The sequence below is a fragment of the Triticum urartu genome, chromosome 3 (assembly GCF_003073215.2).
Source record: "Triticum urartu cultivar G1812 chromosome 3, Tu2.1, whole genome shotgun sequence".
NCBI classification, from domain to species: domain Eukaryota; kingdom Viridiplantae; phylum Streptophyta; class Magnoliopsida; order Poales; family Poaceae; genus Triticum; species Triticum urartu.
The window spans coordinates 612,274,426-612,346,514 of record NC_053024.1 but is presented as its reverse complement, the minus strand read 5'-3'; the positions used below and the strand labels follow the sequence as shown (position 1 = coordinate 612,346,514).

Here is a 72,089-nt window from a genome sequence, read left to right as displayed (position 1 = left end):
GAGTAGCGCAGCTCAGGAAAATGTTCCTGTGGTGCCTGCACCAATTAGAAAGGAAGTTAATGATGATGATCAAGATATTTCTGATCAAGCGCCTACTGAACTTCGAAGGTCCACAAGGACACGTTCCGCACCAGAGTGGTACGGCAACCCTGTCTTGGAAATCATGTTGTTAGACAACGGTGAACCTTCGAACTATGAAGAAGCGATGGCGGGCCCGGATTCCGACAAATGGCTGGAAGCCATGAAATCCGAGATAGGATCCATGTATGAAAACGAAGTATGGACTTTGACTGACTTGCCCGATGATCGGCGAGCCATAGAAAATAAATGGATCTTTAAGAAGAAGACAGACGCGGATGGTAATGTGACCATCTATAAAGCTAGGCTTGTTGCTAAGGGTTATCGACAAGTTCAAGGGGTTGACTACGATGAGACATTCTCTCCCGTGGCAAAGCTGAAGTCCGTCCGAATCATGTTAGCAATTGCCGCATACTATGATTATGAGATATGGCAAATGGACGTCAAAATGGCATTCCTTAACGGTTATCTTAAGGAAGAACTGTATATGATGCAGCCGGAAGGTTTTGTCGATCCTAAGAATGCTGACAAGGTGTGCAAGCTCCAACGCTCGATTTATGGGCTGGTGCAAGCATCTCGGAGTTGGAACATTCGCTTTGATGAGATGATCAAAGTGTTTGGGTTTATGCAGACTTATGGAGAAGCCTGCGTTTACAAGAAAGTGAGTGGGAGCTCTGTAGCATTTCTCATATTATATGTAGATGACATACTTTTGATGGGAAATGATATAGAACTTTTGGACAGCCATTAAGGCCTACTTGAATAAGAGTTTTTCAATGAAGGACCTTGGAGAAGCTGCTTATATATTAGGCATCAAGATCTATAGAGATAGATCAAGACGCCTCATAGGTCTTTCACAAAGCACATACCTTGATAAGATATTGAAGAAGTTCAATATGGATCAGTCTAAGAAGGGGTTCTTGCCTGTGTTGCAAGGTGTGAAATTGAGCTCAGCTCAATGTCGACCACGGCAGAAGATATAGAAGAGATGAGGTGTCATCCCCTATGCCTCAGCCATAGGTTCTATTATGTATGCCATGCCGTGTACCAGACCTGATGTAAACCTTGCCGTAAGTTTGGTAGGTAGGTACCAAAGTAATCCCGGCAAGGAACACTGGACAGCGGTCAAGAATATCCTGAAGTACCTGAAAAGGACTAAGGAAATGTTTCTCGTTTATGGAGGTGACGAAGAGCTCGTCGTAAAGGGTTACGTCGACGCTAGCTTCGACACAGATCTGGATGACTCTAAGTCACAAACCGGATACGTGTATATTTTGAATGGTGGGGCAGTAAGCTGGTGCAGTTGCAAGCAAAGCGTTGTGGCGGGATCTACATGTGAAGCGGAGTACATGGCAGCCTCGGAGGCAGCACACGAAGCAGTCTGGGTGAAGGAGTTCATTACCGACATAGGAGTCATACCCAATGCGTCGGGCCCGATGACTCTCTTCTGTGACAACACTGGAGCTATTGCCCTTGCCAAGGAGCCCAAATTTCACAGGAAGACCAGGCATATCAAGCGTCGCTTCAACTCCATTCATGAAAGTGTTCAAAATGGAGACATAGAGATTTGTAAAGTACATACGGACCTGAATGTAGCAGATCCGTTGACTAAACCTCTTCCTAGAGCAAAACATGATCAACACCAGAATTCCATGGGTGTTCGATTCATCACAATGTAACTAGATTATTGACTCTAGTGCAAGTGGGAGACTGTTGGAAATATGCCCTAGAGGCAATAATAAAAGGATTATTATTATATTTCCTTGTTCATGATAATTGTCTATTATTCATGCTATAATTTTATTATCCGGAAATCGTAATACATGTGTGAATACATAGACCACAATGTGTCCCTAGTGAGCCTCTAGTTGACTAGCTCATTGATCAACAGATAGTCATGGTTTCCTGGCTATGGACATGGGGATGTCATTGATAACGGGATCACATCATTAGGAGAATGATGTGATGGACAAGACCCAATCCTAAACATAGCACAAGATCGTATAGTTCGTTTGCTAGAGTTTTTCCAATGTCAAGTATCTTTTCCTTAGACCATGAGATCGTGTAACTCCCGGATGCCGTAGGAGTGCTTTGGGTGTACCAAACGTCACAACATAACTGGGTGACTATAAAGGTATACTACGGGTATCTCCAAAAGTGTCTGTTGGGTTGACACGGATCAAGACTGGGATTTGTCACTCCGTATGACGGACAGGTATCTCTGGGCCCACTCGGTAATGCATCATCACAATGAGCTCAAAGTGACCAAGTGTCTGGTCACGGGATCATGCATTACGGTACGAGTAAAGTGACTTGCCGGTAACGAGATTGAACGAGGTATTGGGATACCGACGATCGAATCTCGGGCAAGTAACGTACCGATTGACAAAGGGAATTGTATACGGGGTTGCTTGAATCCTCGACATCGTGGTTCATCCGATGAGATCATCGAGGAGCATGTGGGAGCCAACATGGGTATCCAGATCCTGCTGTTGGTTATTGACCGGAGAGCCATCTCGGTCATGTCTACATGTCTCCCGAACCCATAGGGTCTACACACTTAAGGTTCGGTGACGCTAGGGTTGTAGAGATATGAATATGCAGTAACCCGAAAGTTGTTCGGAGTCCCGGATGAGATCCTGGATGTCACGAGGAGTTCCGGAATGGTCCGGAGGTGAAGAATTATATATAGGAAGTGCAGTTTCGGCCATCGGGAGAGTTTCGGGGGTCACCGGTATTGTACCGGGACCACCGGAAGGGTCCCGGGGGTCCACCGGGTGGGGCACCCATCCCGGAGGGCCCCATGGGCCAAAGTGGGGAGGGGAACCAGCCCATAGTGGGCTGGTGCGCCCCCCTTGGCCCACCCCATGCGCCTAGGGTTGGGAACCCTAGGGTGGGGGGGCGCCCCACCTGGCTTGGGGGGCACTCCACCCCTTGGCCGCCGCCCCCCTTAGGAGATCCCATCTCCTAGGGCCGGCGCACCCCCTAGGGGGCCTATATAAAGGAGGGAGGGAGGGGGCAGCCGCACCCTTGAGTCTTGGCGCCTCCCTCTCCCCTGCAACACCTCTCCCTCTCGTAGTAGAACGGCGAAGCCCTACTGCGGTGACCCCTGCATCTACCACCACGTCGTCGTGATGCTGGATCTTCATCAACCTCTCCTTCCCCCTTGCTGGATCAAGAAGGAGGAGACGTCACGCTGACCGTACGTGTGTTGAACGCGGAGGTGCCGTCCGTTCGGCGCTAGGATCTCCGGTGATTTGGATCACGTCGAGTACGACTTCCTCATCCCCGTTCTTTGAACGCTTCCGCGCGTGATCTACAAAGGTATGTAGATGCAATCCTATCACTCGTTGCTAGATGAACTCATAGATGGATCTTGGTGAAACCGTAGAAATTTTTTTGTTTTCTGCAACGTTCCCCAACAGGTATATGGGCCTTATTGGGCCATAGTGGGAGAGAAGAGAGGGAGGCCTAGGAGGGGGCGCGCCCCCCTCAAGCGCAATCCGAATTGGGTGGGGGGGGCGACCCCCCCTTTCCTTTCCCCTCTCCCCCATCCTTCCACTCCTAGTCCAAATAGGGAAGGGGGAATCCTACTCCCACCCGGCCATCCCCTCCTCCACTCCTTTATATACGGGGGAGGGGGGCACCCCATAGACACACAAGTTGATCATTGATCCCTTAGCCGTGTGCGGTGCCCCCCCTCCACCATAATCCACCTCGGTCATATCGTAGCGGTGCTTAGGCGAAGCCCTGTTCCGGTAGCATCATCATCACTGTCATCACGCCATCGTGCTGACGAATCTCTCCCTCGACACTCTACTGGATCATGAGTTCGTGGGACGTCACCGAGCTGAACATGTGCAGATCGCGGATGTGTCATACGTTCGATACTAGGATCGGTCGATCATGAAGACGTACGACTATATCAACCGCGTTGTCATAACGCTTCCGCTTACGGTCTACGAGGGTACATAGACAATACTCTCCCCTCTCACTACTATGCATCACCATGATCTTGCGTGTGCGTAGGAATTTTTTTGAAATTACTTCGTTCCCCAACAGTGTTGCAGACCGACCAATCCATCTGCCTACTTGTTGCTTCGCCCCCATCCACAACCACCGCCAAGTCAGGGAGATGCGCCCCGCGGTGGCCAATCTCCGGCGACCACCGGCGAGGTCGCCCGGCCCCACCACGCGCCTCTCTCCTCCTTGTCAGCTTCGCTGGAGCCGTCCCTTCCTCGACCCTTCAGTCAAGCCCCGCCTATAGGTCGTCTTCGCTTGAGCGCCTCCATCTCGGATCTCCGCTGCCAAACGCCTCCCCGCCACTGGATTGACTGATCCGGCGAGATTCGACACACCGCCGCAGAGCTCCGCCAACCTTGTCATTGTCATATCCCGCCGGCAAGAGCCATAACCACCGCGTCGTTCATCTGCGCTTGCCCTTCTCGGCCCGGTCGCGGATGGTCTCCAGCCCGCCACGGGAAAAAGGTTAGGGAAGGTGCGTTTCTACAACATTAGTTATGTTGCAACTTTTTTTTGCAACAAGGCTATTGTTGCAGGAATATAGAGAAGAAACCGAAAATGCTATTGCAATTTTTTGCAACAAGGGTCTTGTTGCAAGAATATTTTGCAACAAAGGCCTTGTTGTAGGAAAGTAGATAAGCGGAACGATCAGGAAAATAGATAAAAAGAAACGATCGGATGCCTCGTGATCCGACCGATATTTTAAAAAGATCAGCTGGCTAGCACGGCCCTAACCCAACATGACTTCATTCTCTTATCTACTCAGATCGAATCAGAGTGGGGGTTCCCCCCTTAAGTGTGTGAAGTGTGAACCCATATGTTCTTGATCAGTTACACATGTCATGAGCAGCCTACGTAAACTCAATCGACCCTCGAGTACCTAGTCAGGCTCGAGTACACTACTCGAACTCTGACTTACTCTAACATGGACCATAATTGATACTGGCCCCTAGAAGGATGTGCCAACTAACCTGCTCACAAAGTCATGTAGAAGAACCTCACAATGTGGCATATGCTGCCTCAGGATATATGTTGCCCAACCCACTGTGAGTATTTAGAATCCTTGTTGATAGACCCTAAGGAGGCCTATTAAGTATTCACATCCCGAGAATGTATGGTGACCTCAGGTGTAGACCATGGCATATACACTATACTTTAGACCAACAAATGACAATTCACACTACATCTTAAAATAGGTATGTCACACACTATGTTCTACCAACGCAAGTCTTATTATCATACTGATATCACGTATACTCAAGACCTACAAAACAAGGTCATCGACAAATGATATGCTAATCTTCGAATATGTGAGCTCATATCCTCAATGGATAGCAATTGTTATCACAACATCATACAACAAAGAGTTTCACAAAAGCTAAAGTATTCACCAACCTATGTCACGATGATGTTGAAGGACAATATTAGTAACTCATGGATACATGGGAGCATAATCATCATTATAATTGCCTCTAGATCATATTCCCAATCGAACATGTGACGTAAGGCCAAGGTTTGATAAATGAAGATGAGGCAACCTATTTTGTCTATGCTATGCAAATAACTTTCACATATGGTAAAACAACCACTCATGCAATCTTATGTTATGTACCTCTGTAAAAAATGTTGTTTGAATAGTGCTTTGGCCTTTGTTGGCTAGTTCGGTTGTATTGTAAACTTTGTACTCCGGAAATTTTGGAAAATAAATCTGGCCGGTTGTTCTCCATTCATCGTCCCACAAAATATTAGAGTCTCTTTCTTCTCTTGAGATATGCAAATGACTTGTTGATGTCCTGCAAGTGCACAGGAATAATTGAATCAAAATTCCAGGGAAGTATTTTCCAAAAACTTGTTATTCTTAAATACTTTCTTCTAGTTCTAGTTCTAGCTCTAGTCCTAGTTCAGCATCATCTATAAAATTTCTTCTAGTTGCAAGATGGCAAAAGTTATTATTCTTAAAATTTTGACAAGTCATGTTGTCGGTTAATGGTATCCAAACTGACCAATATTGAACTAGAACCACGGTTGATAGACCAGATATTGTACACTTACTTTTCTATAGAATCAAAAGCAATATAGTGCATGATGAAAAATATGGAGTTCAAAATTTGATGTAATATGGGACTTGGTTCAAAGAAACTATACTGTGTTTTTATTCATATATTCACATATGGCAATAGCAGATGTCATCTCAAACAATTAACACATGATCCTATGATACATAATACAAGACACACAATAATAACAACTCAACCGAACCAAACAGACTAGAGAAACTATCACACATCGCTCTTGATGGCAGAGCTATAGCCGGTTTGGTCGTCATAGAACTTGGACCATAGCATGACACCACCGTATTTTGAAGAGCCCTTGATGAGTGGCAGCACACTCGAAGTGAGCTCGCTGGCAGGGACGAACCCTGTGCCCGCTGCGTCCTTAGAGGCCGGAAGCCCCAAAAAGATCTTCCCCGCCGGCACTGACTCCCACTTCTTCCACGCGTCCATGAATGCCCCCCGCCCCGCACTAAACTGGCATTCTTCGTTGTTATAGAACTGCACCCACACGTAGTCGAACAGCCTTGTACTGATCGCACCGCCATCTCATTCATCCGGGAACGGGCACTGAGGTGCCGCGCTCAGCAGTACGGTCTTGCCTCCGTTCTTTCCCAAATTCTTTAGGTCAATGGCAAGATCGTTCCAGAATTTGGCGCTGCCTTGCTCGATGTCAAAGTCAATGCCGTCCAGCACGACGTGTCAACGCTTTCTTTAGTGGATTTCGCTTCGTGTCGTCGCTTGTCCGTTCCTGCGTCTAAATCTACCGGTAATGTTCGCGGTTAAAGTAAGGCTGAGATGCAGAACAAATTTCGTTGCAGCCGGTATGTTTCCATGCTAAATAATTTTACATTAGGACTGATCAACGGTTCACCAAAGATTAGTGAAAGCGAGTGCGTCTCCTAAAAAAAAGAGTGCGTCAAAATCACAAACGCTCCGCCGTACTCAACCAAAATATCAACAATACGTGCGATAGAAACTGTACCTTCTCCTCTGTTTTCTGGCGTACATACGAAATCTTACTCCTCTGGTCTTTTTTACTCCAATTCGTCAAAAGTAAAATTTCAGAAAGTTTGACCAACTATAGAAAAGAAATATAAACATTCACAATGCGAAATCAAAATCATTAGATGCATCATGAATTTGACATTTCTATTGTATAACTTTAGAATTATAGATGTTGATATATTTTAATATAAATATGGTGAAACGCTATGAAATTTGGCTCCTGACAAATCTTATATATGGAGTAAAAAGAACCACAGAGAATACGATTTGTCAGGAGCCCATATATATGGAGTAAAAAGAACCGCAGGAAATCACGACCGTGCATCTCAGGAACGAAAAAAAACGTGTTTTCTCTCTTTTTTTTCTTTCGCAAGACGTACGGTTTTCCTTCCCCGAGAGGCACGGACGTGCCTCTTTCGGAAAGGGAAAAAACCATGCTCCCGATTTGGTTTTTTCATACGTTTTTTGTCGTGAAGAAAAAGTTCGCCAAAACCTATCAACATGGGATCTAGGTTTGAAGATATCGACGCGGGGAATCCAATGATGGAAACGGCTCGAGATTTGGACGCACGGTTTAAGAGATAAAACGTTTTAAATAAACGGATCTACAAAAAAAGGAAACCTTCCAGGTTGCGACAAGTGCGCACATATAGATGTGCGCCACTCGTCGCAACCTTGAAAGCTGGGAGTAATCTTTACAACGAGTACTTCTTAATTAGTGATTTCGCCAAGCCGAGCACGTTTATATCTCATTTATAGCAAGATGTAGGGTAGCCTCTCCTAAAGGCGACCACCAGAGAGTGACGGCCCAGGTGTGCGGGAGGCCACAGGCCACAACTTGATTTTTTTTCAAATGTTTTTTTTCATGTTTTTATATGTGTATAAAAAAAATCTTGTGTCTACGAAAAATGTATAAAAAAATATACAAAGTTAACCAATCATTTGAAAAATGTTCATCACACATTTGGAAAATGTTAAATATGTATAGAAAAAAATGGTTCCCATGTATACAAAATATATACAATATGTATGAAAATAATGTTGATCATGCATTTTAAAAAGGTTAAACATGTATAAAAAATGTTGATCATATATTTATAAGATGTTCAACATTTATAAAAAATATTGATCATGTGTTGAACACTTTAATGATGGCAATAGCTATTTTTCACACACAATGTACATTTTGTATATACATCAGAAACAATTTGCATACATGTTTAACATTTTTAAATACATAATTAACTTATTTTAGATGTATGTTTTTTGGTGTCTACTTTTATTTAATGTACGGTGTACATTTTTTGTATACACCAGTAACATTTTTATACACGTTTAATATTTTGAAAATGCGTGATCAAATATTTTTCATATAAACAATAAAAAAGAAGACCAATGAAAACTTAAGAATAAATAAAGGAAATCATTATAAAAAAAAGAAAAAACCACAAAAAACCACCACAAATAGAATGGAAAACCGAGAAAGAAACAAAGAAAATGACAAAAACCGAAAACAAGAAAGATACAAAAAGAAAACCGGCGAAAAAAAGAAGAAAAGAAAAAATACCAGTGAAAACCAAGAAAGAAACAAAAAAATCAAAGAAAACAAAGAAAAATAGAGAACCGATAAAGACACAAAGAAAACCAGTGAAAAGCAAAAAAAAGGGAAGAAAATCAGCAAAGAAACAAAGAAACCGAAAAGAGAAACAAAAAGAAACGATAAAAAACAAAGAAAACCGCGTTTGAACCAGGGAAAAAATAACAAAGAAGATCGTGAGCCAAGGAGCAAAAAAAAAACCCAAAGAAACGGGGCAACCCAGTTGCCACGTTAGATAAAAATCCTTCGGACGAGAGAAGTTACCAACTCGCACTAAGCGAGCAATAGCTCTCGCGCGCCACCCCTGCCCAACCCCGAGCGCCCGTAAGCACGAATGAACGGCACAGCTAGCCCACCCCACACTAGCACTGCTTGATTCCATGGAGACTACTCAACATGCATGAGTAAAAAAAGTGTGTGTTGTTTCAAACACACGAGATTCAATACTTATCTTTTTCAAACTAAGCCTCCAAACCAGTAGCGGCGGCAGGATATCAATCCATGCATCAAGCAAGTTGTTAGATAACTGTATACTACATTGTGCTAAAGTGTTACTTTTTGCTACAGTCAACAAAGCCAAACTCCCCCACGCTCCAGGCCAACGCCCTGCCTGCCTGGGGCCTAACGCCACCCCTGCTCCAATCCATGATCTGCTTGAACGGCTGTACTTGTTGCAATGATGACATCATTCTAACAAGGCCAAACACATGTACATTTGGGCGATACTTTTTTGATTTTTTTTTTTTTTGTGTGTGTGGGTGTTGGGGGGGGGGGGGGGGGGGGGGTTGTGGGTAATACGATTATGTCCAATGAAGCCTGTGAGTTGTGTTGGGCACACTTTTTTCATGGTGGTAATCGGCGGAAAACCTCTGTCGATTACCAGGGAAAAGTGTCCCATTTTTCGTCGATTACCATATTCAATGAAGCTCGTGAGTTGTGTTGGGCACACTTTTCACATGATGTGTCCAATGAAGCCCGTGAGTTGTGTTGGGCACACTTTTCCCATGGTGGTAATTGCAATTTGATAGCTGGAATAACTACATAAGTAGAACGGTGATAAAAATAGCATATGCAACTAGATAACTAAATATTAAATCAGTGTCATGGTGGTAACTGCAACTTGAAATTTGGGTAACCATGCTACTGCTATCGTCATAACTATAACCTAAAGTGCCTGGTAATTATATTATTGTTATGATGGTAATGCCAAATTGAACGACTCAGTAAGTACATACATGTTATAGTGATCAGTACTACCTAGACATCTGAGTAATTACATCAATGCAATCCTGGTAAATATGACATATAGATTCTGTCGTGGAAAGCATTTACCTGAAAGTCTGGGTAACTACACCATTCTATGGTGATAATTATAACCTAAATACTCTCCATTCACAAATATAATACTCCCTTCGTTCCTAAATATTTGCCTTTTTAGAGATTTCGAATGAACTACCACATACGGATGTATATAGACATGTTTTAGAGTGTAGATTCACTCATTTAGCGCCGTATGTAGTTACTTGTTGAAATCTCTAGAAAGACAAATATTTAAGAAGGGAGGGAGTATGTTCTAACTTTTTTCTAAATCTGATATATACAGATACATTTTAGTGTGTTCGTTCACTTATTTCAATCCGTATGTCCTCCAATGTGAAATATCCAAAACATTTTATATTTGTGAAAGGAGGGAGTAGTTGAGAAACTACATACATATGTGTGGTGGTAGCTGTAGTCTACAGTGGCAAGTATCAAGAGGTAATTCGCACCTACACATCCAGATACATATATTAGCACAACTGTAGTAACTATAATATGGACAACTGGGTAACTTCATTGGTGTAATAATGATACTTTAAACTGGACATCAAGATAATTACCGTGATCTTAGCATTTTGTAACTAATCACATACTATGATGCTGATTAATCACTAAACAGCCCGAGTACATTATCATTTTTTGCGGGGAGTACTACATTATCATTTACAATGATAACAGATCACTTAATAACTAGCTATGGTGGTTATTATCTAATATCGAGGTACCTATATCACCTGCAGCATGTCTGTAGCTGGTTACCCTGATAAAGATCAGGTAATATTTAATTGAATAACAATTGAAATATTTGGTGTCAAGTTCAGTAGTTAGTATGAAATGGTGGCCTCCTTTTCTTATGGATTAATTTAAATATTGGGCAATCTTTGGTTCCAAATATTGTTAACAATGTTATCACGATTTACTTATGGATTAATTCAATTGAAAAATGGTTAATATATTCAATATGATATGATCCGGAAAGAATATTTGAGATGTATTTAATTTCTTAAACGATTTTTCAGATATGATCATCATGTATACCCATCGATCATTTCTTCGCATGAAAGTCCGAATGAATGGACAACGAGTAATAGGATTCCCAAGAGAACGAAAGAAGTGACGTGGTCATAAACTTTGGAAGATGGGACTTGACAACTTGTTACATTACATGGTTAACTCATGCATGTGAGGATGGATTTATCCAATTTCACGATGACGTGGCCGGAGCAAGTCTGAGATCGAGGTCGAGCCCCACCCCCATCGCCGAGGCTTCCTCGGTGCTGTCATCCGCTGGAGTGCAGGCACGAGCACCACTGCTGGTGCTGATGGCGGCACTGCCGCAGTCCTCCTTTGGTTCCTGGAGCAGCCGCGGCTGGGCGTGGCACCCACCACCGGCCGGCAGAGCATGGAACGGCAGGCCCGCCGCTGACTGGTGCGCGAGGTAGACCCATCTGTGGAAGGCGTCCCGCGTGTAGGCCGACGACCCTGCGTGTCCCACGGCGATCAGGTGCCCCGGCGGCGGCGCGAAGTAGCTCATCCTGGCGTCCACGTGCAGGCGCGCGCGCTTCAGCTGCTGCCGCTCCTTCTTGTGCGCGTTCTGATGCCCGCCCAGCGCCTGCGAGTTGGCGAACTCGCGAGAGCAGTACTGGCACCCGAACCTCCGCGCGTCGGCCGGCGGCGTCGGCGGCGGAGTCAGCACGGCGGCAGCGGCGTCGGTGGCGCCGCCGGGCACGTCGTAGCCGAAGATCCTTAGGGACGACGGGCTTGCTGGCGTCATCTTGGGCTGGTCGCACCGTATGTCCGCCATGGATGATCTAGCTAGCTTGCTAGGTAACACGTAAGTGTTGAGGTGCTCAAGTGTCAGCGATGCACGAGGTGAGAGATTATGTAGCGCGCGGGGAGCGGAGGGAAGTCGCACCTGCTCGGAGAAAATGGAGTCATGCATGGGACGGGAAGAAATCGGAGGGCATGCATGCCTAGCAAGATTGGAGGTAGGTGAGTGAACATTGAGCAGATGGTCACACGCAACGCCAAAGCTTCCACCTTCCAGATGAGATATCAAAGTAGCATCGTTCTAGAACGGCAAAGTGCGTCTGCTTGTGCGCTACGCTGGCCCTCCGGGATGCCATTCTCGTACCGCTCGATGTATGGGTGTGAATGACATCTTTATCGATTGTGTCGTTTGTAGATGGTGACATGAAGGTTCCATGAGTTCCGCGCAAGTAGGACGTACGGAAAGACCCATTAGCTTACCTGCACCTTTCCCTTCTTGTCAATACTCAGTACCAACCAAGGAGAATTTTTTCACTTTATATAAGAACTTCAGAAATAGATTGGTAGAGAAAAAAGTTAAGAATAGGTTTGCTTCTCTCTATTAGTCTATGGGCCAACAAATTAAGAGGATTCACGTGGTAAAAACATTGTTTGCATATACAAGAAGATTCACACACTAATTACATTATTCGATAAGAAGCTTCTAGGCGCCCGGCTGTGCATTTGAAGGAGCATTTAATTAGTTAGATAATATTTCTCTTAAGTGGGCTGAACCTACAGGAGTCTTGCACTGCTGTGTGAGCAATATTTTACGTGTGCATAGGGTGTTGTTCACAGGACGAACATTCCCTTTCTTTGACATGATTGTTTCTTGTTCAGCCCAACCCCCACCCCCCCCCCCAGCAGGAGAGAGAGAGAGAGTATGTGTGTGTGCGTGTGTGTGCGTGTGTTGTTGTTGTTGCAATGTTTTTTTTACATAATGAATGGGAGAAAGAGTGTGTTTTGCAAACAAGTTAGGAGAGAGAGAAAAGAGCATGGTCCGGTCCCATGTGGCCACAAAAAGTGCAAATTTAGGGGGCGAGGGGAGGCTAGAACACCCCCCCCCCCCCCCCCGCCCCCCTAATGAATTGTTTTTCTTTGTTACTACTGGTTGTTGTTACAAAAAAATCACTCCATAAGAACTTTGCCTCCTCCATTAGCAAACTTGTCCCCTCTATGTGTGAATCATGGCTCTGTCATACAAAGCAACATCCTACCTACACCGTTCGCCATGGGTTGATGTTCCCTCCGTTTCCTTTGGTGGCGGGCGAGGTGGTTGGCTGGTGCGGCCTGCATAGCGGATCGGCTGTGTGGGTGTGACGGCGCAAGGAGCACCGGCGGCTGGATCAGTTGCTCGGCTTCCAGATCCAAGGGATTCGCATGCTGAGACAACCTTGTTCGCTTGCAGGCGGCTATGTGCTCCTGATCTAGCAACGACCGGGCTCCGCAGGCGCCCGTCGGTGATGATGATCTGCCTTTTGTGCTCTAGCTCCAGCAATGTCAGCCTTAGGCCGATGGGCCTATGCAGAGAGCTCTCTTTGGCAAAGTGGTAGTCTGCAGTGGTGTGCTTCACTGTCGGATTGGTCCTTATTACTCTGACCTACGACAGCAACCTTGTTGCGGATTACGGTGGCCACCGATCTTCAGGTTCAGTGATTGACTTTGGCGAGAAGATGCAAGCTATAGACAACGAATTGATGTAGAGGGATGGTTGTGCAGCAGCGGCGGTACATCGCGGGTAGCTGTTGGGGTGGCGGAAAAGCGGTGGCGACGACACATGATTGCCTTCGATGGTGGTGCTTCTCGAGCACCTGGTCTTAAGCTCCAGGGTGAAAACCTAGGTCTGGCCTGGCAATGGCAATGTTTTTTCATCGTTACCTTGTTGAAGGCATTGTTCGGACATGCTTAGACTGATTCTTCAAGGTGAAAACCTAGAATCTGGCCTTGAGTGGTTGGATCTTGCTGCTGAAGAACTTCGTTGTCCATGTAATGTCATGAGTCGGTTGGTGCAGATATGGTCATTGTTGTAGTTTGTCAATCGCGATCCGATCGCTTTGGGGGGGGGGGGGGTCTCGCCAACACATAGCTTCGGTCTTATATGACTTTGTGGGTGTTTTTGTGTATGTGTGTTCACTGGTATTGGTTGTGTGCATCCTAACTATACAGAGGCCGAGTGTGTGCTCGTTATGTTTGTATCTTCTTGATGCTCTATTTGAGTGGATAAAAACCACCCTTTATCAAAAAAAGGTCGGGGTTTGTAGTGCTATGCGAACAATACTTTGCGTGTGGGTAGGTGTTGTTCACCGAGTGGAGATTCCTCTTCTCTGACATGATTGTTTCTTCTTTATCCACATGTTGCTCAAAATTAGAGTGTATGGTGCATCAAAAATTAGGAGAAAGAGTATTCAATTGACATTTTCAGACAAAGAGCGTGAGAGAGAATGTGTGAAGCAAGCGAGTTAGGAGAGAGAAGAGAGAGCCTGGTTCGGCCTCATTTTGGCCACAAAGCAACAACCTTCCTATAACCTAGCTAGCCACCCGGCTCAAAACATCGAGTCAACCCCATGTTTTGAAACACCCACAACCTGCAAACACGTTTGCATGGCTCATAACTACGCACACATCTCAGTGTTCAACAATGGCTAGGATAAGTGGTGTGGGTAAGCCCAGGAGTAGTCACACATTTCCCTATTTCACAAAAAAAGTGGACTTTCTACTCTTGGATGTGGGTACACCCTCTATCCACGCCATTCGCCACAGGTTGTTGTTCACTCGTGATGTAGACAATGTGCATGTGGTCGGGCTGATTTGAAAGGATGTGGGTCGAACCTGCAAGAGTCTTGCAGTGCTATGCGGACAGTATTTTGCATGCGGACAGATATATAGAGAAGTGATGATCGACTATTAATGAAAAAACACCATGCATGTTGAGGTGGGCCTTTGATAAGGTGGCATGAGTAGTGATGCATGTTGAGGTGGGCCTTTGATGAGGTGGTGTGAGTAGTGATGTAGTATGTCTATATGTTGAGAGAATTTAGTAGTGGAGATCAACTACTTAGATCTATATATATAGAGGATATGTTAATGTGTATTCGCATATTTAGACCATGAGAATATGGTGAACCTACATACCGGATCGTTATACATTGAGGTTGCTAAATGTCAGATCATAACTAGGTGATCGTAAAAGTAACTTACAGGTATACCAGAAAAGTATGTCATGGTGCTTGTTGTAATTTACTATATGTCGGGGATATACCCCACGGTGTAACCCGGATGGATCTTGGTGACTCACTGGTGACCCGCCCGGAGCTTGGCGACTCACGAGTAACCTACCCGATCTTGGAGACTCATTAATAAACTGGCGTGCGGGTCAGACGGATGACAAGGCCCAAGGCCCAGTATGCCGGTTCGTATGATGGTGGGCCGGTTTAAGAGGAAAGCATAAGGAATATTCCCTTACAAAGGAAGCAAGACTAGGACTCCACTTGTAATAGAGTAATCCTAATCCTAATAGGACTAGTCATATAAGCCGCCCCTTCAACATATATAAGGAGGGGCAGGGCTCCCCAAGAGGGACATGTTCCACAAATTTCACAAGTTAGGTTTAGATAGACAAGTCAATAGCTCTCGAGAAAGAGCACCCTTGTAATCGTGATCATCATCATCAATATCAATGAACCAGGATGTAGACTTTTACCTCCACCGTGAGGGGCCAAACCTGGGTAAAAGCCTCGTGTCTCTCATCCCGTTCAACCACTCTCAAGTTACCACATAGATGCATTGGCCTCACGACTAAGTCCTCATACTAGGACATCTGCAGTGATAATTCCACGACAGTTGGCGTCCACCATAGAGCTTGCGCACGGTGGTGTTGAGTTCTTGAAGGAATCTCTTTAGGGATCGAGAAGCTCATGAATAGACGGATGAAGAAGAGCCGGCTTTGAACAATCGCGCAGGGTAACGCGAGGCCGGACAACCTTGAGCGCAGCTGGCGGTATTCATCGTGTTGATTAAACTTTGGAGCCATCAGGTACAAGATTATGATCACAAGAAAGGTAGGGTTGCGTCCGCTCCGCCGCAACCGTCCAAAAAAGTAGTCGAGACCGAGATTAAAACTTTCCATTGTAGTTTTTTCCTTTTTGGATCCGCCCGTTGTCGCTGCGGCCTCCCCTCGCAACAACAGCAGCACACAGGAATATGCGTGTGGAGTTGACTGGCTGTTACTACTGTTTTCCTGTATAAAACTGCATGACAAGATTGAGCAGTTAAGAATGCAAGGACTTACAATGACAGTCTCCGAAAGCACTTTTTGAGGAAAGGAACTCTTCTCACGCCAAGTGAGGGAGTCCTGAATTAGGGGGTATCCGGACAGCCGGATTATATCATTTGGCCGGACTGTTAGACTATGAAGATACAACATTTCATACTAAATTCCTCTGCATATTTAATAGTCCTATCCTCAAATAGAATCATTAAAGAAGCAAACATATGCAAACAATGCAAACATAACAGCAATCTGCCTAAACAGGATAGTCTGTAAAGAATGCTGCAACATCCATACTTCCGTAGCTCCAAAAATTATGAAAAAAATACCCACTATATTAAATTTATCAGAGATTAATATGAAAAAGGTTTCAAAATTTTATCGCATTCTAACTTTTCTAGGGACTTATTGCAACAGCGGTAAACTTTCTGTTTTCAAACAGCAATATGTGGACTTCTAACATAAGCATAGTAAAGGCTATCAATGCCAATTTTATTGAAATAAAGGATGCAATACATTGTTCTAAATAACAGAAAGCAAATCCTAACAAAATAAATTGACGCTCCAAGCAAAACACATATCATGTGGTGAATACAAATATAGCTCCAAGTAAAGTTACCGATGAACGAAGACGAAAGAGGGGATGCCTTCCGGGGCATCCCCAAGCTTAGGCTCTTGGTTGTCCTTGAATATTACCTTGGGGTGCCTTGGGCATCCCCAAGCTTAGGCTCTTTCCACTCCTTATTCCATAGTCCATCGAATCTTTGCCCAAAACTTGAAAACTTCACAACACAAAACTTAACAGAAAACTCGTAAGCTCCGTTAGTATAAGAAAATAAATCACCACTTCAAGGTACTATAATGAACTCATTCTTTATTTATATTGGTGTTAAACCTACTGTATTCCAACTTCTCTATGGTTTATAAACTATTTTACTAGCCATAGATTCATCAAAATAAGTAAACAACACATGAAAAACAGAATCTATCAAAAACAGAACAGTCTGTAGTAATCTGGATCAAACGTATACTTATGGAACTCATAAAATTCTCAAATAAATTGCTGGACCTGAGTAATTTATCTATTAATCATCTGCAAAAATAATTAACTAAATAGCACTCTCCAAATAAAAATGGCAGCAATTCTCGTGAGTGCTAAAGTTTTTGTTTTTTACAGCATGATCTTAAAGACTTTTCCCGAGTCTTCCCAACGGTTCTACTTGGCACAAACACTAATTAAAAGCATAAAACCACATCTAAACAGAGGCTAGATGAATTATTTATTACTAAACAGGAACAAAAAGCAAGGAACAATAATAAAATTGGGTTGCCTCCCAACAAGCGCTATCGTTTAACGCCCCTAGCTAGGCATGATGATTTCAATGATGCTCACATAAAGGATAAGAATTGAAATATAAAAAGAGCATCATAAAGAATATTACTAGCACATTTAAGTCTAACATACTTCCTATGCATAGTGATTTTGTGAGCAAACAACTTATGAGAACAAGAATCAACTTGCATAGGAAGGTAAAACAAGCATAACTTCAAAATTTTAAGCACATAGAGAGGAAACTTGATATTATTGCAATTCCTACAAGCATATATTCCTCCCTCATAATAATTTTCAGTAGCATCATGAATGAATTAAACAATATAACCAACACCTAAAGCATTCCTTTCATGATCTACAAGCATAGAAATTTTATTACTCTCCACATAAGCAAAATTCTTCTCATGAATAATAGTGGGAGCAAACTCAACAAAATAACTATCATGTGATTGAAAATTAAGATCAAGATTACAAGTTTCATGGTTATCATTATTCTCTAAAGCATACGTGTCATCACAATAATCATCATAGATAGGAGGCATGCTTTCATCATAATAAATTTGCTCATCAAAACTTGGGGGACAAAAAATATCATCTTCATCAAACATAGCTTCCCCAAGCTTGTGGCTTTGCATATCATTAGCATCATGGATATTCAAGGAATTCATACTAACAACATTGCAATCATTCTCATCATTCAAATATTTAGTGCCAAAACATTTTATAGATTTCTTCTTCTAGCACTTGAGCACAATTATCCTTTCCATCATACTCACGAAAGATATTAAAAGGTGAAGCATATGAGACAAACTCAATTCTATTTTTTTGTAATTTTCTTTTATAAACTAAACTAGTGATAAAACAAGAAACTGAAAGACTCGATTGCAAGATCTAAAGATATACCTTCAAGCACTCACCTCCCCGGCAACGACGCCAGAAAAGAGCTTGATGTCTACTACACAACCTTCTTCTTGTAGACGTTGTTGGGCCTCCAAGTGCAGAGGTTTGTAGGACAGTAGCAAATTTCCCTCAAGTGGATGACCTGAGGTTTATCAATCCGTAGGAGGCGTAGAATGAAGATGGTCTCTCTCAAGCAACCCTGCAACCAAATAACAAAGAGTCTCTTGTGTCCCCAACACACCCAATACAATGGTAAATTGTATAGGTGCACTAGTTCGGCGAAGACATGGTGATACAAGTGCAAAATAGATAGTAGATATAGGTTTTTGTAAACTGAAAATATAAAAACAGCAAGGTAGCGAGTGGTAAAAGTGAGCGTAAACGGTATTGCAATGATAGGAAACAAGGCCTAGGGTTCATACTTTCACTAGTGCAAGTTCTCTCAACAATAATAACATAGATAGATCATATAACGAGCCCTCAACATGCGACAAAGAGTCACTCTGAAGCCACTAATAGCGGAGAACAAACGTAAAGATTATGGTAGGGTACGAAACCACCTCAAAGTTATTCTTTCAAATCAATCCGTTGGGCTATTCCTATAAGTGTCACAAACAACCCTGGAGTTTTTACTAGAATAACACCTTAAGATACAAGTCAACCAAAACCCTAATGTCACCTAGATACTCCATTGTCACCTCAAGTATCCGTGGGCATGATTATACGATATGCATCACACAATCTCAGATTTATCCAACCAACATAAAAGTACTTCAAATAGTGCCCCAAAGTTTCTACCGGAGAATCAAGAATGTGTGCCAACCCCTATGCATAGGTTCATGGGCGGAACCCGCGAGTTGGTCACCAAAACATACATCAAGTGGCACGTGATATCCCATTGTCACCACAGATAAGCACGGCAAGACATACATCAAGTGTTCATAAAAGACTCAATCCGATAAGATAACTTCAAAGGGGAAACTCAATTCATCACAAGAGAGTAGAGGGGGAGAAGAAACATAAGATCCAAGTACAATAGCAAAGCTCGGGATACATCAAGATCGTGCCATAGATGGAACACGAGAGAGAACACGAGAGAGAGAGAGATCAAACACATAGGTACTGTTACATACCCTCAGCCCCGAGGGTGAACTACTCCCTCCTCGTCATGGATAGCGCCCGGATGATGAAGATGGCCACCGGAGATGGATCCCCCCTCCGGCAGGGTACCGAAAAGGGGTCCCGATTGGTTTTTCGTGGTTGTGGAGGCTTGCGGTGGCGGAACTCCTGGTCTATCTTCTGTTTTGGAAGTTTTAGGGTACAACGGTATATATGGGTGAAAGGAGTACGTCGGTGGAGCTACGGGGGCCCCACGAGGCAAGGGGGCGCGCCCCCACCCTCGTGAGCACCTCTCGTATCTTCTGACGTGGGGTCCAAGTCCATCAGGTGGGTTTCCTTCCAAAAATAACTTCTCCAGTTGATTTCGTTCCGTTTTGACTCCGTCTGATATTCCTTTTCCTCGAAACACTGAAATAGGCATAAAACAGCAAATCTGGGCTGGGTCTCCGGTTAATAGGTTAGTCCCAAAAATAATATAAAACTGGAAAATAAAGCCCAATATTGCCTAAAACAGTAGATAATATAGCATGGAGCAATCAAAAATTATAGATACGTTGGAGACGTATCAAGCATCCCCAAGCTTAATTCCTGCTCGTCCTCGAGTAGGTAAATGATAAAAAAGATAATTTTTGATGTGGAATGCTAGTTGGCATAATTTCATTGCAATTCTTCTTACTTGTGATATGAATATTCAGATCCGAAAGATTCAAGACAAAAGTTCATGTTGACATAAAAATAATAATACTTCAAGCATACTAACAAAGCAATCATGTCTTCTCAAAATAACATGGCCAAAGAAAGTTATCCCTACAAAATCATATAGTCTGGCTATGCTCCATCTTCCCCACACAAAATATTTAAATCATGCACAACCCCGATGCCAAGCCAAGCAATTGTTTCATACTTTAACATTTTTAAAACTTTTTCAATCTTCACGCAATACATGAGCGTGAGCCATGGATATAACACTATATGTGGAATAGAATGGTGGTTGTGGAGAAGACAAAAAGAGGGAAGATAGTCTCACATCAACTAGGCGTATCAACGGGCTATGAAGATGCCCATCAATAGATATCAATGTGAGTGAGTAGGGATTGCCATGCAACGGATGCACTAGGGATATAAGTATGTGAAAGCTCAACAAAAGAAACTAAGTGGGTGTGCATCCAACTCGCTTGCTCAAGAAGACCTAGGGCATTTTGAGGAAGCCCATCATTGGAATATACAAGCCAAGTTCTATAATAAAAAATTCCCACTAGTATATGAAAGTGACAAAATGAGAGACTCTCTATCATGAAGATCATGGTGCTACTTTGAAGCACAAGTGTGGTAAAAGGATAGTAGCATTGTCCCTTCTCTCTTTTTCTCTCATTTTTTTATTTTTTGTTTGGGCCTTTTCTCTCTTTTTTATGGCCTCTTTTTTCTCTTTTTTTTTATTTTTTGTCCGGAGTCTCATCCCGACTTGTGGGGGAATCATAGTCTCCATCATCCTTTCCTCACTTGGGACAATGCTCTAATAATGATGATCATCACACTTTTATTTTTCTTACAACTCAACAATTACAACTCGATACTTAGAACAAAATATGACTCTATATGAATGCCTCCGGCGGTGTACCGGGATATGCAATGACTCATGAGTGACATGTATGAAAGAATTATGAACGGTGGCTTTGCCACAAATACGATGTCAACTACATGATCATGCTAGCAATATGACAATGATGGAGCGTGTCATAATAAACGGAACGGTGGAAAGTTGCATGGCAATATATCTCGGAATGGCTATGGAAATGCCATAATAGGTAGGTATGGTGGCTGTTTTGAGGAAGGTATATGGTGAGTGTATGATACCGGTGAAAGGTGCGCAGTATTAGAGAGGCTAGCAATAGTGGAAGGATGGGGAAAAATGCGTATAATCCATGGACTCAACATTAGTCATAAAGAACTCATATACTTATTGCAAAAATCTACAAGTTATCAAAGCAAAGTATTACGCGCATGCTCCTAGGGGGATAGATTGGTAGGAAAAGACCATCGCTCGTCCCCGACCGCCACTCATAAGGAAGACAATCAATAAATAAATCATGCTCCGAGTTCATCACATAACGGTTCACCATACGTGCATGCTACAGGAATCACAAACTTCAACACAAGTATTATTTAAATTCACAACTACTCAACTAGCATGACTCTAATATTATCACCTCCATATCTCAAAACAATTATCAAGCATCAAACTTATCTTAGTATTCAACGCACTCAAAAGAAAGTTTCACATATATTGAATACCAAGTATATTAACATTAAGCAAATTACCATGCTATTAATGACTCTCAAAATAATCTATGTGAAACATGAGAGTTCATCTATTTCTTAAAAATAAAACTACCACCATGCTCTAAAAGGTATAAGTGAAGCACTAGAGCAAACAACAAACTACTCCAAAAGATATAAGTGAAGATCAATGAGTAGTCGACTAATTATGTAACTATGTGAAGACTCTCCCATTTAATAATTTCAGATCTTGGTATTGTATCCAAACAGCAATCAAAGCAAAATAAAATGACATTCTAAAAATAGCAAACATCATGTGAAGAAGCAAAAACTTAGGATCATCCAAAACTAACCGATAGTTGTTGAAGAAGGAAGGTGGGATGCCAACCGGGGCATCCCCAAGCTTAGATGCTTGAGACTTCTTGAAATATTATCTTGGGATGCCTTGGGCATCCCCAAGCTTGAGCTTTTGTGTCTCCTTAATTCCTCTCATATCACGGTCTCCCCAAATCTCAAAAGCTTCATCCACACAAAACTCAACAAGGACTCATGAGATAAGTTAGTATAAACCATTGCAAAAACCTTATCATACTCTACTGTAGCAAACCACTAAAATTATTATTCAACATTTAATACTAAATTCCTCTGCATATTTAATAGTCCTATCCTCAAATAGAATCATTAAAGAAGCAAACAATGCAAACATAACAGCAATCTGCCTAAACAGGATAGTCTGTAAAGAATGCTGCAACATCCATACTTCCCTAACTCCAAAAATTATGAAAAAAATACCCACTGTATTAAATTTATCAGAGATTAATATGAAAAAGGTTTCAACATTTTATCGCATTCTGACTTTTCTAGGGACTTATTGCAACAGCGGTAAACTTTCTGTTTTCAAACAGCAATATGTGGACTTCTAACATAAGCATAGTAAAGGCTATCAATGCCAATTTTATTGAAATAAAAGATGCAAGACATTGTTCTAAATAACAGAAAGAAAATCATAACAAAATAAATTGACGCTCCAAGCAAAACACATATCATGTGGCGAATACAAATATAGCTCCAAGTAAAGTTACCGATGAACGAAGACGAAAGAGGGGATGCCTTCCGGGGCATCCCCAAGCTTAGGCTCTTGGTTGTCCTTGAATATTACCTTGGGGTGCCTTGGACATCCCCAAGATTAGGCTCTTTCCACTCCTTATTCCATAGTCCATCGAATCTTTTCCCAAAACTTGAAAACTTCACAACACAAAACTTAACAGAAAACTCGTAAGCTCCGTTAGTATAAGAAAATAAATCACCACTTCAAGGTACTGTAATGAACTCATTCTTTATTTATATTGGTGTTAAACCTACTGTATTCCAACTTCTCTATGGTTTATAAACTATTTTACTAGCCATAGATTCATCAAAATAAGTAAACAACACATGAAAAACAGAATCTATCAAAAACAGAACAGTCTGTAGTAATCTGGATCAAACGTATACTTATGGAACTCATAAAATTCTCAAATAAATTGCTGGACCTGAGTAATTTATCTATTAATCATCTGAAAAAATAATTAACTAAATAGCACTCTCCAAATAAAAATGGCAGCAATTCTCGTGAGTGCTAAAGTTTTTGTTTTTTACAGCATGATCTTAAAGACTTTCCCCGGGTCTTCCCAACGGTTCTACTTGGCACAAACACTAATTAAAAGCATAAAACCACATCTAAACAGAGGCTAGATGAATTATTTATTACTAAACAGGAACAAAAAGCAAGGAACAAGAATAAAATTGGGTTGCCTCCCAACAAGCGCTATCGTTTAACGCCCCTAGCTAGGCATGATGATTTCAATGATGCTCACATAAAGGATAAGAATTGAAACATAAAAAGAGCATCATAAAGAATATTACTAGCACATTTAAGTCTAACATACTTCCTATGCATAGTGATTTTGTGAGCAAACAACTTATGAGAACAAGAATCAACTTGCATAGGAAGGTAAAACAAGCATAACTTCAAAATTTTAAGCACATAGAGAGGAAACTTGATATTATTGCAATTCCTACAAGCATATATTCCTCCCTCATAATAATTTTCAAGTAGCATCATGAATGAATTCAACAATATAACCAGCACCTAAAGCATTCTTTTCATGATCTACAAGCATAGAAAATTTACTACTCTCCACATAAGCAAAATTCTTCTCATGAATAATAGTGGGAGCAAACTCAAAAAAATAACTATCATGTGATTGAAAATTAAGATCAAGATGACAAGTTTCATGGTTATCATTATTCTTTAAAGCATACGTGTCATCACAATAATCATCATAGATAGGAGGCATGCTTTCATCATAATAAATTTGCTCATCAAAACTTGGGGGACAAAAAATATCATCTTCATCAAACATAGCTTCCCCAAGCTTGTGGCTTTGCATATCATTAGCATCATGGATATTCAAGGAATTCATACTAACAACATTGCAATCATGCTCATCATTCAAATATTTAGTGCCAAACATTTTATAGATTTCTTCTTCTAGCACTTGAGCACAATTATCCTTTCCATCATACTCACGAAAGATATTAAAAAGGTGAAGCGTATGAGACAAACTCAATTCCATTTTTTATAGTAATTTTCTTTTATAAACTAAACTAGTGATAAAACAAGAAACTAAAAGACTCGATCGCAAGATCTAAATATATACCTTCAAGCACTCACCTCCCCGACAACGGCACCAGAAAAGAGCTTGGATGTCTACTACACAACCTTCTTCTTGTAGACGTTGTTGGTCCTCCAAGTGCCAGAGGTTTTGTTAGGAACAGTAGCAAATTTTTTCCCTCAAGTGGATGACCTAAGGTTTAATCAATCCAGGAGGCGTAGGATGAAGATGGTCTCTCTCAAGGCAACCACCCTGCAACCAAATAACAAAGAGTCTCTTGTGTCCCCAACACACCCAATACATGGTAAATTGTATAGGTGCACTAGTTCGGCGAAGACATGGTGAATACAAGTGCAAAATAGATAGTAATATAGGTTTTTGTAAACTGAAATATAAAAACCAGCAAAGGTAGCGAGTGTAAAAAGTGAGCGTAAACGGTATTGCAATGATAGGAACAAGGCCTAGGGTTCATACTTTCACTAGTGCAAGTTCTCTCAACAATAATAACATAGATAGAATATAACGAGCCTCAAACATGCGACAAAGAGTCACTCCTGAAGCCACTAATAGCGGGAGAACAAACGTAAAGATTATGGTAGGGTACGAAACCACCTCAAAGTTATCTTTCAAATCAATCCGTTGGGCTTATTTCCTATAAGTGTCAAACAACCCTGGAGTTTTTACTAGAATACACCTTAAGATACAAGTCAACCAAAAACCCTAATGTCACCTAGATACTCCAATTGTCACCTCAAGTATCCGTGGGCCATGATTATACGATATGCATCACACAATCTCAGATTTATCAACAACATAAAAGTACTTCAAATAGTGCCCCAAAGTTTCTACCGGAGAATCAGAACGTGTGCAACCCCTATGCATAGGTTCATGGGCGAGAACCCGCGAGATGTCACAAAACATACATCAAGTGGCCGTGATATCCCATTGTCACCACAGATAAGCACGGCAAGACATACATCAAGTGTTCATAAAAGACTCAATCCGATAAGATAACTTCAAAGGGGAAACTCAATTCATCACAAGAGAGTAGAGGGGGAGAAGAAACATAAGATCCAACTACAATAGCAAAGCTCGGGATACATCAAGATCGTGCCATAGATGGAACACGAGAGAGAACACGAGAGAGAGAGATCAAACACATAGCTACTGTTACATACCCTCAGCCCCGAGGGTGAACTACTCCCTCCTCGTCATGGATAGCGCCGGGATGATGAAGATGGCCACCGGAGATGGATCCCCCCTCCGGCAGGGTACCGAAAAGGGGTCCTGATTGGTTTTTTGTGGTTCTGGAGGCTTGCGGCGGCGGAACTCCCGATCTATCTTCTGTTTTGGAAGTTTTAGGGTACGACGGTATATATGGGTGAAAGGAGTACGTCGGTGGAGCTACGGGGGCCCCACGAGGCAGGGGGGCGCGCCCCCACCCTCGTGAGCACCTCTCGTATCTTCTGACGTGGGGTCCAAGTCCATCAGGTGGGTTTCCTTCCAAAAATAACTTCTCCAGTTGATTTCGTTCCGTTTTGACTCCGTCTGATATTCCTTTTCCTCGAAACACTGAAATAGGCATAAAACAGCAAATCTGGGCTGGGTCTCCGGTTAATAGGTTAGTCCCAAAAATAATATAAAAGTGGAAAATAAAGCCCAATATTGCCTAAAACAGTAGATAATATAGCATGGAGCAATCAAAAATTATAGATACGTTGGAGACGTATCAGTCACCCATCATGTTGCGGTGGTGGAGAAACAATGCGGCGATTCTCCCTCTATCTTGAGGACTAACTATGTCCGAATTCTTGAGCTCTCTGAGCCGGATACCCATTTACGGGTGGAGATCACCCAAACCCTGAACCTAGAGTCAGGCAGCGGGCCAGACTCATCGGGCAACATACCGGAATCTGAACTTCCAAGATCGGAAACCCCTCGGCCCCTGGGTCTTAGATCGGGTAGGGGTCCGGACTCAAATCGACCCACCCACCCAGACATAAACGATCTTTCCCACATCAGGCAAGAGCCCCATGAAACAGTACATCATTATTGGGCCAGATTCCTCCTTGTGATGAACAAGGTTAAGGACTGCCGCGAAGAAGACGCAGTCTCACTTTTCTGCAATAACTGCACGGACAAGGGAATCCTTAACGCCATAAGTCGCCGTGACATATCACGCTTCGCCGACTTGGCGTCCATAGTATGAAAGTACTGTGCGATGGAAAGTGCCTGGAAAACTGAAACGAAATTTTGGGATAATCCGGCTCCGTATATGCACCCAGTCCGACGTAAAAGGGTGCACTATCATAAGACACCCGAGTTCATTACAAAGAAGCAAAAACCCTCTACAGGGCATGGAACCATATTGGAGGGATGGCTTAACGGACCCTGCAAAATTCATAGCACAGCGGATACAATACCAACGCACAGCCTTAGAGCATGTTGGATACTCCGGTAGGTGGCCAAAACTGGTGAGGATCTTCTTATCCCAAATGCCACAGAGCACCATCCCGTGGATAACAATACGGTATTAACAATCTTTGAGACCTTCGCATCAAATAATAGGCGCAAGCGAACACTCCGCAGCATTGCCAAAATCTACCACGTAGCAGCAATAAATCCATGGAGTGACACGGCTATTACCTTCAATGCCAGTGACGAACCTAAATTCCGAAAAGCCCGAGAACCAGCCACACTGGTCCTCAGTCCAATCATGGACGGCTTTCGACTCACCAAAGTACTCATGGACGGCGGCGGCGGATTAAACCTCATCTATGAGGAAACTCTTCAAAAAATGGAAATAGACTGGAACCGCATTGAGCAAAGTAGCACAACCTTGAGAGGAATCATACCCAGTCGGGAAGCACGATGCGCTGGGAAAATCACACTAGATGTGGTATTCGGTACGCCAGAGAACTATAGGTCCGAAGAAATTACATTTTAAGTGGCCCCGTTCAGCAGTGGATACCACGCCCTTTTAGGACATGAGGCGTTCACGATCTTCCAAGTCGTACCCCATTATGGGTACATGAAGCTCAAAATGCCCGGGCCCAACGGAATCATCACTCTCGCCAGTGATCCGGACACAGCACTCTGCGCCGAAAACAAAACATCCGCACTGGCCCTCGAGGCATTATCCGAAGCCCTCTCGGCCGAGGAATTAACCACGCTACGCTCCACGGTGGACAGGGACGACGTGCTACTCGACAAGAGATCCAAGTCCGCCTCTTTTAAACCAGCGGATGAAATAGTCAATTCCAAGTCCACCCAATGGACCCTACAAAAACAGCCTCCATCGGGGCACAGTTAAACCCCGCTGTGGACGCCGCACTACGAGAGTTCCTGCGCGAGAATTGGGACATATTCGCTTGTCATCCCTCAGACATGCCAGGAATCCCACATAGGCTGGCCGAGCATAGCCTCAAAATCCTAAAGGGATTCAAGCCGGTCAAGCAAACTCTTCGGTGTTTCTCCGAACCTAAGAGACAGGCCATGGGAGAGGAACTAGCCAAGTTATTGGAGGCCGGATTCATCAGATAAATAAAACACCCGGACTGGCTAGCAAACCTGGTGATGGTACCAAAGAAGGATAAATCCTGGCGCCTTTGTGTCGATTTCAAGGACCTCAATAAAGCTTGCCGAAAGGATCCCTTCCCCCTCCCCCGCATCGATCAAATTATCGATGCTACCATAGGACACGAGTCATTGTGTTTCCTCGACGCATACTCCGGTTACCACCAAATCAAGATGGCGGAGTCCGACCAAGCCGCAACGGCATTCATCACACCATACGGTTCCTTCTATTTCAACACAATGCCTTTTGGGCTCAAAAACGCCGGCGCAACATATCAGCGCATGATTCAGACATGTCTGGAGAAACAAATCGGCAAAACAGTAGAGGCATACCTAGATGATGTGGTCGTCAAAACCAAACACGTCGACTCTCTGATAGACGACTTGAGGCTCACATTCGACAACCTCTGAACATACGACATCAAGCTCAATCCGAAAAAATGCGTTTTCGGCGTACCAGCCGGAAAGCTCCTGGGTTTCATTGTCTCCAGTAGAGGTATTGAAGCTAATCCGGCCAAAATCCGAGCTTTGTCACAGTTGTCTACCCCAACAGTCCTCAAACAAATCCAGAAGTTAACTGGATGTGTGGCGGCTCTAAGCCGCTTTATCTCCCGCTTAGGAGAAAAGGCATTACCCCTTTATCGCCTCCTTCGACGCACCGAACACTTCGAGTGGACGGACGCTGCCACAGCCGGATTGGAAGAAATAAAAACCATACTGGCAACCAACCCAATCCTAGCCGCGCCAAACATCGGCGAACCAATGCTATTATACATTGCGGCAACTCATCAAGTTGTAAGCGCAGTGCTCGTCGTCGAACGAGAAGCAGACGGACATAAATTCCCTCTTCAAAAGCCGGTATATTATGTATCCACTGTCCTCACTCCATGCAAATCACGGTACCCACATTATTAAAAGATAGCCTATGCAGTATTCATGGCATCCCAGAAACTGCGACACTACTTTCAAGAGTGTTCGATTACAGTAGCCTCGGAGGTGCCACTCAATGATATTATAAACAACCGCAATGCCACGGGCCGGATTGCCAAATGGGTCATTGAGCTCCTCCCGTTCGACATAACATACAACCCTCGGCGAGCCATTAAATCGCAAGTATTGGCCGACTTTGTCGCCGAATGGACGGAAGCCGAACTCCCTAAAGAGTGCGCATACTCCAATTGGATTATGCACTTCGACGGCTCCAAAATGCTGGCTGGACTAGGGGCTGGCATCGTCCTGACGTCCCCAACTGGAGATACAGTTCAATACGTACTGCAGATACTGTATACAGACTCCAACAATGCATCCGAATACGAAGCCCTGTTACATGGTCTTCGGATGGCAGTTTCTATGGGCATTCAGCATCTGGAGGTGCGTGGGGATTCAAACCTCGCAATATCCCAAATAAATGGAGACTTTGATGCCAAGGATCCGAAGATGGCGGCCTATCGTAACGCCGTCCTAAAGATGTCAGCTCAGTTCGAGGGGCTCGAATTTCACCATGTGGCTCGGGAAAACAATCAGGCGGCGGATATCCTCGCCCGCATCGGCGCAAAACGTGATGCGGTCCCCCCCAACATCTTTTTAGAGAGGTTGTTTAAGCCATCCGTGGTATGGGAGGGGGACACCGGCAATATTAGTCCGGACCCGGCCACAACACTCGATACCGAACACTCTGACATAATCGGAGGCTCTGCCACCGAAACAACACCTTCAGCCCATGTAATAATGGCCATCATAGCCCCGTGGACAGAACCATTCCTGGCCTACATAACTAGGCAGGAACTTCCGGAGGACCAAAATGAGGCACGCTGCATAGCGCGACGATCTAAGGCCTACAGGGTCCATGAGGGAGAACTGTATAAAAAAAGCACTACCGGAGTCCTTCAAAGGTGCATCTCCGAAGAGGAAGGGCGGAACCTTTTGGCAGAAATTCACACCAGACTCGGCGGTCACCACGCCGCAGCCCGGGCTCTTGTAAGCAAGGCCTTCCATACAGGATTCTATTGGCCGACGGCCCAGGCAGACGCACAGGACTTGGTCCAACGCTGCGCCGATTGCCAGCTTTTTGCAAATCAAAGCCACATGCCACCCACCGCCCTCCAAACAATCCCCATTACGTGGCCCTTCGTGGTCTGGGGGCTTGACATGGTTGGACCCCTTAAAGGGGGAACCCACAAGAAAAAATACTTACTGGTCATGGTGGATAAATTCACCAAATGGATAGAAGCCAAACCTATTAAAACAGCCGGATTCGGACCGGTGATAGACTTCATATCCGGGGTCGTACACCGTTATGGCGTCCCCCACAGCATCATCACTAACAATGGCATGAACTTCACGGCCGATGAGGTAAAACTCTGGTGCAACAAAATGGGCATCAAGCTCGATTATGCTTCAGTCTATCACCCACAAACCAATGGCCAAGTTGAGCGAGCAAACGGTCTTATAATGAGCGGCATTAAACCCAGGTTAGTGCGGTCCTTAACGAAGTCTAACACACACTGGGTAGAGGAGCTCGACTCCGTACTCTAGGGGCTGCAAACCATGCCGAATCATAGTACCGGATATACACCCTTCTTTATGGTGTACGGCGCAGAGGAAGTCTTGCCCTCTGACATAATTCATGACTCGCCTCAAATGCGCATGTACGAAGAAAGAGAAGCCGAGCTCGATCGACAGGACAGTCTGGACACCCTGGAGGAGGAGCATGACGTGGCAAAAGCCCGTTCCGCATTTTATCAGCAACAGGCTCGCAGATACCAAAGCAGAGAAGTACGGGCCAAAACTTATAACGTTGGCGAATTAGTTCTACACCTACCGGATAAGAAAAAGAACAAGCTCGAGCCCAAATGGGAAGGTCCCTTCATTATTGACCAAGTTCTGACCAGTGGAGGGTACCGTCTGCGGGATGCATCGAATAATCGACTCGAGCCGAACCCATGGAACGCGGCCAGGCTCCGAAGATTCTACGCCTAGCGCCGGACTCTATGTTCGTCTCCTTCCTCTGTCCATTTTTTGCATATACATTATCTGTTTTGTTTTTCTTTCTTTCTTTTATTCCTTCTCTAGGCCTTCAAAGGCCAACTTGTGCCTCGCTTGCACATTATAGATGCGCTAGCCGCGCTCATCATACCTGGGGGCTTCTTTCACATAAGCTTAATTATTTATCTGGGCCTCATGCCCCGCACATATCTTATACTTTCGCATGTACCTTTTTTCGCCATTATATGCATCGATATGACTTAAGTTTTGGCCAAGCTGGGTTGCCTGGCTCTTGTATTTATGCCCTACGTTCCCGTTAATTCGGCTAGGGCATAAGGGGAGCACCTCTGCGATTGTTACTGCCGGGTCAGCCGGATGTGTACCTCAGACTGGGTGAAGCCGAAAGCTAGCGTTCTTAAGGGAATATTTGGTTGGTGAACAAAAGATGATTTTTATTTATTTTCCATATGTGCCCTCAGATGTTTTTTCCTGCGTTTCCTATCGCAGCCAGACATGCACTTTAGGGCATGCGTACCCAGGGAAAGGAACCCTTAACGGAACTATTCTCCCTGGAAGATGTTTCTTACTACCCATGTAATATAACATAACTAGTTGGGCACTTGTCTGTTCAAGCACTAATGACCCCTACGCCTGGTCTCCACGCATACCCCGGTTCTTATATAACTGAGCGGGTATTCGGATACACTCTGGACTATCGGGTCCCGAGGTTGAAGCGAAAAAGTCCGCCATGACAAATGATCTACAATCCGGCTAGAAGGCATTATACATGTCACTTTAATTACATAGTCATGCAGACTGACTAAATTCCTCTTCTATACCATCCAACAGGCGGTCTAGCCTACAATCCTGTTGGGAGTACTTTGCGGCTAATTCTACTTGCCCATAAACTAAGCTAATGGGGATCTCTTTTCCGTCGGGCCCCACAGGTCCGACCTCGGCCATGTGATTTGGGTCAACCTTGGTATACCGCGTCTTCACCATGGCCCAGGCTTCCCTGGCACCTTGACGGCAGGCCGATATCTTCCATAATCGGAAGCGCCGCCGTGCTCCCTTGAGCTTCTCCGTAAGCTCTGCAACGCCTTCTGGCAGGGAGACGGATGGCCACAAGGCCTGGGAAACACCTTGCATCACCTGCCGAACTTGTTCGTGCAATTGTGAGAGCTCGGATAGAAGATCACACGCAGACCCGGGCATTTCCTCCGCGGGACGACCCGTCAGCATACCTATAGACATAATGCTGTTAGTCGGCTTCTTCGCTGAACTCCTTCAAAAGGATTCGTTCAAGCACTTACTGAAAATGCCGCGCCGAAGCCGCTTATTCTCCTTCTCGGAGTCTGCAAGCTGGGCTCGAACGTCTTTCAGTTCCACGCTCAGCTTGGTATTGGCGTCTTGGAGATTGTTTTTCTCTCGCCTGACCTCAGTCAGCATGCGTTCGCCAGCCTTTAGCTGTCGCACGACATGCTGGTCCTTCGGATTTTCTCCGGATTCATCTGCAACATCTATTGTTAGATCTGCAGCCACGCCGCACACTATATGGTAACCATCATTCTTCAAAGTAAATGTTACCAGCGGGGGACTTTTTTGGTTCCTTCAATGCGGCAACAGCGGCCCGCAGTTGGGTCTTGCATTCCTCCAGCTCCTGTGACAGCCAAGTATTCTTCTCTGTAAGAACCTGCACAATAAAGATGATCCTTAAATCAGTTCTGCTAATTTTTTCAAGTCTCAGAGGCTACTGATACATATAATCATCAGATTTACTTACCCGTACATCCTTTACATACTGATCCGTGGCTCTGGCTAGACCATCTTGAGCAACACAGAGGTACGCCTCTCCAGAATTGAAGGCATCAAATGCCTCTGGTGAGAAACAAGCGTCGCGGAGTACGGCCCGGCGGCGCCTATGATTCATAGCGCTTTCCACTCCTGAATTTGTGGCGGATAATCTATCCGCATCCTCTGTAGGGGGATTATCCGGCGCCCGCCCCATATCGGCTTCTGCCTCTATGTCCGGTCCTGGCGCCCGACTGGTGGAAGCGTGATTAGCAACATCGACGAACATATTCCGGCGAGCGTTTTTTCTGTTAAAGAAACACGGGCGTCATTACATTTCAAGAAAGACGACAACCACGGAGCGGGGTTTCTGCTATACCTTTGCGCCAGCGTCTCCGTCCTGACCGCCTTCCTTTTTGGCCTGCCCGGCCTCGGTGCCTCTTGTTGGAAAGTTGCTGCGGGTACGGCAGGGCGTCCCGAATGCCTTCCCTGTAAAAACGCCATATGTATATGGTAGGTGAAGTGTCTAAAAGGGGATCCTAGTTTTTGGAGTTGGGATTTTTTGATTTTTCTTACGTGCGATGCAGAAAGCAGTCCGGGATAGTCGGCCATAATGGCCACCATGGCATCATCGCAGCTTAACTGATAGAACTGTCGGTCTATCAGCTCCACGAATATAACCGGATCTTCTTCGAGTCCGGAGTCGAGGGCCTGGTCAGGGTCCTCTGGTTGTGGAGAGGGGCTGCTGACCTCCTTTATGGCTTTTCACAGTTCCTGCAGCAAAATGGCAAGGTGAATACTTACAACAAAGAATGCGGGAAGAATGGGAGTAAGGAGATATAACTTACCCAGCTTGGAGGATTGTACATGGAGAATCCATCCCGTGGCTTGATGCGGATGAACTCCTCTTCCTCTCCCTTGAACAATTCGGACAGAATTTTTGCTAAAGCGGCAGCATTGTCCGGACCGTTACGCCCGCAGCGGGTGGCATCATCCGCCCCGTTAAAACACCACAAGGGGTGCCCACGATATTGAAGTGGTTGCACTCCCCGCATTATGCAAATCGACATAACTTCGATTACTGCCAATCCTGATTGAGCCAGTGCTTTAATCTGGTTCATCAGGTAAAGGACTTCTCCATTGTCTTCCTCCTGGGGGCTTCGTGGGCGCCAACTTCGGCGTTTCTTCAGAGGAGCATTGCTGAATTCAGGAAGACCCCGCCGAACAGGGTCCGAAAGGGGAACGTCCTCCATATAAAACCATTCCGAAGGCCAGTCTTCGGACGACTTCTTCGGGGTACCGGATAGGTATCCGGTTCCGGCGATGCGCCATATTTCGGCTCCGCCCACTTGATAAAGTTACCCCCTCTGTGTGCGAGGGACGAGGCAAAATAGCCTTTTCCACAGCTCGAAGTGAGCCTCGCAGCCCAGGAACAACTCGCATAGAGCAACATAGCCGGCGATGTGTAGAATGGAGGCAGGGGTGAAATTGTGTAATTGGAGGCCGTAGAACTCCAGGAGCCCGCGGAGCAACGGATGAATTGGAAATCCGAGTCCCCTTAATAAATAAGGAATAATGCAGACCCCCTCCCCCGTAGAGGGACTGGGAAAGCTCTCTGCTTGCTCCCCGCCATTGTAGGTGGCAAGCCCGGCTCGAACGGGCACCATGTATGCTGGAGGGAGAAATCTCTTAGTCTGCAGTTCGATTAATCGATTGTGTGGGACTAAACACCTCTCCCAATCACCGGGCTTAGGGCTACGGGGGCGGGAGGAGGAGTTGCGGAGGTCGGCCATGCTGGAATGGATCTTTCCGAAGCACGCTCTGATGGATTCTCGCTGGGGGAGGATGGTATGGATCGGACCTGAGAATCCCCATCCTTTTAATAGACAATTTATTTATCTGGCTAGGGGGCGAATGTAAAAATGCCCTGGCGCCTCGTATTCATTCGACGCATGGGAGATAGCCCTTATTGGGCACAGAAGCCAAGAGGTCCAAACATTTATGGGACCGGACACTGCTTTACAAATGTTCGAAATATGGAGAAGAACCCGCCTTGCAATGCCGAAGACAACACTGCGCACCGGATTCATCGTCATTGAAGCCTGGTTCCGGGGCTACTGAGGGAGTCCTGAATTAGGGGGTATCCGGACAGCCGGATTATATCCTTTGGCCGGACTGTTGGACTATGAAGATACAAGATTGAAGACTTCGTCTCGTGTCCGGATGGGACTCTACTTGGCGTGGAAGGCAAGCTAGGCAATACGGATATGTATATCTCCTCCTTTGTAACCGACCTTGTGTAACCCTAGCCTCCTCCGGTGTCTATATAAACCGGAGGGTTTAGGTCCGTAGGACAACATACAATCATACCATAGGCTAGCTTCTAGGGTTTAGCCTCTCCGATCTCGTGGTAGATCAACTCTTGTAATACTCATATCATCAAGAATAAATCAAGCAGGATGTAGGGTTTTACCTCCATCAAGAGGGCCCGAACCTGGGTAAAACATCGTGTCCCCTGCCTCCTATTACCATCCGCCTTAGACGCACAGTTCGGGACCCCCTACCCGAGATCCGCCGGTTTTGACACCGACACCAAGGATACCAGTCAAACACCCGACCGTGTGTTTCTTTTTAATGGTTGTTCTGAGGGGCCTCTTGTCAGATTATAATGGTAAAAAATTATCAGAAGTCATCTACACACCCTATATACGGGTCAACGGTCGTCTGGACGAATCAGGTGTTGTTTATTTTATTTATTTTTAAACACATATTATTTCATCCAAACAAAATTACTTTGCCATGCTGTATTTTATATGCAGGAGAATTATCCATTACAAAGTGGTATTACGCCACGGAGATGGAAGCGTGCCAACATCATTCGGCACAGGTGGGCGTCCTTACTCAATGGACTCCCGCACCGGCTTACAACGTCGTGGCCGACTCACCCGTCCGCCGCCTTACAACGCCACGAACGACTCGCCCATCTGACCTCGTGGCGGTTCACACGTCCGCATCGGTTTACAATGCGGAGGACAACTTGCTCGTCTGCACCGGCTTACAACACCGCGGCTGACTCATCTGTCTGCTCCCGCGATCGACTTGCCCATGATTAACTTCAGCTTCACCATAGTGATCACCAACTTCGCGGCGGATAATTTCCGGCCTAACATATCAGGTGAAATCCATCTAGTATATTTTTATATTACATATTGCTTTCTTTAAAAAGAGCAATTACTCTGTCTTGTGAAGTTCTCCAATGCAGGACAAATTGTCTACTGCAAAAGGGACTATTATATAACTGAGGTGTTAAATAACTCATACCGGTTTATATCACGGTCAAATATGGAGAATCTCAAGACAACTCCTAGAGTCGCCTTGAGACTTGGGGGCTACGATGACATGACTCGGTAAATGACTGACAGCTTAAAGCAAGTCAAGAACTCCGGGTCAGTGGAGGGAAAAATAACCCGGCCCCAGAGGCTACTGCCTTATTGGCGAATATTTAGAGGCCGTCAGAAAATTTCCGGTTTAAAAAGAAGGATTCCGGTTCGAAATCCAGCTCAAGGTAAACATGTCTCCCACAAAGCTTTAAAACTCTCAATATCCGGTTCAAAATTCCGGTTCAAGAAGAATTTATCTCTTGCAAAAAGTTAAAGGTTGCCGAAGAGGACCTGTTGCCATGATGCGCAGTTCAAACATGGGTATCCGATCCGGCTTATACGCCTTGTTACAAAATACATGGGGGCTTCCTGCTCACTGAGCATAGCTATGACTACCTTTTGATCCGGCTTATAGGCTGGGCTGTAAAGGTCATTTGGGGGCTTCCTGTTCAAACATAGGTCGTATTCGAACCAAAGAGAACATAGTTGTCGGTACCGTCTTGACCGGCACAATGCCAAACTCACTAGGGGGCTTCTTGATCGTATTCGAATCATAGCTTAACCCCTTTTGGGTCCGACTTTGATCGTATTCGGATCATAGCTTAACCCCTTTACAAACCGGATATTTTTGGCAATGATAAACCGGAAAGTTCTACAAGCCGGCTGAAAATCAGATGAGTATTTCAAGACCAATATTTTTGTTAAGCATTGGGAGCTGAATCAAATATTCTTCACAATATATTTCTGTGAGAAGCCCATGTTAGCAAATTGATTATGAAGCTGGTCTATTGACCCGGACTGTCCAGAAAAAGGAAATGACAAGGACTTAAGGATGATCAGGTGCCGGCTTACAAGAATTTTTAACCCGGAGCACAATCTGTCAAATTTGTTCTTGTGTTTATTTTGCAGGATCAGTTTAACATGGATAAATCCAAATTAAACTGGGGGCTAATGTCGGGGATATACCCCCACGGTGTAACCCGGCTGGATGTATGACCCGGATGGATCTTGGCGACTCACTGGTGACCCGCCCGGAGCTTGGTGACTCACAAGTAACCCACCCGATCTTGGCGACTCATTAGTAAACCGGCGGGCGGGTCAGACGGATAACAAGGCCCAAGGCCCAGTATGTCGGTTCGTATGATGGTGGGCCGGTTTAAGAGGAAAGCATAAGGAATATTCCCTTACAAAGGAAGCAAGACTAGGACTCCACTTGTAATAGAGTAATCCTAATCCTAATAGGACTAGTCATGTAAGCCGCCCCTTCAACATATATAAGGAGGGGCAGGGCTCCCCAAGAGGGACAGGTTCCACAAGTTTCACAAGTTAGGTTTAGATAGACAAGTCAATAGCTCTCGAGAAAGAGCACCCTTGTAATCGTGATCATCATCATCAATATCAATGAAGCAGGATGTAGACTTTTACCTCCACCGTGAGGGGCCGAACCTGGGTAAAAGCCTCGCGTCTCTCGTCTCGTTCAACCCCTCTCAAGCTACCACATAGATGCATTGGCCTCATGACTAAGTCCTGACACTAGGACATCTGTCGTGACAATTCCACGACACTATATGAATTAACAGTCCTGAGCACTCACAAGAATAGCAAATATTCATTGCATAATGGGGTCATTCAATATAGAGGAAGAGTATGGGTTGGTGCAAACTTCTAAATTAAAAAAACATCTTGCAATCACTTCATGCCAGTGGTATTGGTGCCCGCTCTGGCATCACTGCTACTTATCGGCGCATCAAGGCACTATTTGCTTGGATAGCATTTCTCTTCTGCATGTCTATGGAGTTTTGCAAAACCCAAACACCTCAGAGATAGATATAGAGGTTGGAATTTGTCGAATGAACCACACTCCTTCGTAGACGTCAGGAGTCCATTGATGAAAAGGGGCTGGGGAAAGCTTAAATCCAAGTCCTACAGTGATGGATATAAGCACAATTGAAATTCCTGGGGAGTTATGGGACTTAGCTTAGAAAGAAATATAAATTCTTCATAAATATTTACAATGGATGCATATCTCCTCATGTACACCGGTATGCTAGCTACCAATATGATGACATCTCAAACCACTAACACAAGATACTATGATACAGGACAAGGGACACAAATACTAGGCCAAGCACACCAAGGAGAATCACACATGGCTCTTGATGGCAGAGCTGTATCCAGTGCGATCATCGTAGAATTTTGACCAAAGCATGACGCCGCCGTACTTGGGCGAGCCCTTGATGAGTGGAAGCACGCGTGATGTGAGCTCAGCGGCAGGCACGAACCCGGTGCCCGCGGCGTCCTTGGAGGCCGGCAGTCCTAGGAAGATCTTCCCTGCCGGCACCGACTCCCATCTTTTCCATGCGTCCATGAACGCTCCACGCCCCGCACTGAACTGGCACTCTGGGTTGTTGTAGAACTGTACCCAAACGAAATCGAACAGACCCGTGTTGATCGCATTGCCGTCCCACTCGTCCGGGAATGGGCACTGCGGTGCCGCGCTCAGTAGCACGGCCTTGCCTCCGTTTTTTCCCAATTTCTTCAGGTCTGTGGCGAGATCATTCCAAAATTTGGCACCACCGAGCTCGATGTCGAAGTCGATGCCGTCGAGTACCGCCTCGCCGAGAGGGCGGAATGATGACGTGCCGCCCAGATAGCTGTTCCAGAGGTACATGGCAACTTGTCGTGCATCACCAGGTGATGAGAGGCCGTAGCTGCCATCTCCACCACCGATGGAGAGTAGGATCTTGACACCGCCGCGCTGGCAAGAGTGGATGTCCGTGCTCTGGCTTTTGCAGCCGCCCGACGAGGCGTCGCAATGGCTGCCAAGGTCCAGCTGTGGCGTCTGGCCCTTACCGAACTTTGGGAGGAAAGCCAGGATGACGAACTCGTAGTTTCCAGACGCGCACGTCTCAGCCAGCGACGCCTCGCCGTCGTTCTGGCCCCAGTACACGGCGATGTTGCCGGCATGGCAAGTTGCGAGTAGCGCCACGAGGAGGGTGGCAGTGAGCTGGAGGAGAGTGAGAGCTCGGCTTGCCATGGCTGGGGTCAAGCGGAGCGTACCTGGCTAGCTGGTATAGTAGCGCTCTGTGTTTTTAGCTGTGATGGATATTGGGTATGTCTGAATTTTTATAGTGTCTTGAGGGAGCATCATGAACGATTTTTAGTGACGTTCCTGCCGTCGCTTGTCCGCTCCTGCATCTAAATTTACCGGCAATGTTTCACGTTCCGTTTGAAGTTAGTATTTTCCTTGCTTAATTTACTCAGACTGATCAGCAGTTGATAAACGATTAGTGAAGAGAGTGCGTTAAGATCACAAACGCCCTGCCGTGTTCAACCAAAATATCAACAATACGTGCCATAAAAACTGGGCCTTCTCCTCTGTTTTCTACTGCAGAAGAGTACCAGGCAGAGCACATATGCAAAGTCTTATACTCGTACTAATAGTTTATTGTGACACGGTAATTTGCGGCTCGAAGCTACCTCAACGATGGTTAAAATTATACTTGGCATATTACACGCAATTCTTTAGTTAAATTGGAGCCCTAACAACCCAGGCTCGCCTTAGAGATCTACTCCCTCAGTTTCAAAATAGATGACTCAACTTTGTACTAACAAAGTTAAGTCATCTATTTTAGAACGGAGAGAGTATATGCTAGCAAGGTAGGAACGACTCCTCCCTTTTTTGAGGTCGGTTCTCATAGTTTTCTTGAAGAAGAAGAATAAAAGCGGGCAAAAATTAGCCTTCATTCATTTAATAAGAAAGAGTATATTACAACATGAAACAATAGAGGTGTACTCTCCCTCCAAATATGACCCCAAGTATCTAGCGGCCGAGAAAACCAGATTTGTTGTGTCAATTTTATTACATGCTAAAACAAGGTGTGGAGCGTAGGGATGTTGCGGAAGACACTCACGGTAATTTCTTCCAAATTTCTCAAGAGTAAAGCATGGTCAATGACATCATGATTTTTCCCATTCTTCTTTGATGGACGATGTGTGTCGAGCATTCTTTAATGCAATCCATGAGTGGAAAATGCCTTCCATCTAGTCAATTTGACGGACACGTGAATTTCACTAAGGAGCATCATGAAGACACTATTTTTCCCTATTAGAGATTGGTAGAGCCATGTTGCCAAGTCGTTGCACATTCCCATGCCGCATCCCAAAAGCATCCTCCCCCCTTCTTATTGTGACGGTTGTTGAGGTGTAGAACAGATCCCTGTCATTGTCATCACAAGGTTTTCCCTTTTCAATTGTGAAGGTACTTTTGTTATTTGAACAGGGGCTAACGGACATTGCAACTTGTGGAAGTGGCATACACGTGAATGTTTTCATAAATGAAGATGAGCCATGGACGCCCCCTCTAAAAATGCAAAATAGTTTACAGTATATGACTGACACTAATTATCTAGCACTTTAATGTTGTTTTAAGACTATTTCTCATAATTCTAATGTTGTTTACAAGAAATTATACTATTTGTAGTGTCATTTTACAAATTTTGAAGTTATTTATTATAGCTACCTTTTATATACATTATATATGTGAATTATGGCAATCCCCATGCTAAATTCATAGGTCTATTTCAGCTTCCCGTACTATGTAAATGAATAGCTCATTTCGTCAAATAGCTGCTCAAAATCACCACTTGGTGGATTGGGAATGCCAAACTTATCAATTTGTCTTGTGTGCCTGCTCCTTCATCAGTTTCATCAGTTAAATTGTTAGTGAGATTAGCTCGAGGTTAAACCACAAGGAGCAAGTCTGGCGCCCTACCAATCTACTCGTGGGATGGCACGAGCTCCACGGTCGTAATGGCGCAAAGCTAGGGGCCTTGACCCCGTTCTTTTCATTGTTGCTCGAATAAATACAGTGAAGGAGAAATTGAAAAGTTGTGGAAGTTTGAGCAGGCAAACATCGGCTTCCACTTCAGTTCAACGCCAGAATTTCGCCATTAGAACCAACACATACATGTAACCGAGCCGCCATGGGAAGTTGTAACTAAGCCACCATGGGAGGATGTAGCTATCTCTCAAGATCTTGGTAGTGGGTAGACAAGCAACCATTATATGTTGGTCTAACTACCTGACCACTAGCAATAGTTCACCATTTTGCCATGCCCAATTAATTCCAGGTGAGGCACTCAAGGTAACCAACAAAAAAACTGAGAATGTTATGTTTTTGGTCCATCGATAATGTTCCAAAAAATAACAAGTTCTTCAAGTTGAATAGAAAAATATGACCACTCGAGAGTCATTTTGTAGGATAATGGTATTCAAATGTTGAACCCAAGCTTTAGCTGATTGACTAAAAATTGTACTTCTCTGCAGAAACATCGACAGTGTAGTACATGATGTATATGGGACTTATCTTAATTAAAGAAAGTATATTAAAATTCTTAATAAATATTTACAATAATGGATGCATATCTTCTCATGTACACCAGTACTAGCTACCAATATGATGACATCTCAAACAATAAACGCATGATACTATGATACAGGACAAGGGACAGTGGGGCACACAAATACTAGCACACCCAGGCGAATCACACATAGCTCTTGATGGCGGAGCTATATCCAGTGCGATCATCATAGAACTTTGACCACAGCATGACGCCGCCGTACTTGGGCGAGCCCTTGATGAGCGGAAGCACGCGTGAAGTGAGCTCCCCGGCGGGCACGAACCCGGTGCCTGCAGCGTCCTTGGAGGCTGGCAGTCCTAGGAAGATCTTCCCTGCCGGCACCGACTCCCATCTTTTCCACGCGTCCATGAACGCTCCACGCCCCGCACTAAACTGGCACTCTGGATTGTTGTAGAACTGCACCCAAACGAAGTCGAACAGCCCCGTGTTGATCGCGTTGCCGTCCCATTCGTCTGGGAAGGGGCACTGCGGTGCGGCGCTTAGCAACACGGTCTTGCCACCGTTCTTTCCTAAGTTCTTCAGGTCCGTGGCGAGATCATTCCAGAATTTGGCACCGCCGAGCTCGATGTCGAAGTCGATGCCGTCGAGTATGGCGTCGCCGAGAGGGCGGAACGATGACGTGCCGCCCAGGTAGTTGTTCCAGAGGTACATGGCAACTTGTCGTGCATCACCGGGTGATGAGAGACCGTAGCTGCCATCTCCGCCGCCGATGGAGAGGAGGACCTTGACACCGCCGCGCTGGCATGACTGGATTTCTTTGCTCTGGCTTTTGCAGCCGCCCGACGAGGCGTCGCAGTGGCTGCCGAGGTCCAGCTGTGGCGTCTGGCCCTTACCAAACTTTGGGAGGAAAGCCAGGATGACAAACTCGTAGTTTCCAGACGCGCACGTCTCGGCCGTGATGCCTCGCCGTCGTTTTGGCCCCAGTACACGGTGATGCTGCCGGCATGGCACGTTGCCAGTAGCGCCACGAGGAGGGTGGCCGTGAGCTGGAAGGTGGTGAGAGCTCGGCTTGCCATGGCTGGGGTCAAGCAGAGCGTACCTGGCTAGCTACCTGGTACAGGAAGGAGTAGAGAGTAGAGACTAGAGACTGGTGACGAGGTGCGCTGTGTATTTTGAGTTGTGATGGACGTCGGGTATGTTTTGATTTTTATAGTGTCTTGATTAGCGTCATGGAGGCTTTTTTAGTGACTTTCCTGCCGTTGCGTGTCCGCTCCTGCGTCTAAATTTACCGATTTACCGGCAATGTTTTGTGTTCCGTTTGCGGTCGGTAATCTCTTTGCGTAATTTACTCGGGCTGATCAATGGTTGATAAACTATTAGTAAAAGAGAGTGCGTTACAAAATTACACAGAAAGTTTTTCGACCCCGCGTCCCTCTCCGAGGCGGCACGGGGGGAACCCCAGACCCCGCCGCCGGCCACCCCCCTCCCTCCCCTTCCCCTCGCCGCCGCCGTGGGCCGCTGTCGGGCGAAGCTCGTGCACTACCGGTGGCGGCGGGGTCTCTCCCGGGCGCGGCCCCCTCCCCTCTAGCGGCGGCCTGGAGCTCCACCGACGGGGCTCTTGGCGGCTTGGTGCGGTGAACCTCCGGCGGCGGCTCGGCGCGTTGGCTGCGGTGGTGGGGCGTGCTTCGTCCGGTGGTGTGACCTGCGGTAGCGGCGGCCTGGGGTCCCTGCCCTGTTCCGGTCCAGTCCGATCTGGATCTGGTTCTGGCCGGTAGGGTCTCGGCCATGGCTGCCGGCAGGCGTGGTGGCGCCGGTCCTCGGCGGCTGCTGAGCACCGTGGTGGTGCTGGCGGTTGTGCTGGTGGCTCGGTGTGGTGGATGGGGCTCCGAGGCGGCGGCCTCGGACCGAGCTCCCGGCGTGGCCTAGGAGTGGACAACGGGTGTGGACGGCGTACGTGCGCGCGGAGGCTCTGGATGTGTGCGTGGGGCGCGGATCGACTGCCGGGCGCGGCGGCGGCCGGCGCACGTCGGGCGCAGCGACTGACTGAACGGGCGCGGCGACTGGTTGGTTTCTCCGGGGCGCGAGGTGTGCTGCGGGTGGACTGCCTGCTCCTGCTCAGCTGCTTCGCTCGAGCGGCTCTGATCTGGGTGCTGCTCCTGGCGATGCGGCGTTGGTTGCTGCGGTGGTGGTGGCTACGGTGGTGCTGCGATGGTGGACGGCGGCTTCGGCCAGGGGGTGGTGCGTGTCTGGTCATGGTGGATCGTGGGATCCTGTGGCCAGAATGAGGTCGGCCTCAGCAGGTGGTGGCCGGTGGGCGGCGGTCGGTGGTGGAAGGTGGTCGGCGCATCTCCGGGAGAAATCTTTGCTCCGACCTTCTTCGGAGTCGGCAACGGCGGCACCCGCGGGTGCCGTGATCTTTCTTGAAAGCGTCGCCGTGGAGGTGTGCTCCTCCTCCCCACGGCTTTAGCTCCGGAGGGAAACCTCAGATCCGTTGGGTCGGGCGATGGAGGCGTCTTCGCGTCTTTCTCCTTCTTGGGGGCATCGTCTCGAAGCAGGCTATGACCGAAAGACTGGTGGATTGCGGCATCTTCGCCGCATGGTTTGCTGAGGCGGGGCGCTGGTTTCTGTTTGGCAACGATGATGTCGTCGAGAGGAGCTCGGGTCGCGGCGTGGACTTCGGTAGCCGGTTCTTCCCGACGTGTCCGAGGTGCTCTTCTGTGGGCACGGTCGGCGCAAGTCCTGCATATTTCCTTGGTGAGGCTCGTCGTCAAAGTCGGAGCTGTCGGTTGCTTGCGCGTGTGGCCTTCTGGTGGTATGTGCCGTCGTGGCTTCTATGCAGCTGTTTGCGGGTTGGCTTCGAGGTTGGAGCTCTATGGTGAAGTCGGAGTCGCCCGTTCAAGGCAGCCGGTGATGACGATGACGCTTGCGACTTCTCGGCGAATGCCTTTCTTCTTTGCAGTTTTGTGTCCCATGTCAGTGGCCAGGTTGGCCGATGGTGCCCATATCATATAGGTTGAGTTGTATCGGTTTTAGCTCGGTTTTCCGCCAATTAACCAGACAATTTTCTTCTTCTTAATCAATAAAAATGGCAAATCTTTTGCCTCGTTTCAAAAAAAAGAGTGCGTTCAGAGCACAAACGCCCTACCCTGGTGGACCAAAACATCAACAAGACGTGGAATAAAAATTGAGCGCTCTCCTCTGTTTTCTACACCAGGAGTACCAGGCAGAGTATAATATGCTTGAGAGTGGATTTTTAAAACCCGGATGTATTGGAGGACCTTATTTTAAATACTTTAAAAATCACATTTAAATTTGCAAAAAATTCTGAAATAACTCTACGTGATCATATGGATGTATATTACATATGTGTAAAAGTTTGGTGATGAAATAAGTAAACATGTGAGCTGTACAAAAATGACAATATGGTGATTTTCAAATAGTCAATAATACATGCACTATTCATCTTTCCAAAATCATGATTTTGTCTTTTTTGTATGACTCACATGGTTACTTATTTCAGCGTCAAAATTTGCACATATGTAATATACATCCATAAAAACATGTTGATTTATTTAATGATTTTTTGAAATTTAAAATAGCATTTTGACACTATTCAAAATACAGGGCTCCAATGCACCCGTCCTCCAAAGTGACTTTTTGGTCTTAGAGCATCTACAACCACAACTCGCAAAAATAGTCTCCCAAACACCCGCGGTCGTGTTCGGACATGCCCGCTGGCAGTGACCGGGCAGTGTCCATTTTTCGATATCCACAACTGTAGTAGCCATTGCCCGCGCCAAATCATGCAATGCATGCAGCGACGTAAACAAAATTAATGTAGATCAACATCGAACGATAAATTTCTCCACATAGTTAATAGGACATACTATGGGTTTTTCCTTGTATATTATAGGGAACACAAGCAAGGTTAGACTCTTGCGATCGTGTCTCCCCCGCGGGCGACCGGCCACGCCCCCGGCGCCTCCTCCCCGAGCCCTCCCCCTTCCCTCCCTCCCTGCCGCCGTCGCTCGCGTCCGGCGCCGGGCATGGGCCGGGCGGTGCTGGTGGCGGCGGCAGCTGGCCACTCCCCTCTCGGGTCGCGCCGACGCGGGGTGGGGCGGCGTCGCGGAGTACTCCTAGGCAGCGGCGGTCCAGTGCGGCGGGGAGGGGGGGTTCTCTGTCATGGTCGCAGGCGATCTGCTGGGCGGTGGGGTGGCGCGGCGGCGCGACCTAGCGGTGCCCGCTCGGCCCAGATCTGTTGAGTCCTTCGGGCCCCATCTGGGTCTGGGCGGGCCGGCAGCGGGGAGGGTCGTCGGGGTGGCTCCCGGGAGGCAGGGAGCGGGGATGAGCAGGGTGGATGCTAGTGCCACCCTGCTGCAGTGGGGCTTTGCGGGCCTGATTTGGGCCTAGCCGGGCCAGGGGTGGCCTGGTATGCCCTGCTGCCGCGTCCAGACGGCGACCATGATGGTGTCGAAGGCACGGGCCTCCCGCACGACGGCGGTGGAGGTAGTTCCCTCCCGCGCGGCTCTGGTGCTGCTGCTCCCATCGCCTGGTGCGTCTCTCTTCGTCCTCTTGGCCTCGTGATGGTGATCTCGGTGAGGCGGCGTGGGTGGCGTCAAGACCGCGGTGGCGCATGCTGGTGGGTGGAGAGGTGGTTGGATTGGCTCAGGCCCGGTTGGGCAGTGGGGTTTGGAGTGCGGGAGAAATCCTTGCTGGTTCTTCCAGCTCCGATGCGGGGACACCTACGGGTGCCGCATTCCTTCCTGGAGGGTGTCGGAGGTATCCATGCCCCACCCCCTTCCGCGTGTCGGGGAAAACCCTAGGACATGTCCGGGCAGCAGCATCGTCGGTTTCGCATCCTTTCTTGGAGGTGCTGCTTGGTACGCGGCGGATCGGATCCTTGATTTGTGGTGGGTCGATTTTGGAGGGCACAGTGGTGGCGGGTCATCCATGATTTGTCGAGCTACCATTGTTGGCATTTGTTTCTTCTTCTTTATTCTTTCTCTATTTTTTTGGGCTTGTTGTGCTACTTGCCCGAGCAATTGCTATGTGATTGGTGTTGGTTGCTTCGTAATACAAAGCGGAGGGAACCATTTTTGGATAATAGGACATACTGCATCTAACCCAAAAGACATAGTTCATCCGAACTATAATACAAAAGAAAATATAACTAGATAAAATGTGGAGGCGGTGTCGGCCGGAGTTCACCGCTTCCTCGGGCCATTGCCCTCAATGCAATCCATCTCAATCATTCCTTAATGCAATCCATCTCAATCCATGAGCGGAAAATGCCTTTCACCTAGTCGATTTGATGGAAACGTGCATTTCGTTTTGGTTCATTGGTTATGATCCAAAAACACATGTTCCGCAACTTGAATGCCAAAATACATGACATCTCCACCTTTTAAACCGGAAAGCTTTGGGCCCTCTTATGGATGATATTGAAGTGATTTCGTAAACGTAGTAGTAAAGTCAACAATATTTTTGAATGAAATTAAAAAAAATACTCCTTCCATATTACAGATAAGTACCATTTTGGGCAATGCCTTCACGCAAAAAAATATACTTTGTCCATGAATATCATTTTAAATTTTCCAAGTTGCAAATACAATAGTATAGATTTTTGTCTCAAAAATATTTCTAAAATCTTATATTTTTATGTTGTTTATACATATGTTACATTCAAAGTTAGTAGTCAAACCCAAAATATCACTTATTATGATATGGAGGGAGTAGAAAATATAAGTAAAATTATAATACGAATGAAAAAAAATAGGAACACCATATGTGGTATACAACAAGGAAATTTTAAAAAGAAAAGAAGTCATAAGTATAACGGAAAACCCAGAGAAAATAGAGAGTGATCACAAATAATTCCTAAGGTTTCGTGAATGCTCCTAAACTTGTTTCCTCGCTCTGCTTATTTTTTTTATTTACAGACTATCATTGCAATTCTAAAATGTCATTATTATTTTTATTCCTTTATTCAGTTTTCCTTATTTAACCATTGTTGTGATGTATTGAGAAAATGTTTAGTTTGTGCCACCTATGTGAAACCACTGCCACGTCACCCATCAAACTGCTTCTAGGTAGGAGAGGCCCAAAGTTGTCCTGTCTAAAATATTGAGATGTTATACTGTCAACAACAGCAACAACAATAACAACAAAGTGTTTAGTCCCAAACAAGTTAAGATAGGCTAGAGGTGAAACCCATAAAATCTCGTGACCAACTCATGGCTCTGGCATATGGATAGCATACTGTCAAGTAGTGGTATTCAAATTTAGCATTGATGCTGAACTCGAGCTATAGTTCGTTGACCAATAGTTATACTTTCATTTTATATAGATATACTAACGATGTAGTGCATAATGTAATATGTAGAGTTCCAAATTTGAAGTGATTAGGACATGGCGGCTTCAAAGAAACTACACCGTGATCCTTACATATTGGGACATAGTCGCTACCAATATGATGTTATTTCAAGCAATTAACACCTGATACTATCGTGCAGGAGCGGCACACACGACAGCGCCAATCAAGCGAAGAAACACCAGGGAGAATCACACGTGGCCCTTGATGGCGGAGCTATATCCAGTGTGATCGTCATAGAACTTAGCCCACAGCATGACGCCGCCGTACTTGGGCGTGCCCTTGATGAGCGGCAGTACCGACTTGAGCTTGCCGGCGGGCACGAACCCGGTGCCCGCCGCGTCCTTGGAAGCCGGCAGCCCCAGGAAGAGCTTCCCTATCGGCAATGACTCCCACCTCTTCCACGCGGCCAAGAATGCTCCAGGGCCTGCGCTGATCTGGCACTCCGGGTTGTTGTAGAACTGCACCCACACGAAGTCGAACAGCCCTGTCTTGATCGCGCCATCGTCCCACTGGTCAGGGAAAGGGCACTGTGGCGCCGCGCTCAGCAGCACGCCCTTGTCCAAGTTCTTGAGGTCCCTGGCAAGGTCACCCCAGAACTTGGAGCCGCCTTTCTCGATGTCGAAGTCGATGCCGTCGAGCACAGCGTCCCCGAGGGGGCGAGACGACGACCTCGTGCCGCCCAGGAAGGTGTTCCAGAGATACATGGCAACCTGCCGTGCATCGCCGCGGGACGAGAGGCCGTAGCTGCCGTCCGCGCCCCCGAGGGAGAGGAGGACCTTGACGCCGCGGCGCTGGCACGAGTGGATGTCCTTGCTCAGGATTTTGCAGCCGCCAGATGAAGGGTCACAGTGGCCGGCGAGGTTCAGCTCCGGCTTCTGGCCCTTCCCAAACTTTGGGAGGAAAGCAACGACGACGAACTTGTAGTTACCTGACGCGCACGTCTTAGCCAGCGACACCTCACCGTCGTTCTGGCCCCAGTACACAGCGATGCTGCCGGCATGGCACGTGGCGGAGAGCGCGACCAGGAGGATGGCAGCGAGCTGGAAGGGGGCGAGAGCTCGGCTTGCCATGGCTGGGATCAGTAGCTAGTGACAATGGAATACGTTGTGTTTTTTGAGTCGGGGTGGCTGTTGTTTTTATAGCGGTTTGGGGAAACAGAAACCAAACTTATGCCAGAGAATATAAAATTCGTACACGCATGATCAGGAACCAGATGGGCAACGTCGATACGTTCCAGAGAATTGGGTGTGAAAGCATAGAAGAATTGGGTGTGAAAGCATAAAAGAATTGGGTGTGATCTGAAGACAAAACTCGTCCGTGCAGACTCCAAAGAGATTACTGGGATGCTCCAAGGATGTCAGCGGGGCAGCACGGATACACCGAGATTCCACCGTCCGACACACTCGGTAAAATAAGATTCTGACGGTCGTAAATACCTAAGGAGTAATGCTGAATCTAGTGTAAGCTGATGACAGCAGGCAGAGCAGTAGTAAGGCACAGGGACAACGGATAAAATGTCATCAAGTTCCAGACAATAGAACAAAGCATCTCAGTACAAGACAATAATTGTCACTCCTCAGCGCACGAAAATTTGATAATTGAGAAAGCAACAAAAGTTCCCAAGTTGTCAATCTCCTGGAAATCCTAGAAGACTAGAGCCTAGAACAACCGGTACACCTTCCCCATCGTGCTCTTCAGGTACAAGCATCTCACCTGCAAGAAATTACAGATCAATCAGTAATCTATTTTTAACATATAACCATCAATCAATAGCCAAATGTTGATGAAAATATTGTGTGCAGGTATGGCAGGGGGCACATAACATACGTTTTGCCAGTTCTTCTTCAACAGAGAGACGAGGAAGTTGACGCTCATCTGCACGTTCTGGAAGATCTGCTTCTCCTCCATACCCAGGTGGCCAACGGCAACACCCATGCAAAGCACCTTTTTCAACTGGAACTTGACTGTGGCCTTGGTCTCATTAACCTTGGACTCAAGGGATTCCTGGTGAGACACCAAAGTTGGAAACTTTCCTGCAGTTGATTATCACGTAAGAACAAGAGTAGTAACAAGGTAGAAAACAACACTTCAGTTACTAAGTATAGTCCAGAAGATAGCAACGTATGCCTAATTGCGTCATACACTACGAAGTACATAATCTAAACAAAATACATTGACATGCCAAAGTGTATGTCTGTAAATTTCAATAAAAATCCACTAGAAGGTATGATTTTAACATAGATTTCAGCATTCATCAATGGACTACTAAAGACCAGTAAACCCTAGGCCTTGCCACAAACCCAGTTCCCATATTTCTTACCTAAGAAAAACAGAAATATTATAAAGGCACAGTTTTATATACTTGTGGAATTTACATTTAGGGAACAAGGATTTGCAGTAATATATGTAACAAAAAGGAGCATCTCAGAATATTTTCCCCAATGCTTTCTTCATAGGTAAGCATACCTCAAAGTGCAAGGATGAATATAGAGGAAGCAGATCACAGATGCTCTCAAAAATAAAATAAAGACAGAGACGTTATGCCAGCAAGAGATAGCGATGCTATAGTGTGCCAGTGAGCTACTAAGGTTAAACAACACAAGCAGACAGCAAAGATGCTACTCCCTCCATCCCAAAATAAGTGACTCCACTTTGTAGTACCTTTAGTACAAAGTTGAGTCACTTATTTTGGGACAGAGGGAGTATGATTTACTGTATTTCATAGCATGGCCCACTTTTAATAACCTATGACTAAATGCAATATCCATGCAAAAGCGATGAGATGTTTATTTGGCAATAAAAATAACTGCCAATAGTCAAAGTTAATCAAACATGAACTGATCACACCAGCAAACAGTCTTCTAATGCAGAACATGGAACAAGAAATACATACCTGCCTTGTTAAGACCAGGTCCAAGAAGTCGGGGAATCTGCTTAATGATAGCCTCAGATGCAAGGAAAGCATGATACTTCTTTGCAAGCTTCTTGACCAGCTTCTTGTTTTTGTTCATCTTCTTAAGGGATTCCACATCCATGCAGTCTAGGCCCATTTTCCCTGCCTGCATCCAGCATTGATAACAAGAGTACAACAGAAATATCAGGAAATGTAAAGCAAAGAATTGCTGAATAGCATACAATCTAAAACAAATGATAAAACTAAGTGTTGCTAGTGAAACATTATAAAAATGAACTTATGGCTCAAGAAAAATACTTTGCATGTATGAAAAGTTCTGACTGAAGGTAGAAAATCACTGGACTTATACTGGGTTTTGAATGATCAAGGTAAACAACTCATTTCACTAAACACAAGTGAAAACCATATTGAAGAACAATAAACTTAATTATGTTTTCAGCACAGGTGAAATAAAAATTGATAGAAGCATATGGTACCTCTTCAACGTGCTGGGCATCACCAAGCATGCAAACCCTCATCTTTGGGCGAGGGATGTGAGGAAGCTTGACAGAACCACTGAAACGCTTGTCCTTTTGCGGGTCATAGTTCTTCAGACCAATCTGCAGCTCAATGGTTTCAACGAACTTGCGGTTCTTCTCACGGCAGTCATTGATAATGTTTGTGATTGCCTCCCTCAGGGCGTCGCTCTGCAACTTACTGAAATATGGAGGAATCAGCAGTTAGTTGAATGGTACGGCACGACAATGGAGGTTAAGTTCTATGCTTCTATAACTGGCAAGGTGCCAATAAAACACGACCTACGTTTGCAAGAAACACATACGGCTCTAATAAGCTTGTGAGGACTTCATGCAGCAGCATCAGTAACTAAGCTTGTAAAAAGTTCAGCTAAATATAAAGGATGTTGCTAATTCGCAGAACAGGTTCAACAAAAACTGATGTTCACAGCAATTAAACATATAAATCACAGCATTGTGCAGCGGACACAAAGGGGCGCCTACAAACAGAAAGACTAGATTCGATACAGACTTATTCCTTCACTTATGGAAATTTTGCAGGAATGCTCCCATCCCAGAGCAAGCTAGCTGCCGCTGAACAAATATATTTAGCATCTAATGCCGCTACAGCTTTCTAGGGACAGCGTGGCATGCAACAAATTCATGGGTCTGATTCTATGAACTCTTTCGGAAATGTATCTAGCGACTGACAAGATAGATGATACAGTATATAGCATCTAATGTAGATCTACAGGACGCATCAGTGCTTGCTCCAACAAACAAAAGGGAAAACAAGCATGCTTTCTGATTAAAAAGCAACCACACCAAGGATGCGAGGCATGTAACACGGTACGAAAGATAAATTTGCTCGCCGCTAACAACCGCTCGGTAAATCCTAAGCACCACGGAACAGACCAGTCGCCACAGCAGCAAACAAACTGACTAGCGACCAATGCTGGATCACATAGTTAACAGACTGTAAACATCTCACGGATCCCGCACCCCAAAGCAAACCAAAACTACTGTCGGGGCCAAAGGAGAAGCGTGTCCGTACCTCATGGCGCCGGCGGTGGGAGCACTGTTCCTGCGCAGCGACAGAGAGGGAGAAGAATGGCGGGGCAGACGGAAGGAACAGACGAGTTAAATGGAAGCACCAAGAGAGGAGAAAGGGAGAGGCGGAGGTGGCTTACCGCGACGAGGCAGGGTGGGAGGAGGGGGCGGCGCGGCGGAGTGGAAACCCTAGAGCCTGGTTTTATATCTATGCCGGGAAGCCTAAACCCTAAAACGCTCGTTTACCTTGGTGGGCCGGGCTGTGGGCTTGAACTTGACTTCGGCCCATAGATTGTTGGTGGGCCGGAAGTTTTCTTTTCCCTTCTTTCGTGTCGTTTTTTTTTCTCAAAAAAAAGTGTCTTTTTTGTGGGGTTTTTTTTTAGTTTTTCTCTAGGTGGCTGGTTCAATTTGCCTCACAAAATAAAGGTGGCTGGTTCAATATATTCTCCTTTAAAAAAATTAAGCTCTCATACAAAAGGTGGCTGGTTCAATTGATTTGGTTAAATTTTTGCGAAGAGTACGAGTAGTTTGCATGGGGAAAAATCTTATGCGACTCGGGTCGCATGCTCCCAATGGTTGGACCCTCTCCATCAGTTGACAAGTAGTCAAACGAATCTCAAAGCCATCAGCCAGTTGTCCCCTTCCCAGAAGTAAATCGTGAATGTCATGTTTCTCTCTCCAGTGCCCCACTCTCCTGCCTCCGGTGCTAGATGTTCGTTGTCGTCGTCGTCGTCGTCGCCGTAACTCGCCTTGTCGCGCTATCGCGGAGGTGTCGGCGATCCTGAAGGAAATATGCCCTATAGGCAATAATAAAGTTGTTATTTATATTTTCTTATATCATGATGAATGTTTATTATTCATGCTAGAATTGTATTAATCAGAAACTTAGTACATGTGTGAATACATAAGACAAACAGAGTGTCCCTAGTGTGCCGCTACTTGACTAGCTCGTTAATCAAAGATGGTTAAGTTTTCTAGCCATAAACATGTGTTGTCATTTGATGAACGGGGTCACATCAATAGAGAATGATGTGATGGACAAGACTCATCTGTTGGCTTAGCACTATGATTGTTTAGTTTATTGCTATTGCTTTCTTCATGACTTATACATGTTCCTATGACTATGAGATTATGCAACTCCCTAATACCGGAGGAACACTTAGTGTGCTATCAAACGTCACAACGTAACTGGGTAATTATAAAGATGCTCTACAAGTGTCTCCAATGGTGTTTCTTGACTTGGCATAGATCGAGATTAGGATTTGTCACTACGAATGTCGGAGAGGTATCTCTGGGCCCTCTCAGTAATGCTCATCATTATAAGCCTTGCAAGCAATGTGACTAATGAGTTAGTTACGGAATGATGCATTACGGGGCGAGTAAAGAGACTTGTCGGTAACGAGATTGAACTAGGTATGATGATACCGATGATCGAATCTCGGGTAAGTAACATATCGATGACAAAGAAAACAACGTGTGTTGTTATACGGTTTGACCGATAAAGATCTTCGTAGAATATGTAGGAGCCAATATGAGCATCCAGGTTCCGTTATTGGTTATTGACCGGAGATGTGTCTCAGTCATGTCTACATAGTTCTCGAACCCGTAGGGTCCGCACGCTTAACGTTCGACGATGATTGTTATTATGAGTTTATGTGATTTGATGACCGAAGGTTGTTCGAAGTCCCGGATGAGATCACGAACATGACGAGGAGTCTTGAAATGGTTGAGACATAAAGATTGATATATTGGACCATGTTATTCGGGCACTGGAAGTGTTTCAGATAGTTTCGGGTAAATACGGAGTGCGGGAGGGGTTACCGGAACCCCCCGGGGGGGGGGAACTAATGGGCCACCATAGGCCTTGTTGGAGAGAGAGGAGGGCAGCCCCCTGTAGTCCAACCCCTGCAGTCCGAATTGGACAAGGGAAGGGAGGGCGGCGCCCCCCCTTTCCTACTCCCTCTCCCTCTCCTTCCTTCCCCCCCCCCCTATTCCTTATGGAGGAATCCTACTAGGATTGGTAATCCTAGTAGGACTCCTTATCCTTGGGTGCGCCCCTAGGGTCGGCCGGCCTCCCCCTCCCTCCTTTATATACGGGGCAGGGGGGCACCCTAGAACACACAAGTTGATCTTTTAGCCATGTGCGGTGCCCCCCTCCACAGTTACACACCTCGGTCATATCGTCGTAGTGCTTAGGCGAAGCCCTACGCCGGTAACTTCATCATCATCGTTGATAACCCACAAGTATAGGGGATCAATTGTAGCCTCTTTCATAAGTAAGAGTGTCGAACCCAACGAGGAGCTAAAGGTAGAACAAATATTCCCTCAAGTTCTATCGACCACCGATACAACTCTACGCACGCTTGACGTTCGCTTTACCTAGAACAAGTATGAAACTAGAAGTACTTTGTAGGTGTTGTTGGATAGGTTTGCAAGATAATAAAGATTACGTAAATAAAAAGTAGGGGCTGTTTAGATAAAGACACAACTAAGTTAGTTTTAGTAAAGAGCTTTTTGTTACGAGAAAGTTATTTGTCCCTAGACAATCGATAACTAGACCGGTAATCACTATTGCAATTTTATATGAGAGAGAGGCATAAGCTAACATACGTTCTCTACTTGGATCATATGCACTTATGATTGGAACTCTAGCAAGCATCCGCAACTACTAAAGATCATTAAGGTAAAACCCAACCATAGCATTAAAGCATCAAGTCCTCTTTATCCCATACGCAACAACCCCCTTACTCGGGTTTGTGTTTCAGTCACTCACACAACCCACTATAAGCGAATCATGAACGTATTGCAACACCCTACAGCGGGGATCCCTCACGCTTGCGCGGCACGGAGAGCACCATAGGACATCACCAATAATAAAACATGCAACTCAAACCAATCTTGATCATCAAATAACCCATGGGACAAAATGGATCTACTCAAACACCATAGGATAGCCATACATCATCAGGAAATAATATATAGCGTTGAGCACCATGTTTAAGTAGAGATTACAGCGGGTAAGAGAGAGGTTACACCGCTGCATAGAGGGGGGAAGAGTTGGTGATGATGGCTGTGAAGTTGTTGGTGAAGATTGCGGTGATGATGATGAAGGAAATATGCCCTAGAGGCAATAATAAAGTTATTATTTATTTCCTTATATCATGATAAAAGTTTATTATTCATGCTAGAATTGTATTAACCGGAAACATAATACATGTGTGAATACATAGACAAACAGAGTGTCACTAGTATGCCTCTACTTGACTAGCTTGTTAATCAAAGATGGTTATGTTTCCTAACCATGGACAAAGAGTTGTCATTTGATTAACGGGATCACATCATTAGTTGAATGATCTGATTGACATGACCCATTCCATTAGCTTAGCACCCGATCGTTTAGTATGTTGCTATTGCTTTCTTCATGACTTATACATGTTCCTATGACTATGAGATTATGCAACTCCCGTTTGCCGGAGGAACACTTTGTGTGCTACCAAACGTCACAACGTAACTGGGTGATTATAAAGGAGCTCTACAGGTGTCTCCAAAGGTACATGTTGGGTTGGCGTATTTCCGAGATTAGGATTTGTCACTCCGATTGTCGGAGAGGTATCTCTGGGCCCTCTCGGTAATGCACATCACTTAAGCCTTGCAAGCATTGCAACTAATGAGTTAGTTGCGGAGATGATGTATTACGGAAACGAGTAAAGAGACTTGCCGGTAACGAGATTGAACTAGGTATGGGATACCGACGATCGAATCTCGGGCAAGTAACATACCGATGACAAAGGGAACAACGTATGTTGTTATGCGGTCTGACCGATAAAAGATCTTCGTAGAATATGTAGGAGCCAATATGAGCATCCAGGTTCCGCTATTGGTTATTGACCGGAGACGTGTCTCGGTCATGTCTACATTGTTCTCGAACCCGTAGGGTCCGCACGCTTAAGGTTACGATGACAGTTATATTATGAGTTTATGCATTTTGATGTACCGAAGGTTGTTCGGAGTCCCGGATGTGATCACGGACATGACGAGGAGTCTCGAAATGGTCGAGACATAAAGATTAATATATTGGAAGCCTATGTTTGGATATCGGAAGTGTTCCGGGTGAAATCGGGATTTTACCGGAGTACCGGGAGGTTACCGGAACCCCCCGGGAAGTATATGGGCCTTAGTGGGCCTTAGTGGAAGAGAGGAGAGGTGGCCAGAGATGGGCCGCGCGCCCCTCCCCCCCTTGGTCCGAATAGGACAAGGAGAGGGGGCCGGCCCCCCTTCCTCCTCTCTCTCCTCTTTTCCCCCCTCCGAGAATCCTATTCCAACTAGGAAAGGGGGGGAGTCCTACTTCCGGAAGGAGTAGGACTCCTCCTGGCGCGCCACCTCTTGGCCGGCCAGCTCCCCCCTTTGAGCCTTTATATACGGAGGCACGGGGCACCCCTAGAGACACAAGTTGATCCACGTGATCATATTCTTAGCCGTGTGTGGTGCCCCCTTCCACCATAGTCCTCGATAATATTATAGCGGTGCTTAGGCGAAGCCCTGCGACGGTAGTACATCAAGATCGTCACCACGCCATCATGCTGACGGAACTCTTCCCCGACACTTTGCTGGATCGGAGTCCGAGGATCGTCATCGAGCTGAACGTGTGCTAGAACTCGGAGGTGCCGTGGTTTCGGTACTTGATCGGTCGAGCCGTGGAGACGTACGACTACATCAACCAAGTTAACGCTTCCGTTGTCGATCTACAAGGGTACGTAGATCACACTCTCCCCCTCTCGTTGCTATGCATCACCATGATCTTGCGTGTGCGTAGGAATTTTTTTGAAATTACTACAAATCCCAACAGTGGCATCCGAGCCTAGGTTTTATGTGTTGATGTTATATGCACGAGTAGAACACAAGTGAGTTGTGGGCGATATAAGTCATACTGCTTACCAGCATGTCATACTTTGGTTCGGCGGTATTGTTGGACGAAGCGGCCCGGACCGACATTACGCGTACGCTTACGCGAGACCGGTTCTCCCGACGTGCTTTGCACAAAGGTGGCTAGCGGGTGACGGTTTCTCCAACTTTAGTTGAACCGAGTGTGGCTATGCCCGGTCCTTGCGAAGGTTAAAACAGCACCAACTTGACAAACTATCGTTGTGGTTTTGATGCATAGGTAAGATTGGTTCTTGCTTAAGCCCGTAGCAGCCACGTAAAACTTGCAACAACAAAGTAGAGGACGTCTAACTTGTTTTTGCAGGGCATGTTGTGATGTGATATGGTCAAGACATGATGCTAAATTTTATTGTATGAGATGATCATGTTTTGTAACCGAGTTATCGGCAACTGGCAGGAGCCATATGGTTGTCGCTTTATTGTATGCAATGCAATCGCGCTGTAATGCTTTACTTTATCACTAAGCGGTAGCAATAGTTGTGGAAGCATAAGATTGGCGAGACGACAACGATGCTACGATGGAGATCAAGGTGTCGCGCCGGTGACGATGGTGATCACGACGGTGCTTCGGAGATGGAGATCACAAGCACAAGATGATGATGGCCATATCATATCACTTATATTGATTGCATGTGATGTTTATCTTTTATGCATCTTATCTTGCTTTGATTGACGGTAGCATTATAAGATGATCTCTCACTAATTATCAAGAAGTGTTCTCCCTGAGTATGCACCGTTGCGAAAGTTCTTCGTGCTGAGACACCACGTGATGATTGGATGTGATAGGCTCTACGTTCAAATACAACGGGTGCAAAACAGTTGCACACGCGGAATACTCAGGTTATACTTGACGAGCCAAGCATATACAGATATGGCCTCGGAACACGGAGACCGAAAGGTCGAGCGTGAATCATATAGTAGATATGATCAACATAGCGATGTTCACCAATGAAACTACTCCATCTCACGTGATGATCGGACATGGTTTAGTTAATTTGGATCACGTAATCACTTAGAGGATTAGAGGGATGTCTATCTAAGTGGGAGTTCTTAAGTAATATGATTAAATTGAACTTAAATTTATCATGAACTTAGTCCTCGTAGTATTTTGCAAATTATGTTATAGATCAATAGCTCGCGTTGTTGCTTCCCTGTGTTTATTTTGATATGTTCCTAGAGAAAATTGTGTTGAAAGATGTTAGTAGCAATGATGCGGATTGGATCCGTGATCTGAGGTTTATCCTCATTGCTGCACAGAAGAATTATGTCCTTGATGCACCGCTAGGTGACAGACCTATTGCAGGAGCAGATGCAGACGTTATGAATGTTTGGCTAGCTCAATATGATGACTACTTGATAGTTTAGTGCACCATACTTAAATGGCTTAGAATCGGGACTTCGAAGACGTTTTGAACGTCATGGACCATATGAAGATGTTTCAGGAGTTGAAGTTAATATTTCAAGCAAATACCCGAGTTGAGAGATATGAAGTCTCCAACAAGTTCTATAGCTAAAAGATGGAGGAGAATCGCTCAACTAGTGAGCATGTGCTCAGATTGTCTGGGTACTACAATCGCTTGAATCAAGTGGGAGTTAATCTTTCAGATAAGATAGTGATTGACAGAATTCTTTAGTCACCATCACCAAGTTAGTAGAACTTCGTGATGAACTATAATATGCAAGGGATAACGGAAACAACTCCCAAGCTCTTCGTGATGCTGAAATCAACGAAGGTAGAAATCAAGAAAAACATCAAGTGTTGATGGTTGACAAGACTACTAGTTTCAAGAAAAGGGCAAAGGGAAGAAGGGGAACTTCAAGAAGAACGGCAAACAAGTTGTTGCTCAAGTGAAGAAGCCCAAGTCTGATCCTAAGCCTGAGACTAAGTGCTTCTACTGCAAAGGGACTGGTCACTGGAAGCAGAACTACCCCAAGTGATTGGCGGATAAGAAGGATGGCAAAGTGAACATAAGTATATTTGATATACATGTTATTGATGTGTACTTTACTAGTGTTTATAGCAACCCCTCAGTAATAGATACTAGTTCAGTTGCTAAGATTAGTAACTCGAAACGGGAGTTGCAGAATAAACAGAGACTAGTTAAGGGTGAAGTGACGATGTGTGTTGGAAGTGGTTCCAAGAATGATATGATCATCATCGCACACTCCCTATACTTTTGGGATTAGTGTTGAACCTAAATAAGTGTTATTTGGTGTTTGCGTTGAGTATGAATATGATTTGATCATGTTTATTGTAATACAGTTATTCATTTAAGTAAGAGAATAAATTGTTGTTCTGTTTACATGAATAAAACCTTATATGGTTACACACCCAATGAAAATAGTTCGTTGGATCTCGATCGTAGTAATACACATAATCATAATATTGAAACCAAAAGATGCAAAGTTAATAATGATAGTGCAACTTATTTGTGGCACTGCTGTTTAGGTCATATTGGTGTTAAAGCGCATGAAGAAACTCCATGCTGATGGGCTTTTGGAATCACTTGATTATGAATCAGTTGATGCTTGCGAACCATGCCTCATGGGCAAGATGACTAAGACTCTGTTCTTCGGAACAATGGAGCGAGCAACAAATTTGTTGGAAATCATACATACTGATGTATGTGGTCCGATGAATATTGAGACTCGCGACAGGTGTCATTATTTTCTGATCTTCACAGATGATTTGAGCAGATATGAGTATATCTACTTGATGAAACATAAGTCTGAAACATTTGAAAAGTTCAAAGAATTTCAGAGTGAAGTGGAAAATCATCGTAACAAGAAAATAAAGTTTCTACGATCTGATCGTGGAGAAGAGTATTTGAGTTATGAGTTTGGTCTTCAGTTAAAACAATGTGAAATAGTTTCACTACTCACACCACCTGGAACACCACAACATAATGGTGTGTCCGAACGTCATAACTGTACTTTATTAGATATGGTGCGGCCTATGATGTCTCTTACCGATCTACCACTATCGTTTTGGGGTTATGCATTAAAGACAGCTGCATTCACGTTTAAAAGGGCACCATCTAAGTCCGTTGAGACGACACAATCTGAACTGTGGTTTGGCAAGAAACCAAAGTTGTCGTTTCTTAAAGTATGGGATTGTGATGCTTATATGAAAAAGTTTCATCCTGATAAGCTCAAACCCAAATCGGAGAAATATGTCTTCATAGGATACCCAAAGGAGACTATTGGGTACACCTTCCATCACAGATCCGAAGGCAAGACATTCGTTGCTAAGAATGGATCCTTTCCATAGAAGGAGTTTCTCTCGAAAGAAGTGAGTGGGAGGAAAGTAGAAAACTTGATAAGGTAATTGTACCATATCCCTTATTGGAAAGTAGTTCATCACAGAAATCTGTTCTTGTGACTACTACACCAATTAGTGAGGAAGCTAATGATGATGATCATGTAACTTCAGATCAAGTTACTACCGAATCTCGTAGGTAAACCAGAGTGAGATCCGCACCAGAGTGGTACGGTAATCCTGTTCTGGAAGTCATGTTACTAGACCATGACGAACTTGCGAACTATGAAGAAGCGATGGTGAGCCCAGATTCCGCAAAATGGCTTGAGGCCATGAAATCTGAGATGGGATCCATGTATGAGCACAAAGTATAGACTTTGGTTGACTTGCCTGATGATCGGCAAGCCATAGAAAATAAATGGATCTTCAAGAGGAAGACGGACGCTGATAGTAGTGTTACTATCTACAAAGCTAGAATTGTCGCAAAAGGTTTTCGACAAAGTTCAAGGTGTTGACTACGATGAGATTTTCTCACTCGTATTGATGTTTAAAAGTCTTTCCAAATCATGTTAGCAATTGCCGCATTTTATGAAATCTGGCAAATGGATAAGAAAACTGCAATCCTTAATGGATTTCTTAAAGAAAGAGTTGTATATGATGCAACCAGAAGGTTTTGTCAATCCTAAAGGTGCTAACAAAATAAGCAAGCTCTAGCGATCCATCTATGGACTGGTGCAAGCATCTCGGAGTTGGAATAAACGCTTTGATAGTATGATCAAAGCATATAGATTTATACAGACTTGCGGTGAAGCCTGTATTTACAAGAAAGTGAGTGGGAGCACTACAACATTTCTGATAAGTATATGTGAATGACATATTGTTAATCGGAAATAATGTAGAATTATTCTGCAAAGCATAAAGGAGTGTTTGAAAGGAGTTTTTTAAAGAAAGACCTCGGTGAATCTGCTTACATATTGAGCATCAAGATCTATAGAGATAGATCAAGACGCTTGATAAGTTTTTTTTCAATGAGTACATACCTTGACAAGATTTTGAAGTAGTTCAAAATGGAACAGTCATAGAAAGGGTTCTTACCTGTGTTACAAGGTATGAAATTGAGTAAGACTCAAAGCCCGACCACGGCAGAAGATAGAAAGAGAATGAAAGTCATTCCCTATGCCTCAACCATAGGTTCTATAAAGTATGCCATGCTGTGTACCAGATCTATTGTATACCCTACACTGATTTTGGCAAGGGAGTACAATAGTGATCTAGGAGTAGATCACTCGACAGCGGTCAAAATTATCCTTAGTGGAATAAGGATATGTTTCTCGATTATGGAGGTGAAAAAAGGTTCGTCGTAAAGAGTTACATCGATGCAAGTTTTGACACTGATCTAGATAACTTTAAGTCTCAATATGGATACATATTGAAAGTGGGAGCAATTAGCTAGAGTAGCTCCGTGCAGAGCATTGTTGACATAGATATTTGCAAAATACATATGGATCTGAATATGGCAGACCCGTTGACTAAAATTCTCTCACAAGCAAAACATGATCACACCTTAGTACTCTTTGGGTGTTACTCACATAGCGATGTGAACTAGATTACTGAATCTAGTAAACCCTTTGGGTGTTGGTCACATGGCGATGTGAACTATGGGTGTTAGTCACATGATGATGTGAACTATCGATGTTAATCACATGGTGATGTGATCTAGATTATTGACTCTAGTGCAAGTGGGAGACTGAAGGAAATATGCCCTAGAGGCAATAATAAAGTTATTATTTATTTCCTTATATCATGATAAAAGTTTATTATTCATGCTAGAATTGTATTAACCGGAAACATAATACATGTGTGAATACATAGACAAACAGAGTGACACTAGTATGCCTCTACTTGACTAGCTCGTTAATCAAAGATGGTTATGTTTCCTAACCATGGACAAAGAGTTGTCATTTGATTAAACGGGATCACATCATTAGTTGAATGATCTGATGGACATGTCCCATTCCATTAGCTTAGCACCCGATTGTTTAGTATGTTGCTATTGCTTTCTTCATGACTTATACATGTTCCTATGACTATGAGATAATGCAACTCCCATTTGCCGGAGGAACACTTTGTGCTACCAAACGTCACAACGTAACTGGGTGATTATAAAGGAGCTCTACAGGTGTCTCCAAAGGTACATGTTGGGTTGGCGTATTTCGAGATTAGGATTTGTCACTCCGATTGTCGGAGAGGTATCTCTGGGCCCTCTCGGTAATGCACATCACTTAAGCCTTGCAAGCATTGCAACTAATGAGTTAGTTGCGGGATGATGTATTACGGAACGAGTAAAGAGACTTGCCGTGTAACGAGATTGAACTAGGTATGGATACCGACGATCGAATCTCGGGCAAGTAACATACCGATGACAAAGGGAACAACATATGTTGTTATGCGGTCTGACTGATAAAAGATCTTCGTAGAATATGTAGGAGCCAATATGAGCATCCAGGTTCCGCTATTGGTTATTGACCGGAGACGTGTCTCGGTCATGTCTACATTGTTCTCGAACCCGTAGGGTCTGCACGCTTAAGGTTACGATGACAGTTATATTATGAGTTTATGCATTTTGATGTACCGAAGGTTGTTCGGAGTCCCGGATGTGATCACGGACATGACGAGGAGTCTCGAAATGGTCGAGACATAAAGATTGATATATTGGAAGCCTATGTTTGGATATCGGAAGTGTTCCGGGTGAAATCGGGATTTTACCGGAGTACCGGGAGGTTACCGGAACCCCCCGGGAAGTATATGGGCCTTAGTGGGCCTTAGTGGAAGAGAGGAGAGGTGGCCAGAGATGCGCCGCGCGCCCCTCCCCCCCTTGGTCCGAATAGGACAAGGAGAGGGGGCCGGCCCCCCTTCCTCCTCTCTCTCCTCTTTCCCCCCCTCCGAGAATCCTATTCCAACTAGGAAAGGGGGGGAGTCCTACTCCCGGAAGGAGTAGGACTCCTCCTGGCGCGCCACCTCTTGGCCGGCCAGCTCCCCCCTTTGAACCTTTATATACGGAGGCACGGGGCACCCCTAGAGACACAAGTTGATCCACGTGATCATATTCTTAGCCGTGTGCGGTGCCCCCTTCCACCATAGTCCTCGATAATATTGTAGCGGTGCTTAGGCGAAGCCCTGCGACGGTAGTACATCAAGATCGTCACCACGCCGTCATGCTGACGGAACTCTTCCCCGACACTTTGCTGGATCGGAGTCCGGGGATCGTCATCGAGCTGAACGTGTGCTAGAACTCGGAGGTGCCGTAGTTTCGGTACTTGATCGGTCGAGCCGTGGAGACGTACGACTACATCAACCAAGTTAACGCTTCCGTTGTCGATCTACAAGGGTACGTAGATCACACTCTCCCCCTCTTTTTGCTATGCATCACCATGATCTTGCGTGTGCGTAGGAATTTTTTTGAAATTACTACGAATCCCAACAGATGATGGCCCCCGGTGGCACTCCGTTGCCACCGGAAGCGAGGGGGGAGAGCCCCCCTCCTTCTTCTTCTTCCTCGACCTCCTCCCTAGATGGGAGAAGGGTTTCCCCTCTGGTCCTTGGCCTCCATGGCGTGGGAGGGGCGAGAGCCCCTCTGAGATTGGATCTGTCTCTCTGTCTCTCTCTCTTTCTGCGTTCTCAGATTCTACCCTTTCACCGTTTCTTATATTCCCGGAGATCCGTAACTCCGATTGGGCTGAAATTTCAACATGATCTCTATCCGGATATTAGCTTTCTTGCGACGAAAGAAGGGCACCAACCGCCTTACGGGGTGGCCACGAGGGTCAGGGGCGCGCCCCCTGCCTTGTGCCCCCCTCGGGCATCGTCTCTAGTGGATTTTTCTTCCCAAAAATCATATATATTCCAAAAAAAATCTCCGTCAGTTTTTATCCCGTTTGGACTCCGTTTGATATGGATATTCTGCGAAACAAAAAACATGCAACAAACAGGAACTGGCACTGGGCACTAGATCAATATGTTAGTCCCAAAAATAGTATAAAAAGTTGCCAGAAGTATATGAAAGTTGTAGAATATTGGCATGGAACAATCAAAAATTATAGATACGACAGAGACGTATCAGCATCCCCAAGCTTAATTCCTGCTCATCCTCGAGTAGGTAAATGATAAAAAAGATAATTTTTGATGTGGAATGCTACCTAGCATAATCTTGATCACATATCTAATCATGGCATGAATATTAAGATACGAGTTATTCAAAGCAATAGTCTATCATTTGACATAAAAACAATAATAATTCAAGCCTACTAATAAAGCAATCATGTCTTTTCAAAATAACATGGCTAAAGAAAGTTATCCCTACAAAATCATATAGTCTGGCTATGCTCCATCTTCACCACACAAAATATTCACATCATGCACAACCCCGATGACAAGCCAAGCAATTGTTTCATACTTTTGACGTTCTCAGACCTTTTCAACTTTCACGCAATACATGAGCGTGAGCCATGGACATAGCACTATAGGTGGAATAGAATGGTGGTTGTGGAGGAGACAAAAGGAGAAGATAGTCTCATATCAACTAGGCGTATCAACGGGCTATGGAGATGCCCATCAATAGATATCAATGTGACTGAGTAGGGATTGCCATGCAAGGGATGCACTAGAGCTATAAGTGTATGAAAGCTCAAACTAAAACTAAGTGGGTGTGCATCCAACTTGCTTGCTCATGAAGACCTCGGGCGTTCGAGGAAGCCCATCATCGGAATATACAAGCCAAGTTCTATAATGAAAATTTCCACTAGTATATGAAAGTGATAACTCAAGAGACTCTCTATATGAAGAACATGGTGCTACTCTGAAGCACAAGTGTGGTAAAAGGATAGTAACATTGCCCCTTCTCTCTTTTTCTCTCATTTTTTATTTTTTTATTTTTTATTTTACTTTTTTGGGCCTTCTCTTTTTTTGCCTTTCTCTTTTTTCTTTTTTTTTACTTTTTTCGTCCGGAGTCTCATCCCGACTTGTGGGGGAATCATAGTCTCCATCATCCTTTCCTCACTGGGGCAATGCTCTAATAATGATGATCATCACACTTTTATTTACTTACAACTCAATATTACAACTCGATACTAGAACAAAGATATGACTCTATATGAATGCCTCTGGCGGTGTACCGGGATGTGCAATGACTCTATATGAATCCGGCATTGACCGTTGTACCATCAGTGTTGTCATTGTTGTTTTGACGATTGTATCTGTTGAGTTGGGACTTGTCGTTGCTATTTTTGGTTTCAGGGGTGCCGGCGTCGCTTGCATTGTTTTTGCTACGGGCCAGCCAACTATCCTCGCCCGCACAAAAGTGGGTCATGAGTGCTATGAGGGCTGCCATGGACTTTGGCTTCTCTTGGCCGAGATGGCGGGCGAGCCATTTGTCGCGGATGCTGTGTTTAAAGGCTATTAGGGCTTCGGCATCCGGACAGTCGACGATCTGGTTCTTTTTAGTTAAGAACCTAGTCCAGAATTTCCTTGCAGACTCTCCGGGCTGTTGAACTATATGGCTTAAGTCATCAGCGTCCGGAGGTCGAACATATGTACCTTGGAAGTTGTCAAGGAAGGCTTCTTCCAAGTCCTCCCAGCTGCCGATGGAATTTTTGGGCAGGTGATGTCTACAACACAACCTTCTTCTTGTCGACGTTGTTGGGCCTCCAAGTGTAGAGGTTTGTAGGACAGTAGCAAATTTCCCTCAAGTGGATGACCTAAGGTTTATCAATCCGTGGGAGGCGTAGGATGAAGATGGTCTCTCTCAAGCAACCCTGCAACCAAATAACAAAGAGTCTCTTGTGTCCCCAACACACCCAATACAATGGTAAATTGTATAGGTGCACTAGTTCGGCGAAGAGATGGTGATACAAGCGGTATATGGATGGTAGATAAAGGTATTTGTAATCTGAAATTATAAAAACAACAAGGTAACTAATGGTAAAAGTGAGCGTAAATGGTATTGCAATGTGTTGAAACAAGGCCTAGGGTTCATACTTTCGCTAGTGTAAGTTCCCTCAACAATACTAACATAATTGGATCATAAAACTATCCCTCAACATGCAACAAAGAGTCACTCCAAAGTCACTAATAGCGGAGAACGAACGAAGAGATTATGGTAGGGTACGAAACCACCTCAAAGTTGTTCTTTCCAATCAATTCGTTGAGCTATTCCTATAAGTGTCACAAACAGCCCTAGAGTTCGTACTAGAATAACACCTTAAGACACAAATCAACCAAAACCCTAATGTCACCTAGATACTCCAATGTCACCTCAAGTATCCGTGGGTATGATTATACGATATGCATCACACAATCTCAGATTCATCTATTCAACCAACACAAAGGACCTCAAAGAGTGCCCCAAAGTTCTACCGGAGAATCACGACGAAAACGTGTGCCAACCCCTATGCATATGTTCATGGGCGGAACCCGCAAGTTGATCACCAAAACATACATCAAGTGAATCACGTGGTATCCCATTGTCACCACAAATATGCACGAAAAGACATACATCAAGTGTTCTCAAATCTTTAAAGACTCAATCCGATAAGATTACTTCAAGGGGAAAACTCAATTCATTACAAGAGAGTAGAGGGGGAGGAGAAACATAAGATCCAACTATAATAGCAAAGCTCGCAATACATCAAGATCGTGCCAAATCAAGAATCACGAGAGAGAGAGAGAGAGATCAAACACATAGCTACTGGTACATACCCTTAGCCCCGAGGGAGAACTACTCCCTCCTCGTCATGGAGAGCACCGAGATGATGAAGATGGCCACCGGAGAGGGATTTCCCCCTACGGCAGGGTGCCGGAACGGGTCTAGATTGGTTTTCGGTGGCTACGGAGGCTTCTGGCGGCGGAACTCCCGATCTAATCTCAGTTCTGGAAGTTTTAGGGTACGTAGGTATATATGGGTGCAGGAGGTACGTCGGAGGAGCTACGGGGGCCCCACGAGGCAGGGGGCGCGCCCTAGGGGGGCTCCCCCACCCTCGTGAGCACCTCCCGTATCTCCTGACATGGAGTCCAAGTCTATCCGGTGGCTTTCGTTCCAAAAATAACTTCTCCAGTTGATTTCGTTCCGTTTCGGCTTCGTTTGATATTCCTTTTCTTCGAAACACTGAAATAGGCATAAAACAGCAAATCTGGGCTGGGCCTCCGGTTAATAGGTTAGTCCCAAAAGTAATATAGAAGTGGATAATAAAGCCCAATATTGCCTAAAACAGTCGATAATATAGCATGGAGCAATCAAAAATTATAGATACGTTGGAGACGTATCAAGCATCCCCAAGCTTAATTCCTGCTCGTCCTCGAGTAGGTAAATGATAAAAAAGATAATTTTTGATGTGGAGTGCTAGTTGGCATAATTTCAATGTAATTCTTCTTACTTGTGATATGAATATTCCGATCCGAAAGATTCAAGACAAAAGTTCATATTGACATAAAAATAATAATACTTCAAGCATACTAACTAAGCAATCATGTCTTCTCAAAATAACATGGCTAAAGAAAGCTATCCCTACAAAATCATATAGTCTGGCTATGCTCCATCTTCACCACACAAAATATTTAAATCATGCACAACCCCGATACAAGCCAAGCAATTGTTTCATACTTTTAATGTTCTCAAACTTTTTCAATCTTCACGCAATACATGAGCGTGAGCCATGGACATAGCACTGTAGGTGGAATAGAATGGTGGTTGTGGAGAGGAAAAAAGGGATAAGATAGTCTCACATCGACTAGGCTTATCAACGGGCTATGGAGATTCCCATTAATAGATATCAATGTGAGTGAGTAGGGATTGCCATGCAACGGATGCACTAGAGCTATAAGTGTATGAAAGCTCAACAAAAGAAACTAGTGGGTGTGCATCCAACTCGCTTGCTCATGAAGACCTAGGGCATTTTGGGGAAGCCCATCATTGGAATATACAAACCAAGTTCTATAATGAAAGATTCCCACTAGTATATGAAAGTGACAACATAGGAGACTCTCTATCATGAAGATCATGGTGCTACTTTGAAGCACAAGTGTGGTAAAAGGATAGTAGCATTGTCCCTTTTATTTTTTATTTGGCCTTTCTTTTTTTATTTGGCCTTTCCTTTTTTATTTGGCCTTTCTTTTTTTCTTTTTTTGGGACAATGCTCTATTGAATGATGATCATCACACTTCTATTTATTTACAACTCAATGATTACAACTCGATACTAGAACAAAGTATGACTCTATATGGATGCCTCCGGCGGTGTACCGGGATATGTGATGATGCATGAGTGACATGTATGAAAGAATTATGAACGGTGGCTTTGCCACAAATACAATGTCAACTACATGATCATGCTAAGCAATATGACAATGATGAAACGTGTCATAATAACGGAACGGTGGAAAGTTTCATGGCAATATATCTCGGAATGGCTATGGAAATGCCATAATAGGTAGGTATGGTGGCTGTTTTGAGGAAGATATATGGTGGGTTTATGGTACCGGCGAAAGTTGTGCGGTACTAGAGAGGCTAGCAATGGTGGAAGGGTGAAGGTGCGTATAATCCATGGACTCAACATTAGTCATAAAGAACTCACATACTTATTGCAAAAATCTATTAGTTATCAAAACAAAGTACTATGTGCATGCTCCTAGGGGGATAGATTGGTAGGAAAAGACCATCGCTCGTCCCCGACCGCCACTCATAAGGAAGGCAATCAATAAATAAATCATGCTCCGACTTCATCACATAACGGTTCACCATACGTGCATGCTACGGGAATCACAAACTTCAACACAAGTATTTCTCAAATTCACAACTACTCAACTAGCATGACTCTAATATCACCATCCTCATATCTCAAAACAATCATCAAGTATCAAACTTCTCTTAGTATTCAACACACTCATAAGAGAATTTTATTATTCTTGAATACCTAGCATATTAGGATTTTAATCAAATTACCATGCTATCAAGACTCTCAAAATAATCTAAGTGAAGTATGAGAGATCAATAGTTTCTATAAAACAAATCCACCACCGTGCTCTAAAAGATATAAGTGAAGTACTAGAGCAAATGACAAACTACTCCGAAAGATATAAGTGAAGATCAATGAGTAGTTGAATAATTATGCAACTATGTGAAGACTCTCTAACATTTAAGAATTTCAGATCTTGGTATTTTATTCAAACAGCAAGCAAATCCTAACAAAAAAAATTGACGCTCCAAGCAAAACACATATCATGTGGCGAATAAAAATATAGCTCCAAGTAAAGTTACCGATGAACGGAGACGAAAGAGGGGATGCCTTCCGGGGCATCCCCAAGCTTAGGCTCTTGGTTGTCCTTGAATATTACCTTGGGGTACCTTGGGCATCCCCAAGCTTAGGCTCTTTCCACTCCTTATTCCGTAGTCCATCGAATCCTTACCCAAAACTTGAAAACTTCACAACACAAAACTTAAAGTAGAAAACTCGTAAGCTCCGTTAGTATAAGAAAGCAAATCACCATCATAAGGTACTTTAATGAACTCATTCTAAATTCATATTGGTGTAATATCTACTGTATTCCAACTTCTCTATGGTTCATACCCTCCGATACTACTCATAGATTCATCAAAATAAGCAAACAACACATCGAAAACAGAATCTGTCAAAAACAGAACAGTCTGTAGTAATCTGGATCAAACGTATACTTATGGAACTCATAAAATTCTCAAATAAATTTCTGGACCTGAGTAATTTATCTATTAATCATCTTCAAAAAGAATTAACTAAATATCACTCTCCAAATAAAAATGGCAGCAGTTCTCGTGAGCGCTAAAGTTTCTGTTTTTTACAGCATGATCGTAAAGACTTTCCCCAAGTCTTCCCAAAGGTTCTACTTGGCACAAACACTAATTAAAAGCATAAAACCACATCTAAACAGAGGCTAGATGAATTATTTATTACTAAACAGGAACAAAAAGCAAGGAACACAAATAAAGTTGGGTTGCCTCCCAACAAGCGCTATTGTTTAATGCCCCTAGCTAGGCGTGATGATTTCAACGATGCTCACATAAAGGATAAGAATTGTAACATAAAGAGAGCATCATGAAGAATATGACTAGCACATTTAAGTCTAACCCTCTTCCTATGCATAGGGATTTTGTGAGCAAACAACTTGTGGGAACATGAATCAACTTGCATAGGAAGGTAAAACAAGCATAACTTCGAAACTTTAAGCACATAGAGAGGAAACTTGATATTATTGCAATTCCTACAAGCATATATTCCTCCCTCATAATAATTTTCAGTAGCATCATGAATGAATTCAACAATATAACCAGCACCTAAAGCATTCTTTTCATGATCTACAAGCATAGATAATTTACTACTCTCCACATAGGCAAAATTCTTCTCATTCGGAATAGTGGGAGTATCATAGGAAACTTGAATACTATAAATTGTTTCCATATTAAAAGAGTAATGTTCAGAGAAGGGGTAATCATAATCATGACAAGTTTTATAAATATAATCACTACTTTTTATAGCATAAGTATCATCACAATAATCATCATAAGTAGGAGGCATGCTATCATCATTATAAACTTGCATATCAAAAGTTGGGAGACTAAAAATATCATCTTCATTAATCATAGCTTCCCCAAGATTGGGACAAACATTAATTGCAGCAAATATATTCTCAAATATGTCATCCTCATCAAACATAGCTTCCCCAAGCTTGGGCCTTTCCATATCATAAGCATAATCACTCTCATCATTAATAGTATAGATAGCACCGATAGTATAGCAATTATCATATTCTTCCAAGCAAGTGCCAAAAAGATTTTCAAGATTATAAGAAGTATCATTATCTTCCATAATTATATTTTCATGAGGCACGATAGTAATAGGAGCAACATTATTTGGGAGAGATATCTTTTTACCTCTCTTCCTTTTTCTTTTCTTCTTCTTCACCACATCATGTGTGGGTTCAATCCTCTTTTTGGAGATCCTTATTAATGAGATTGGTTGAATAGGAGGATCCTCCTTGTTACCTGATTCATCATAAGAAATAATGGGAGGATATTGGGAAGTCTCTTCCCTTTCATTAGTATTCTCTTCATCTCCTATTTGTTTTATTTTCTTTATGTAATTGGCAATATAAGGATTTTCAATGCAATTCACCGCACAATACATATAAATCCTCTCTAGATCAAAACCAAGAAGTTTATCGAGATTAAATTTTGGAATACCCTTAGTTATACGTTTCATTTCTTCATAACCCAAGAGAAAACTAAGTTCATTATGATGTGCAAGGGAAATCAAGTCATCACAATTTTTGGACACGATACGGTCATGAAACAATTTGCATCTGATATTTAAATGACCATGTTCATTGCAAAGTTCACAAGTATGGGTAAGATATCTTAAATTTTCAGCACATTCATCTAGCTCTTCTTGCAACAATTTGGTTTCTAAGTACTTATGCCTCTTGTAATATCTATCTTCCCTATT

The 72,089-nt window shown here is 44.6% G+C and overlaps 4 protein-coding genes, 1 non-coding gene and 2 pseudogenes across 5 annotated transcripts; all 7 read right to left on the bottom strand.

Annotated features, from left to right (window-relative positions):
- Nucleotides 1-6,380: 6,380 nt before the first annotated feature.
- On the bottom strand, nt 6,381-6,854 carry LOC125547024 (annotated as a pseudogene).
- Nucleotides 6,855-11,131: 4,277 nt separating this feature from the next.
- Nucleotides 11,132-11,916, bottom strand: LOC125548847 (zinc finger protein 6-like). Its single transcript, XM_048712376.1, has one exon. It carries the CDS (start codon nt 11,879-11,881, stop codon nt 11,282-11,284), a length of 600 nt encoding a protein of 199 aa, XP_048568333.1. The 5' UTR covers nt 11,882-11,916; the 3' UTR covers nt 11,132-11,281.
- A 26,398-nt stretch (nt 11,917-38,314) lies between these two features.
- On the bottom strand, nt 38,315-39,208 carry LOC125548846 (acidic endochitinase SE2-like). Its single transcript, XM_048712375.1, has one exon. It carries the CDS (start codon nt 39,206-39,208, stop codon nt 38,315-38,317), a length of 894 nt encoding a protein of 297 aa, XP_048568332.1.
- A 2,509-nt stretch (nt 39,209-41,717) lies between these two features.
- On the bottom strand, nt 41,718-42,610 carry LOC125548845 (annotated as a pseudogene).
- A 5,237-nt stretch (nt 42,611-47,847) lies between these two features.
- Nucleotides 47,848-49,271, bottom strand: LOC125545346 (acidic endochitinase-like). The gene has a single exon (XM_048709262.1). The coding sequence runs from the start codon at nt 48,975-48,977 to the stop codon at nt 48,096-48,098; it is 882 nt and encodes a 293-aa protein (XP_048565219.1). The 5' UTR covers nt 48,978-49,271; the 3' UTR covers nt 47,848-48,095.
- Nucleotides 49,272-49,415: 144 nt separating this feature from the next.
- Nucleotides 49,416-52,603, bottom strand: LOC125545347 (60S ribosomal protein L10a-like). The gene is made up of 6 exons (XM_048709263.1): nt 52,506-52,603; nt 52,370-52,399; nt 51,298-51,517; nt 50,801-50,966; nt 49,735-49,940; nt 49,416-49,620 (listed from the first exon to the last, which is right to left on the bottom strand). The coding sequence occupies exons 2-6, from the start codon at nt 52,372-52,374 to the stop codon at nt 49,567-49,569; spliced, it is 651 nt and encodes a 216-aa protein (XP_048565220.1). The 5' UTR covers nt 52,375-52,399; nt 52,506-52,603; the 3' UTR covers nt 49,416-49,566.
- On the bottom strand, nt 50,325-50,420 carry LOC125549770. Its single transcript, XR_007301491.1, has one exon. It is a non-coding gene; the product is annotated as a small nucleolar RNA snoR26 (small nucleolar RNA).
- Nucleotides 52,604-72,089: the final 19,486 nt, after the last annotated feature.

Coding starts and splice junctions, on each gene's coding strand:
- LOC125548847 (XM_048712376.1), bottom strand. CDS start 11,881: ATGGCGGACATACGGTGCGACCAGCCCAAGATGACGCCAGCAAGCCCG.
- LOC125548846 (XM_048712375.1), bottom strand. CDS start 39,208: ATGGCAAGCCGAGCTCTCACTCTCCTCCAGCTCACTGCCACCCTCCTC.
- LOC125545346 (XM_048709262.1), bottom strand. CDS start 48,977: ATGGCAAGCCGAGCTCTCGCCCCCTTCCAGCTCGCTGCCATCCTCCTG.
- LOC125545347 (XM_048709263.1), bottom strand. Junction 50,967..51,297: donor ATGCCCAGCACGTTGAAGAG/GTACCATATGCT, acceptor TGCTGGATGCAG/GCAGGGAAAATGGGCCTAGA. Junction 49,941..50,800: donor ACCTGGTCTTAACAAGGCAG/GTATGTATTTCT, acceptor AATCAACTGCAG/GAAAGTTTCCAACTTTGGTG.